General features: G+C 37.9%; 5 protein-coding genes across 5 annotated transcripts in view; 1 reads left to right on the forward strand and 4 right to left on the reverse strand.

Annotated features, from left to right (window-relative positions):
• Positions 1–3,690: 3,690 nt before the first annotated feature.
• LOC108666582 (serum response factor homolog A) lies at positions 3,691–8,527 on the reverse strand. The gene is made up of 4 exons (XM_018153490.2): positions 8,372–8,527; positions 7,910–8,052; positions 7,347–7,536; positions 3,691–7,087 (listed from the first exon to the last, which is right to left on the reverse strand). Exons 1-4 carry the CDS (start codon positions 8,489–8,491, stop codon positions 6,917–6,919), a joined length of 624 nt encoding a protein of 207 aa, XP_018008979.1. The 5' UTR covers positions 8,492–8,527; the 3' UTR covers positions 3,691–6,916.
• Positions 8,528–19,499: 10,972 nt separating this feature from the next.
• Positions 19,500–31,102, reverse strand: LOC108666581 (abhydrolase domain-containing protein 2). The gene is made up of 8 exons (XM_018153488.2): positions 30,861–31,102; positions 26,465–26,640; positions 25,894–26,061; positions 25,524–25,707; positions 25,007–25,103; positions 24,210–24,307; positions 23,383–23,537; positions 19,500–22,963 (listed from the first exon to the last, which is right to left on the reverse strand). The coding sequence occupies exons 1-8, from the start codon at positions 31,013–31,015 to the stop codon at positions 22,809–22,811; spliced, it is 1,188 nt and encodes a 395-aa protein (XP_018008977.1). The 5' UTR covers positions 31,016–31,102; the 3' UTR covers positions 19,500–22,808.
• Positions 31,103–33,495: 2,393 nt separating this feature from the next.
• LOC108666577 (major facilitator superfamily domain-containing protein 6) lies at positions 33,496–35,253 on the reverse strand. Its single transcript, XM_018153483.2, has 3 exons — positions 35,049–35,253; positions 34,426–34,593; positions 33,496–33,763 (listed from the first exon to the last, which is right to left on the reverse strand). Exons 1-3 carry the CDS (start codon positions 35,086–35,088, stop codon positions 33,567–33,569), a joined length of 405 nt encoding a protein of 134 aa, XP_018008972.1. The 5' UTR covers positions 35,089–35,253; the 3' UTR covers positions 33,496–33,566.
• LOC108666578 lies at positions 35,251–50,352 on the reverse strand. Its single transcript, XM_018153484.2, has 6 exons — positions 50,241–50,352; positions 44,408–44,537; positions 39,915–40,069; positions 38,548–39,242; positions 36,930–37,112; positions 35,251–36,129 (listed from the first exon to the last, which is right to left on the reverse strand). Exons 1-6 carry the CDS (start codon positions 50,253–50,255, stop codon positions 35,952–35,954), a joined length of 1,356 nt encoding a protein of 451 aa, XP_018008973.1. The 5' UTR covers positions 50,256–50,352; the 3' UTR covers positions 35,251–35,951.
• A 17,789-nt stretch (positions 50,353–68,141) lies between these two features.
• The window catches only part of LOC125177852, a 21,475-nt gene continuing 17,527 nt past the window's right edge, over positions 68,142–72,089 (forward strand). Inside the window, exon 1 of the mRNA XM_047880355.1 lies at positions 68,142–68,471. Within this exon, the coding sequence (XP_047736311.1) occupies positions 68,411–68,471 (61 nt within the window). The 5' untranslated portion in view covers positions 68,142–68,410. The remainder of the gene's footprint in view (positions 68,472–72,089) is intronic.

A 72,089-nucleotide genomic window follows, 5' to 3' on the forward strand; every position in this document is an offset into this window, starting at 1 on the left:
TGAAGTCTATAGGATTATATGCAATCTCAAAAACGGGCGTATGTTGAAAAAAATTTTCCTACAGTGTTCTAGGTAGAATCCAGTCGAATTCATCGACAAGGATATTATTATATTAGATTTATCTTGAGCTCAAAATTTGTATTTAACGATAACCTTTTCAATTACTATCGCTCCTGACAGTTTGGGATTTAAATTATTTAAATTATTGAATCAACGTTGATTATTTGGTACGAAATCCCCCAACAGCTCCCATCGCCGCCCGTACGTGCATCGCAATGAAGGAGCAAAGGACTCTCATTTCGAAATGCTTCCTGCTACCAACATTAAAGTAAACCCATCAACTTTACAAGGAGAAGTTTTCCGAGCTTATTTTTGGTCTGTGTGAAAAGTGCGAAGCATGCAAATAACTTCATTAAAACGTCAGTCACCCCACAGAAGTTGTGCATTCACATGCATGCCGGCGCTTCTCATCTACATAAGCGATCTGGAAGGCAATGAGATTTTTTGACGGTAATCTCAAGTTGATCTAAAACTTGCTGAAAACCTGACGGCAATTGTCTGCCGCAGTCTTAGCTGCGGGCTTCAGATTAGATCGAATTGCTGGTGGCAGTAGAAGTCGTTTCTTTCTTGTTCTCTTCGTTGCCGCTGGACGAGTTTCTGAATGACACAAATTTTGATGTAGCTGGTTGATCAGGATAGTTAAAAAATATCCAGCTGTTGTAGTTAAACAAATATCATCGACTTAATGAACCAGACAACATTGACTGTTTCATAGCGGCAGTACAGGAACGATTTTACACGAAACAACCGTCGAGCGAATTAAATGTTCAACACTACAAATCAATACAACAGAAATTGTTGGCATTTATGATACATTTTAGTTATTTCCAATTCACAAAATAATGTCTGATTAGAGCAAAATTTATTCATATATGTACTACGTTGCTACAGGGCGCTCATTGCAAAAGAAAATTCGAATGTTTATTATGATTTTCTTTTCCAAGTCTTCCTGTAAGAACTTTATAATTAAATTATAACAATCATTCTGTATGATTATTTCGTTAAATTACAAATTACAAGACAGAGCAGATCACTCTCACAGTCACCATTTTGTCACCCCCCTTCCTTAAAGTATTGTCCTCATTTTGCAAGAAGAGCGTTCCTTTGTTTAAAAGCGCAGCAAATAATCAACAAATTTAGTGATGTTTAAAGCAAATTTTTTTATCCTTTCCAAGACTGTGACCCAAATATGTATGCACGTCATTATTCATTGCTGAGCACCGTAAATTTTTTGCTAAGCAATAAGTAAGCCTACTCTTATGTCAGTAACTTTAATAACCATTTTTAGAATGTTTGTCCGCTATAACAATGTTTTAGATCAGGAAAAATCTGTATAAATTCATTACAAGCGACGAACGATCCGTGGTTACTCATTTCATTTCCGGAATTGAATCGGAAACAACAAAGCCATTTAATCAGAGCTGGCCAGACATTAAACATTTATTGGCAGTAACCGCCAGATTATATGACCTTCATCAGCTCAAGGTTTGGCATCTTCCATGCGAGCAGAAAAAAATACTAATTAGCAAACACTAAAAAATACCTTGACGCAAAGGTCAATAGCAGCAGTCCCGTAAATCAAGTGTTCAGAAACCAACGCACGTGCAGCGTCAAGTTTTCGAAATTTCTCAGTTTAGCTAATCTTATTCGAAGGAAACTTCGCAAACAATAACTGTGATGCCATTGTGCTGGTTTTTGGCTTAACAATGGAATGTCGGGACGTGGTCGCTATCTCAAATAGGATTTGTTGAAGACATTGCACCATTTTTAGTTTAGATTCCGATCTCTGCCATAAGTTTAAGAAACTCGTTGAATACTATTTCTTTCACATCCTCAAAATGGAAGCTTAAATACTATACCTAGAATATTCAGAAACTATTTCAAACGTGCAATAGACGTGTTAAAGAAATTATGACAGATTTTCTTAGAAAATATTATTCCTTATACATAGCATTAGCCTAATTTATGCACACCTCCCGATGATGCTAGAAATTGATCTCACCTAAGTCTGATAGTCTAGAACACTTAATACTCAATCAGCAGCACAACTGTTTATTAGTCCCATAACTGTTCACAAATCGCGGAACTTTTCATCCGTCGCAATTTATTAGGACATTAGCGTGCCAAACATTTTGTTCGTTTATTCAACATTTTAGTTTTCAACCAGAAAATGTAAGGCCGAATTTCATTAATTTGAAGAATAAATTATTCTGCACATGAAAAATACAACATAAATTAATCGACTGGAGAATTTCCGAGCAATCATTTTGCAATTTTAATGCAAGCACACGGTCGAAGGAGCATAAATATGGAAAGAGCGGTTAATGGCGGGCTTACCTTGATTTTTGGGGGCTTTGCCATCAATGAGCATCGACGACGCATCATCCAGGGACTTCATTTGCATGCACTCACTAAAATCCGAAAAATTCCACATTTTGAACGTTAGAGTCAGCCCACAAAGCGCACGCAATTTGAAATTCACTGGTTGTAGGGATGGACAAATTGAGACCATTTACCACCACATCGCAGAGGCTACAGTTGACGCGGTTTGACCAAAGAATATCGAGCTATCGAGTTCAACTGAAAGCCCATCAATCATTGGACTCAGCAGCAGTTCATCTCAACACGAACAAACAAACATAAATTAGATGCGTCACGCAACTCTTCTTGTAGAAATCAATATAGAGAGAAGTGGGAGCTTAAGCTCATTTGCATATTTATTTGTCAAGGGATCACCGAGTTTCTGAGATCAAGCTAAGGCCACGCATTAGAAAGTAAAGTGCTCCTTCCCTAGACCGGGTATTGCTGGGTTGCCAACGGAGATCAACTAAGCGCGTTCTCTTCGTGCTTTGCCAGCACATACGAGGATCAGCTCGAGAGGCCGGGGCTCGAGCGCTGATGTCACGGCATATGGTTTACAGCGGCAGGCCAGAGACAGTCGTGATGGTGAACAGTTCAATCATTCATACATTCTCAGCTGGTTGTTTCAGCTCAAACCGAGGCAAATTTGAATTCGGTAAATTATTTACCAGCGATTTTTGTTGGTCTTCTTTTGAATGCCGATGAAATCTTTCCCTAGAAAAGACCCAATATCCCAACCTTTTGTGATTGCGTGCCACTAGCATTAAGTTCCATAGTCGGATAGTTCCATTCCACCGCGCACCTACGGGTAGTTAAATTATTGCTCAATTCAGTAATATTAAGGGAGTCGAAAAAAAGTTTACAGTTTGCATTTACCGGCGAGCCGCTTCAATCAGTTGCAAACCATTATCAGATCATCTTGTGCTTGATACTCAACGTTTTCGTGTATAAAATGACCAACTAACAGTCGATCGTGACCCCGAAAGTGTTCGCTTGGCGCTTGCTCCCTGTAAGGTCGGCATGTACCACTAATGGTACGCGTACCACAGCTTGGGAGCCCGTGAACTCTAATCCTGGAAATATTTAAGCCTATTTCATACACTGTGACAATAGTATCATCGAGTGTTAAATGATCATTATTTATCTGCCCTCACTAATAACCTCATTTCAATAGAGACATTTTATGCTTGGCCTTCATCCGGTGTAGTCATTAATCCTCGATAGGTAGGTAAGCGGGCTAAGCAGTGCAGGTTAAAGATATGAGAAAAGTTCCAGGCCAGTTTTCAGTGTATTTCATGCACCATAGACAATAGATCTAATACAACAAATACAAAAATAATTTTAATTCTTTACACCACATCCAGACAAGCCAGGTTCTTAAGCCATGCAAGATTATTAGTTCATTTGTACTAGAATTACAAGAGATGTTAATAAGTTGATCAGTTTAAAAGATCTCAAATAAATGTCTGAAATATTCTTCTTATATGTAAACTCAGCCTTAACACTGAAATAGTATTGAATATTTTATAAGCTAACAGCTACTCAAGCTAAGAGAAAAACGATTGTAGACAATCAAACGATTTCCAAGAAAATTGCACCCAAAACACCTGTAACCTCCCAAGGAATATTAGTAGAGCTACATAACCACAAAAGGTTCAGTTCTGCAGAGTTTCCATGAGGACAGAGTTAGACGAATAACAACCCAAGCGAAGCAGACAACTGCACCGCTGTAACGACACGCGTTTCAATGCAAAACTTTTGCAGTAACGAGATTTACTTCAATTATTTGTAATACAAGCTTGACTTAGCTCACCAAAATATTTCAATTGCCTAATGATTCAGCGTAAGGCCAAGAATTTCAAATGATAATTTTATAATCGAAGTAGATTGAATTTAATTATGTAGCCTGAATTTAGTTAGCATTAATATCTCACATACACGCGAGAGATTCGATTAGATTTCACAATTTAATTAAATTCTTAACAGCCAAAGTACTAACTAACTTATCTTAGCACTTCAATTCAATTCGTTTTTATAGAGTTACTGAAATTCCAGAATACCATTGAATAAGTTTTAAGCTAACGACAATGGTTAATTTTAAATTTATATGATGTGTTAAATTGCTTCACTAACAATAAATTTCTCAAGACAGGAAACAATATTAGTGAAGGTGCGTGCCATTGATAAAGCAGTGGCCACCAGCACATGCAAAGTCTGCAATTTCGACATTAACTTAAACTTATTTGCAGGAGAAAAAGCGTACTATTAATTTTATTAACCCAAGTAGACAATGGATTCCTCCAAGGAATTTGAGTTTTTAGCGCATCAGTATGAAAAGGAGTAAGTATTGTGAAAAATCGTTCTATACATAAACTTACTAGACAAAAATTACTTGACACATAGTGCAAAAGAAATGAGAAAGTTTTGCATATATATATATATATATATATATATATATATTATACATCTCAAATGAACGTAAACACTACGAGGTTATGTTTTTTACGCGTTAACTATGAGAGAAGAAAAAAAAAGAATCCACGAAGAACCGTTTTACTTACGTCAATATTAGTACTTCTGACATCAAGATAGAATTTGGTCACATGAATTTCTATAATTGAGAGACAGATATTTCCCGCTGCTAATTTTTGTCAGCCTCTTTAACAAGTCTTTGGATATTAGAATCCATTAATTCATATATGGTACAGATGACGTTATCAGCACGGAACTTAGAACTCGAACGCTTTGCCTTTCTTGGACACAATTGCTGGCATCTTGCTAAAGCATTTGTAATTTATAATAAAGATTTTGAATAGAAATACACATTCTGGGTATACAATTCTACACATTCTACTCAAGGTAGAGCATACTACCTCCCTAAACATTTGGGCGTTGCTCAATTCCTTGCATCCACAAAGAAATGCAAAACCATTTCCATTCAAATAACAAAGTAAATTCAATGAACTCCGTAAAGCTAAAAAAAAAATATTTTCATAATAAATTTCAACAATTTTGTACCGCTTCTGAGATTTGTATCAAACAAACTGAATATAAAAGTATACAACTTCCTTTAGTGTTTCGGTTTAAATTATCATTTAAAGAAGAAATAGCTACGGTATATGTAGTCGAACTAAAAAAATGTATATAATTAACGATAAATCTTAAGATGCACCACAGAGAAAACCAAACAATCTTATAATAATTTCTGGTCAGATGATAAATTAAACGTGGGTTACTTTAAAAGCAGAAACCAAAACGACATTACAACCAAATTCCTTTTTTTGTTTATAGCGATAAGAGTCAACAAAAAAGCAAATATAAATCTACATATTTCCTTAAAAATAAAGATCCAAACAGAATAAACGAGCCGAGACTAAAATATTAAGGATAGAAGGGCCAAAGCTTCTTAGTTTACGACATTGAGCCCTTGGTATCGCTCCTGTCAACCCATTTACAAATAAATACAAATTAGAACACAAGAGAAATAACATCGAGATAAATTACAACCTAACGAGTGAGTAGGTGGGTCAGCAAAACTTCGGGGATGATTTCCTCTGTCACACAAAAGTCTTGGGTGGTGGATGAGAGTAACGTTTTGTTATGAAGTTAAAAGGATACTATAATTCAATCTTGTATGAAGGAAAATGTCAGGTTATCATGAATTGAGTCATGAAACCAAACAGGAATTTGAGAAATAATTCTGAAGATATCATCAATATTTGATATTACATGAAAAATACAGGAAACCAGAAGGACCATTATTCAATTAAACCTTAAGGTAGTCATTCAAATACGCCTTTCTAAGTCCATAGAAAAAAACATAAGAAATATAACATTCACGAGCAGATCAGGTACACTAACACTAAACTTACAGTAAGCAAGTAACAATAAGTATAACCATACATTTTTCCAATAGCATTGGCAGTGATTTCACTCCTTGTGACTGAGAACAAAATATGTCACAAGAAGATCAATACACTGAGTAATCTAAGTGGTACGTACAACACGACGAGATAAAGAACTGCAAGTACACACAGAAGAAGTCGAGGAGTAAAATATTATCATTGAAAGCCAGAAGACACAGCAGGAATCACATTAAGGAAAATACCGTTTTTATTAATAATCTTAAATATGTATATAAGTGAAAGATCGCTCAGCAAATAGTAGGTACCAATTATCTACTACAGTTCGAACTAATTTTTCGAGACAACTTGAGTCACCTGTGATATAAAAGAATTTATTGCATGTTTTATGACTCGAACCAGCCTTTATGTCATTAAAGCACATCAACCAAAGATGGACACTAAACCACTAGATAATTAGATGATCATACATGTAACGAAACCATGAACATTGTTTTGAAAAATGCTGTACCAGACAATACGATTTTACCGGAAAATTCGACAGAGAGTAGAGCAGATAGAAAGGAAGCATAACAACACATTTAAATACCAGGGCATTCAAGATTTTCAAAGCTCAATACGAAGATGTTGCTTTACTGCTGCGGCGAAGATGAAGCCGCGCCTCCATCAGAGTGACTGTCAGGAGCAGCAGACGAGCCGTTCGTTGCAACAGAGGCTCCACCGTTGGTCAGGGCTGCTTCAGGCGCGTCTTGGGAGCTCTCCTCACGGGGCACAAACACAGCAGCTTCAGGGTTCAGTTTGAACTAGAAAAAAAATGAAAAATCAATGACCACGTTCCAGAAAATATTTAACTATTAATTTTAGACTTGGAGATGAATGTTGCTCCAACAAGAAAATGGTAAAGATTGCAGAAGTGAAATCCTTTTTTTTTTTCGAAGTAGATGGTACTTGTACCTACTTCAGTTGTTACAGGATACAATTAGGTGATGAAGTCTATTTTGCACCAAGTGTTCTAAAATTAAGGTTCAAATAGAGTAATGCCTTATGAAAACATATACTAACGTTATGATTTGATGCTGACGTAGAGCTCAGACAATGGCCGTTTTGTTGCATCTGCAAAAGCTGCTGTTGCTGCAGGTGCTGCATTTGTTGCTGTTGCTGCAGCTGTTGCATTTGTTGTTGCTGCTGCCGATTAAGTTGCATGGTCTCAAACTGTCTCTGCATCTGATCTAGCTGGGCTTGGTTAACCATCCTGTTTAGAAATAATTACAACTGTTTATGGACATGAGATGACCTGGGTGCATGACAACCTTGGATCTTGGATGGTAGGAGATGACCAGAAAATAGAAGTGTAATATATGAACCCTTTATTTCAATATGTCAAAACATTATTACCAAACTTGATAGTTAGAACGATTGCCCAATCAAAGAGCCATTTTTTGGAATTAAAAAAAATGTCCTGGTTAAGAATTGCTGTAAAATTAAAGTGAAAAGAAGTTTGCATCAAGATAGTTATTTAGTGATATGTTTATTTTTTCTGACCATATTCAATGGATATACAATAGCAGCAAGGATAAAAGTACAAGTTTTACTCTTATTTCAAGAAGAAAAGTAAGTGAGCTCACATTTGATGTTGGGGATAGAAGACAGTTTCCCTGGCTTCCTCTTCATTCAACATTTGCTGCAAGAAAACTTCTTCCTCTTCTCCTGCATCGAGTGGACCCCTCAGGAGTTGCTGCTGGAGCTGCTGTTCAACTTCAACAAGTACCTGCAAAGTTTTCCTTGTGTTATTAACAATACATTCCAATAAGCTCTTAACCAACTCAACTTTCAGGTCTTATTAAATTTCATTTGTCTTGAATAGAAATACTAATATTAGCACTACTACTAGTATATAATAATAATAAAGGTATTCGCATTTTATTAAGCTCAATTAGCAGAAGATGTTTATTTTTGTCACTGTACACAAATATTTTTTATTATATTTTCATTATATGTATTTATATATACCTATTAAAGGTATATTATTATATTTTTTTAATAACCACTTACATTTTCAGCCAAACTACATAAATGGTTCAACTTACCTCATGATCAAAACTCTCTAGATCTTCTTCAGCCATCCACATGAACTCTGAAAATTCTGAGTCAGAACCAGCAGAATTGCTGTTCACTGCACAACTTTGATTTGAATTTGGTAAATGCATTTTGCAAAAGCTAGCACAAGTTATTTCTCCTGAAGTAAAACAAATAAGCAAACAAATTTAAAATTTTAGCAGGCAAATTTTTATAAAAGCTAAAATATATTACAATTTCTATTGTTTATATTATATCTCATATTTTAATTCACCCACATCCAGGCCATCCCCCCCCCCCAAAAAAAAATAATAATAAAATAAATTCTTAAAGAATTTTTGAGAGCTGACACCTGAATAAAAAATATGCAATGTACCTTTTGCTGATCACCATCTCCTGTTTGATTTACAAGTCTCAAAAATTCAAGTTTTTCAGCAATACTGTCAACCGGGGCTACTCGGGACAGATTTGAGTGTTTTTTTGTTAATAACTGTTAATAACTTCTTACAATGAAACATTTCATAAACAAACAAGTTTAGGCTCATTTTATAGCTCATTGCAAGCGAGGGCTATCGAATGGCATCGTCAAAAAAATTCCATATGCTATTCGTAAGGTGCCAGAAGCAAAAAAAAAGTTTCCCGAGTAGCCCCATCAAACTCGGGACACTTGGAATACAACTTCATTTTAAAACGTTTGAAGCATGCAGAGTGTACTCATCCATTACTAACAATACTCTGAAGTCCTCCTCTTTCATTGTAGATGATGTAGAGGTAGAATGAATGACTTTTTCTGTGATTTTTACTTGTTTCTCCTTCATTGATATGATATTACCATATACAATAATTACCGTATTATTGATGCGATATTACCGTATTATTGATGCGATATTACCGTATCCATGAACATGCCATCGAGCATTTACAACAACCTTGTCCACTGCAAGCTTCATATCAGCAGCCTTATAGCATTTTTTCTGTTTCTGTAAGCTTACAGGACGGCTTGTAATTTCACACCATTTTAATTGGGTTAAGTGAATTTACTATAAAATCAGATCGTGAAAAACATACCTGAAACAGAAAGGAATGTTTTAGTGACAACCATCGTGCGTTTTGGAGAAATAAATCGTAGTTTAGGTCAATTGCTTTTCATTCTATGATGCCTGGTGCACAATTCTATATATGACATTCTATGCACAATTTTGTGATGACCGATGATGCACTAATTTTTCGATAAGTGAATTTTTTTTCGCTGAGCACGGTAAATGTAATCAATATTCTTTGTTCTTAATCAATTTTTTTCTTAACTGGAGCCTTTGCTAACTGAGGTTCTACTGTAAATGCGTTTTTGGGGTTATCCCGAATAGCCCCAGAGGGTTGTCCCGAGTAGCCCCGCCGTGCGGAAATGACCGCCATTTTGTTTTGGAATAAGATAGGCAAAATCTGTCAATAAAGTTTTCAAGCCAACACCTGAGTGCAACTTTTATGTAAGTAAAATTTTTTATATGGCGAATATTTTTTTTTTGCTCCAGACCTTAGCAGAAGTAACTTTGCAAAAATAGCATTTTTCACCATTTTTTCAGGAATTTTTCAAAGCTAGTAAATGTAGTATTTTTTGACTTCCTTTATACTACATAGATAGGAAAAATTTTTGATGTTTACACCACTATTTTTAGTTTTGCAATATTTCAATTAGTTTCGCTACAACAACAGTTTTACGCCGTGTCAGAGGCCCGTCCCGAGTAGCCCCGGTTGACGGTATGTATATGGATGTAAATATACATATAAATTTAACATGGACTAATTACCAGCATAATAAAATATTATTTTCACTTGAATGACTTGAAAAAATAACTAGACCACTTCCACTATTTATTGAGTCACAAAATTATTGCTTTGTAAATTAAATCAAATCTATTTGGTAACAAAAGTGCATTATTGAATGGCATGATTACTGAGTTATCAAAAATCTATCACTTCAGAGCTGCTAGATTTCAGTATTAAGTTAGAAATTTCAAATATTGGTTATGATAATCATAAAATCCAGAAATATATTGTTGTATGTTGCCACTGCCAGTGCCAGTGTGATTGCTAAAATGTACCGTAAGTTACAAAACATCCTAAGTGATTGTAGGGGATATTTTGAACAGGAGATGGTCTAATATCCTGGCTCTAAAGCAAAATACAGAACTAAGTATTTGAATGACATCATTGACATGTAAATTGACTTCATAACTCATGACGCACACAATTGAAATTATTTCTGGTGACTGTGAGAATTCAATGTCCAGCAGTCCAGGTAGCACTAGTGCCAGCAGCCTGGCACTAGTAGGTATATACAGCACCTCAAACACAAAGTAGTAGTAAACAGCCTTAGACAGCAACTTGTGCTAAGTTTTATTTGTACAAAACTGTTCTTAAGACTGATATAAATACAACAGTAGACCTTTCACAGATAACTTGACCCATGCTTGCATGGTGCACCCATACCTTTCTGTATTTAGCTGATTTAGAAACCTTGTTAGACCAATATTGTAAGGTTATTTATCATTTATAACCTTGTAATGTTTTAATAATAAATCACTATTCTCACTTTCACAGACTAACACCTATGTAGCTGTACCAGCACTAGTAACTACTTGAGAGTTGAGACCAGTTCACTGGTCTTAAGCCCCGTCCACATGCTCAAACTTATCGTCAGTCTTGCATGCCATGCCAGGTTTGATGACAAGACAGAGCGTGTGGACGCTCAAAGTTTGACGTCTTGCATGACAGGTGGGCGAAGTTTGAGGTTTGTCAAGCCTGGAAAAGACAGATGGCAAGACCTTTGGGTTCATGCAAGACTGACGATAAGTTTGAGTGTGTGGACAGGCAACCAACTAATTGGTCAAACTTTTACTCAATCTCAGTCTATATTGATGATGAGAGCTGTGATGATTGTTCCTTGCTAGCTCTAGTTTTTCATATCCCAGGATATCCGACACTGGTTTCACGATTTCTTTTGGTAAGTTTATCAAGTTATATCGTAGTTTCCCTTGTTTATGGTAAATTCAATCAAAAGTTACAGTCACAAGAACAAGATAGCACTCTAAGCACTGGCCTATGCGGCATTGATTGCGAAGTGCAAAGAAGTTGATCATACAGGATACAGCAAACAAAGACTTTGTAACGAATAAAATAAACTCTTTAGCAAAAATAATGTGCCAAAATGAAGTCATCAATGCTGTCTGGTGCTGGTAGGGATGCTGTCTATCAACCCTCATTGTGGCATTTTTCAAAACCATTTTTGGGACCACCGCGTACGGTTGCATTGCTTTAACCTAATTATGGTGGCACAAACTGCAATCACTGCAGCAAGCAGCACTGCCTCCTCCATTGTCACAACTCGCGAACGCACTAAAAACTGAAGGAAAGTTTGAGCGTGTGGATGCTCTTCAGTCTTCTGTCAAAATAGGACAAACCTGGCAGGACATGCAAGACTGACAATAAGTTTGATTGTTTGAGCGTGTGGACGGGGCTTAGCCTATGTAAGTGGTCTACTAGCACTTAGTCTAGTAGATAAGTAGTAGTACTGGTACTGTACTGGAGTAACTAGAATACTAGTAATAGTATACTAGACTAGACTACTTATAGATTTAGTTATAGACTCAAAAATGAACTAGAGCTGGAAGATGAGTCCAAAAAGTCTCTGCTTAGAGCCTTAGACACTATGTCTATTGTCTGGATTTATCTGGTAAACAAATAGCTAGTTCATAAAATCCCTAGATACCACATACCATAAAATGGGGTTACTTTGACTACTTTTATTTTAATGATGCCATCTTTTTATTAGATAAATTAAACTTAAATTGAAACATGCAAAATACAGGTCTATAGTCTAGCTTCACTCACCATAAATTGCTGGCTCCTGTCTCTCATAGTTTTGATATAATTTCAAAAAAAGTGATGGTCTTTGTTACCCCAGCTCTTGGGGTTTCATTGAATGGGTGGTAAAATCAATTTTATTTTTTGGTAAAATAACTCCAGATTTTGGTGCATTGTAGTAGAACTCTTCTAGATACATATGCAAATGACAAATTTTAGGTTACATATGCAAAGTGTCATAGTTTGCAAATTGGGGGTGCTGCCCCCTAATGGGCAAAATGTGACCACCTAATGGCAGCCATGACGGGCTAACATTGACCGGCTTGGAAATTAAGTTAAAATTACCATATATAAGACTCTGTAGAGTCTGAAACAAAGAAAAAACATTAATAGGTGTATCAAACATAAAATATGTTATATAGGCACCTATGGTAATTTTAACGTAATTTCCAAGCCGGTCAATGTTACCCCATCACGGCTGCCATTAGGTGGTCAGAGTTCCCCCATTGGGGGGCGGCACACCAATTTGCAAACTATGACACTTTCCTAAAATTTGTCATTTGCATATGTAACTAGAAGAGTTCTACTACAATTCATCAAAATCCGGAGTTATTTAACCAAAAATTAAAAAAATGGGAGGGGGTACTCCGACAGGCTTTAAATAATAGGTAGGGTAAACGCGGTATATTCCGACATTGTGGGTAATTCTGACACTTTTTTTCCTTTATATTAAGCTTTTTCTTAGTTCCATGCATTTGTTGATGGTTGAAATAGCGACTTCATACTTTTGCGCACCATACTATTGCCAAAACACTAGGTCTGGGCCGTCTGGCGGGAAAATGTTGAGATCCAAAGAGAGACAGTGCGCGTCACCCAGTGACATCAAAAAATGTGTCGAAGTTGATAGTTGACCTTGCTCTACCAAATAGTGATACACTCATTTATTACACTGTTTGTGTAGAAAGAATATTATGGTTTGAGACTTTTAAATACGTCTGTGAATATATTATATTATTAGGAATCCTTTAACACGTTGACTACGATTGCTACATCTTGTACTATTATTTCATTTTTTGTACTTTTTTTAAGCTAGGTTGCCAGACGGTCATTTTTTCCAGAGAAATTCCGTGATTTACTTTTTCTCAATTGCATGGCCGGCTAAAATTTATGATAGGGGTGCTTCCTAATTAAATTTTAAATACTGCAAAAAGAAAATAAATGGAATTTTTATGGCGGAACCTACAACTAAACTAGTATACATTGAATTATTGGCCTTTTTTGTTCTCGGATTTGGCCGATTTTAGGCAACCTGAATTATGTACCACTACCTCCTGGAGAAATACATTTCGTGGTACGCATTTGTACCAATACATAGTCAACGTGTTTCGTGTTAAGTATATATACTTGTATTTGCTGATTTCAAGTGTTAAAAAAGTTAATAGATGATTAAGTTAAGAGACAGTTTTAGACACATAAAAACTAATTCTGACACAGCTTGGAATTAGACACCCACAGCTCATTCCAAGCTGTGTGCAAAAATTAAAATTTTCCTAATTAAAAGCTTAATAGCTCTTAATTAAAAGCCTAATTAAGTAGTGTTCAATATTGAATCAATAGTGTTCTAATTCCAACTTCCAACTTCCAAGCTGTGTCTTATTGCAATACAGCTCGCACAGCGATCGGAATTTGAACACAAGAGTGTCGGCATTACGAATAAGTAGAGTTTGAAGCGCGGTCGGAATTAGTCTCACAAAATGCCAAATTTAGTTACACACAGTGTTGGAATATATGGATTTGGTAGGTTTGCATTCTAAAGGCTTTTAAGTAAATATGGCAACATTTTGTGACGTTTCATTGTTGCTGGCGCCGTGGCGCGTAGTGCAGTGTTTTGAGTCGAGAGTGACGTAAAGCAAACAAAAATCGAGTTGTGCGTATGGTGTATTTTTACAGCCATTCATTTTTTGCTACGTCCTCAAAGTGTTGGAATATAGGTACCCGTTTACCCTAGCTCTTTTTCGTGAGTCATGTTTTTAATTTTTTAACCTATTAGATATGCAAACTTTTTAAATCTTTCTATTGTTTTACAATTTACATAGCCTCGGTATTAGGCCTCTGGCCTTTATTGGTCAATGGCCATTGACAAAATTTTTCTATGTCACATAGTTTTTGAGTTTTGGGGGTTGTTGTTATAAAACAAAAAATGGTCAAAGTTACCCCAGGAGTCAAAGTACCTAACCCATAGTGGCAAAGCAGAGAGTTTTTTAGACTCTCCCTCAAGTTCATTTTTGAGTCCTATAAGTAGACCAGTAAAGTATCATGGATACCAGCATTATCATACATAAGAAATTGGTTAAAATCTTGAGTAAATAGGGAAATAAAAAATGAACTGATTCTAAAAAATCTCCGGTTTGTCACTATGACCTAACCCCATTTTACGATAAGCAATCACTTGATTCACAGTTCACTTAAAGTCGTCATTTTGCTCAGGCAAGTCGCTCAGCTGCATATGCCTTTCAGGCTTCAGTAGGCTAATCAGTATTCAGTACAGTACCTACTGAATGGGAGTGATAGATTGATGGAATAGATTTAACATTGGTAAACCATAAAAAGACCTGAAGGATTAAGGTACATAGATAACATAATTATATATTTTAATTTTTTAACCAGTCACACACTAATCTTTTTAGGAAATTTCTAACATGTAAATGAAATGAGTAGTTTCATAAATTCGAATCTTTAAATTATTCATATTAATAGTAACGCAATTTTAGTCGCCTATCTATCAGGCAGTAAATCATAGTTTGACAATTCGATTTGTTGCTTTTTCTGCTTCCATGTTGTTGAATTCTTTTTCTGTCCACTTACCGAGGACTTCAACACTTACACTCGCCTCACGTCCGGACGGGCAGCATAGGTTGAGCAGGACAAACCTGAGGGCAAAGGCCTTGGTAAATTCGTAAGTCTGAGATGTTGTTCTGTTAGTTCAATCAACTAGTAGACACTGATATTAATTATACCACGTGGTTAAATTTATTCATCTGTGCTTCGCGGAAGAGGGGAAGTTAGCACGACAGAGTTCAAGCTCCATCATACATTGTTCTGGAGATGAGGTAGTGACGGGTGTTTCTGATCGAACGAGGGGCTAATTGGTGAAAGGGCTTCGCAAACCTGAAACAGGGCTTTATTCCATTGTGCCGTGCCGAAAAGAAGACAAGCAAGGCAAGTCTTAATTAGAGTGAAGATAGTGCAGCGTGCGTCAAGTGTGTCAGTTCAGTTTATTTCAGAATTTAGTTTTTCAATATTTGCATGATGCTTGTGTTTCCATTACCTGACGCATATATGTCATGTTATAATATTTTGTTTTTAGGCATGTTTCAATTCTCAAATCCTATTTAATTTTTCCCTATCTAAACGTGTGTCATTCATACCATATATGATATATCCTCCAATGATTCTACTCCCATTCTGTATAATCCGCAGTATGAATTTTACATCGGTACTTCTTGCATCTCCGGCCAATCGGCAGGTCCAGTATTATCCTTGACTAATTGCGTCGCCTCATAGGCAACATTCAAAAATATAATCCCTAGGATGTGTGGTTCATTGAACAATTTCCAACGATTGTGCGCGCCACCATGTCGCAAGCACTGAATACACAAATTTTTCGAGCCGTAACTAGACTATTAGCAGCGAGCGCCATATTCTCACGCAATTCGTGTCGATAGAGTGACAGTAACGCGGCAAAAATTTCGCGAACTCGAAGTTCTATTTATAATTTTTTGGGTAGGCAGAGTGGCAATTAGCCACTTTACTTTAATATTTTACTATAAGCTTTAATAAACTGGCGCTGAAACGTAGAGGCTGAACTTAATAATCGCTCACAAATGCCGACCATGCCTGTGCTTTATCATCGTGCAGCGAACCTCCAGTCTCGCTATATTCCTCGTGCACGTATACCTATAGGTTTATTCATAGCAACTCCCTGGCTCTCCCGCAGATTAGGTCCTAACCCCTACTATCATTAGTCCCGTATACATAGTTCATTAGAAAATAGTGGTATTTATAAATTGTAAGCTATTATTTCTTGCAGTTTCCCGCCTTCACTTATTTGGAGTTTCCACTTTTTTCGTCCGCTCAGAATTTTCCTAATCTCTATTTCTTCGTTATTATTTGATACCATCTGACTCATTGTAAGACCATGACGAGCACAATTATTAAGAACTCGAAATTAAGACTTAATTTAGCAGTATATGAATATATTGCAAAGCTGTTCTTTACTGTATCACGTGATTCACGTTAAATCTGTGCAGTTTTAGTTTTAAACAACATTCATTGCAATCACGTGTAGCGTAGACCAAACTTTTCTTGTTTGAATACGCGCTCGTTAACCTACATGCACTTGTGTTAGAATGGTCAAATTTCGACTTAACTAAGCTCTGCATCTTATCAGCAGCTCAATACAGTGGGTTGTTTCTAAAACTCCCACCCCACGTAAAGGTATCCCTGTTAAAGATAAGGCCAATTTTGACCGACTGCCAATTCCTGTAATGTTCATGACTCCGGAGATTGAATATCGAGTCTTTTGACAATATCTCACACTCGTATCTTGCCATAATAATTGGGGTGTCAACGTCTATAAGACCAATTGTGACCTGTTGCCTATTCTAGACATTTCACAGTCGATGATCCAATCTTGGGGCTCTTAACTTGTAGCGACGCTGCCACCATATCGTTGGCCAAGTATTGGGGGGTTACCCAGTGGTTACAGTTCAGAGTACCAAGATTGGAGCAGAGAGGTGCGTGCTCTGTGCGCCAGTTTCTGGTCACAATTGGCGAGGAGGCCGGGCGGTTAAGAACAGCAGAATTGTAGCAGTGAGTTGCGAGTTCGAGATCGCAAAATGCTGTGAATGTTCTGCGATGTTGAGAATCGGTGACAGCCCTACGGCCTACTAAACGCTGAAACCGCTATTGTTATATATTATATTAACATACAAAGTATATGAAACATCGCTTTCTGCTAACATTTGTTTTTTACTCTCCCTCCAAAGAGGGTGGTGGCACATCCAATTCAAAGATTTTCCACGGCATGGCTATATCTACCGTTTCTGATATTCAATTTTCAACGCTTACATACGTACTCAAGGCGTCTAGGACGCCAGAGGGAAGTCGGTTTCTTTTGGCAGTGACCCGAAACCAGAAATTTCGCCAGCCTCATGTTTTTTTCTGTAGGCAGTTGTGACATTAATGTCAACCAACAGAAATTACTTGAATAAATTATAAAATGCTACGTCATGGAATCAGAAACCATAGAGCAGTGGTTCCCAAAGTGGGCGATATCGCCCCCCTAGGGGCGATGGAAAGATTTTGGGGGGCGGTAAGGAAGAAGAGGGCGTTTGGGGGGCGATAGGGGGGCGGTAGTCCGAAGTCAGAAGTTCGAACGCTTGTTTGACGATTTGTACACAACACGTGCAGCACATGACTCCCAGCGATGGATTTTTTCACCCAGATCTGTTTTTTTAACCTCTCCTGGGTTTACGTCTCGGACAAATTAACGGCCGGGCTCGCGGCCGATCTCACGGTCAATTTTCAATTCAATGTTTAAGTAATATCTCTCAAACTAATGAACTTAACTCGATGAAACTTGGTACACGTATTCATTAGGACCTAACGGTAATGTTAAGCTCGTGAATTTTTTTTAATATTGCCTTCATTTGTTTTTACCATAGTTATATGGCAATACCGGCCGAAATTCACAGTACCGGGTAATCAAGAAATTTTTTCCCAACTATTGAGCAGATTCGAAATTTTGAATTTACAGTCCTAACTACCGAAAGTTAATGTTTAGCTCAAAAAAATTTATTCGATTGTGCCTTTGTTCGCGAGTTTTTTCCATTTCACCTTCATTCGTGATTTAAACAGCAATATGTGCTTAAATTCGCAGTAATCAAGAAATTCCTTCCCAAACTACTGAATGGATTTGAACGAAACTTAGTATTTAAGTACCTAAACTCAGCACCGATGATGTTTAGCTCGCTACAATTTTTTCGTTTCGCATTCGTTTGCGAGTTATACGGCTATATGTATACGGATATACGTAAGCGGCTCTTGGTTAAACCGGCCAGTAGAAAAGCCGGTCGTCCCTCCTATATCTATATAACTCGCGAACGAAAGCAAAATAGAAAAATTATCGAAAGCTAAACATCACCGTTGAGAGGTTAGGTATACAAAGTTTCGTTGAAATCTGTTCAGTAGTTTAGAAGAAATTTCTTGATCGCCGCGAATTTAAGCGACAAATTATCCGGCGATACGGGCCGAATATAAGGAAGTGTGAAATCAAGAATGACTGTGAAATGAAAAAAAAACTCGCAGAAGGAAGGTAAAATCGAAAATTTTTAAAAGACAAAAAAGTCAATGCTTGGTAGTTAGGAATGCATATTCAAAATTTCGTTCAAATCAGTTCCAGTAATTTGGAAGAAATTATTTGATCAATGCGAACTTGGGCCTTTATCGCAATATAACTCACAAATGAAAGTGAAATTTAAATATTTTTACGAGCTAAAAATCAACGTTAGGTTCTGATGAATATATGTTCCGATTTTCCTTGAGCTGCGTTCATTAGTTTGGGAGATATTACTCGATAATTGAATTTGGAGATTGGTCGTGCGACTGGCCACGAGTCCGGCCGTGAATTTGCCCGAGACGTCCTAGGTTTCTAGTGCTGAAACGGTTAAAACAGCTTAAAAACATATTGGTTCACTAAATGGGGTTCTATTTGTGAAATACACATTTGCGTTTAACATTTATATATTAAAATTGCAGCGTACTAAATTTTAAGAAAGAGGCGTATGTTTTATATGTGTCTGTGGGGGGCGCTAGAAGTTCACTAGGGAGCCAAAGGGGGCGCCAGCCTGAAAAAGTTTGGGAACCACTGCCATAGAGGTTAAGATCTTGGCAGACTACGTTGAAGATCAGCAGATCGTCACGTTAAAACAGAACCGTGTACGACAGCTATAATAGAACCGTGTTGACGCTGATTTTTCTCAGAAATAATGGCCAAAACGGTTTAAGGCCAATCAAGGAAAATCAAATGAGCATCATATAGCTTGATGAGCTTATTTCTAAGTGCATTCTTTATATTGCAGTGGTTTTAAATAACATTAATTTGGGTTCACTAAGGGGAAATGACAGATACATGACTCAGTTGGGCCATCTGGCGAGCAGAGGCACGGCCTTGAAAACCCCTTTTGAGTGATTAGAACAATAAGGATAGAAATTATGCAATTTCGAAGGATATATACTTGAATAACTGGAAGCCAAAGTTTTATAGCCAAACCCCAAAATAGTGATCACACGGTTCAGGCAAAATAACACGTTGTCACGACGACACGAAGAGCAAGTTAATAAATGAGGGCAGGAGATATTTAATTTTCACGTCTCTACATTTTTGTTCTTAGTAAGCCATAACTAAAAAAAAGTAGTTTAGAAAAGACTGGAACATATGGCAAAATATCGAATGAGATATGAGCGTTATCAGAGTTGATGGCAATTCACTTGAACGCCACCGTCTACCACGTATGAGCTCCCGTCCCATGCGGGGCACACATTAAATGCTATTTAACTCCGTACATTTCTCTCAACTCGTTCAGAGCAACATTTTGCATTAGAATAAACCGAAAAATGGCTTACAGATATACATTTACAATGTTCTCATAGGTACGTTTATTGTACAAAAAATTGAGAACAATAATGTTTAGAAGAACCTGTCCTTGATTATCACAGTCAAACAACCTATCAGTCATACTTAACGCTATACAAACAAGGCGCAAATTTAACGCTGAGCTTGCTTCGAATAACCTAATGTCACGCGAACAAGAAGATGCATCAAATTAGCGTTCAAAATTTCAAACAAATGCTATATTTGAAATATATGAGCTGAAAGGCACTTCAATTACTTGAAGGATCGAACTAAACAACGATGACCGGCGAATCCAGAGCACACAAAAGAGAGCAATTATGAAGTCCATCTGACAAATCTATTATTATAAGGTTTAATAGATTGAGACATTCTTGGCGACTAGCTATGCAGAACTTTGCTGGCTCTGTTGGTGTAGACTGTAGAGGGACATCCCTGCGCTAAGCGGTCAACAGCGTCTATAGCGATGAACATACTATCTCCAGTGAAATCGAACACTTCACTAAGCATGCTAGTGAAAGCTTCACTACAATATTGGTGCATTCCGTAACGCTAGTTCATAATCTTTCTTAACGCTAAACGGTGTGGAACTCTGAAGTCTTGCTCACACAGGTTATGTCATAATAATGGGCAAAATTCACACGTTCGCAACTCGGGCGTTCTAATTATAAAATTTATAATAGAACTAATTCACCTCACGAATGCAATGCAATGGCATAAGATGACTTAACAACAAATATTTTCACTAATTACAATTTTCGAATAACAAAAAAATTACAAATTAGTCAAATAAAAAGTACTTGACTGAATAAAAACACTAGTAAATTAAATTACTCCTATAGAACAGCCATTAGGGAAAAACAGAATGATTTGATCAATGAAATTAGTTGATAGGCTCCTAAACATAACTGACCGATTAGAGAGCGTTACAGCGCACTGTATCCAAATGCAATCCTTTCACTCAGTAAGCGTGATAGTGAAAGCTTCAGACAACAATCAATACATTATCATAGTGTCATTACCTTTAAAACAAATGGAACCTAAAAATCAAACATAGATAATCAAATCATAACAAGCTGTAAACCACATTAAAATGAAATAAGCATACAAAGACGATACGGGGCTTGACTTATATTGTTAATGCAGTATAATACGATAGTCAGTTCGTTGTTATGTTATCTCAACATTAATAAATCAAATATAAAAGATAAAAACAAGAAGAATACAACAACTTAACAGAGTTAGTAACGCCCAGAATCAGCCTGAGCGCAGGTGCGAATGCCAGGCGAAAGCTCGATGCTCATACGTAAAGCTTATTTACAGCGAATATTATAGCGCCATTACCATCTCGTTTCACAAGACTATATCACAGTCAAGACTTGCAGTTTAAGCTACATGCTCGTCTACTCAAGATGCCTACTGTAATGATTGTGCGTCACAGGAACGAGCTTCATTCTTACTGTAGGTTTAACGTGATTTTTCACGGAACGATTTTGCAAGTTTGACAGCAGTATATATTCTCGTATAGCTTCAGCGTGTGGCAGATTCGTTGAGAAAGTACGAAATGAATTTATACTATACACTCTGGCATGCAAAACCGTCATACGCGTAGTATAAAAGCGTAGTTTCGAGACTAATACGTCTATAGAAGTTTTCACATCCCTGCACAGACAGTTAGGCGTTTACTAACGTAGCGGTCAACTCATCCTAACACGGCCAACCTAACATTATTAGAAAAGCTTCTATATCAGAAAGAAAAATAAACACATGGCGAAGCAACTAAGAATAAAAATGGAAAACTTAGAATGCATAGATGGACCCATTAAGTAGAACTGTTAGATATCTCTCAACATTGAGAAGCGCGACACGAAAAACAATCGAGAAACAACAATATATTATATACGTTATATTTATTCTTAACTAAGATCAACATGAATTGTAACAATATTTATTCACTTCTCCAGATGAATAGTTATCGCTCATGTACACTTTCCAAGTCATAGCAAAAAAAAACTTGCTCAAGACAAAAACTATTCTTACAACTACTTTCTGCTAAATCGAGCCGTTTCTCTGAGCATAAACCGCAGCGGAATAAGACATAATTAAAACTTATTGGTGTAATCATGGCAGGTAATGGGAAAATTAGCAAAATTTAAAGCGCCGAGCAGTCGAGCACAGCATAGATACAAACAATAGAAAAAGGTACAACAATGCGTTCAATTTGATCATAAGGTAGCAATACTCATGGCAGTGCCGTTATAGATTTATTCATTTTTGACATAGTGACGGTTTTGCGCGCTAAGACGAAGTGTGCGCCACGTGCTTGCGATGGTAAAAGCCTTGACTGTAAGAAACTAAATCAAAACCTGAAGCTATTGACAGAAGTCGCTGAGAGAGCTCGATAGATATTTTATTTTCTAACATAAAGTGACCGCAGCAAGGGTTACGGAATAAGCATAGGAATAGAAGAGATGCGTTGGCAATGCTAGCCAGTGAACATAACACGAAGACTCGCGGTAAGCCGCTTTCAAGAGAGCGACAGAAGGTCTGAACGAGAAGCAGATGGCACCTGATGAGACACTCGACTTTCATACCTAAACACGACTTTCATACCAGGGGTTTCTCATAATATTATGATGGATGGGGAAATATCATGAACTTTTTAATTTGATCCATGCATCAAATGAAATTCCCAATCGCTTACTCTTCTTACTCCAAAGTGTCCCCAGAATTTAAACAGTTTGCAGAAACGTGAAATCTTCAATAACATACAAAGCTAGTGCTTGAACCTTATGTCGTGAGTAGTGCCAAAAAGTCATTAATAACGAACGCCTCGTCTGTTGCCTCGTAACTCAACGTAAATCGACCTAAAACCCACGAGCCTTCGGTTCGTTTCAGAAGGTGTCAAGGTTGGCCAGCGCGGTCACCACGGACACGACGGTCTTGTCCAGCCACGTGACCGCCTGAGGGATGACGTATCCCCCGTCGTAGAAGCCGAGATGTCCGCCGTGCTCTGTCTCTATGTACATCGTGTTGGGGTGCCCACCTCCTGGATAAGGTGAAGAGCAGTAGTACGTTTTATAGTGATTCAGAAATTCGTGATAAACTTCGCGCCGAGGGTCTAAATTTCAGCAATAAGATTATTGATAAGGTAATGTTTTTTACAAATGAACAGGTAAGGTAGAGGAACCAATCTGGCAGTAAAATAAATTAAACCACTTCATTGGTTGCGATTTGTATGGATACAGTCAAAAAAATATCAGTGCGATTTGTATGGATCACTGATATTTTTTCACACTAAAAGCCCATTACAAACATTTAAACATAAAATTGTAAGCTCCCTAAATTTTAAGATGCTGTTATCCAATTGCAGCAGAAATTAGTATAACCATACATACTTCAGCATTACTACACTTCAATTAAAGAAATATCCGGTGTTAGAGTTTGAACTGAATGACAAGAACTCACCAACAAAGTTTTCCGGAATGCTCAGCAGCGAGGGATGAACTAAAGGATCGTCCTTCGAGTTGATGAAAATCATAGGCACGTTGATGTTGTGCAAGTAATTGCATGAGCTGTCGCACTTGTACAGCTCATCCACAGACCGGAATCCAAACACACGCCTAGCCAATGAAAATTTTTTAAATAATCTTTCAACACAAGTTGGAGTCAACAAATCACCTGCATGAAATCTAAACATACCTATGGATATTTAACTAAGGCTTACAACACACTATTGCCAAACAGAACAATAAATTTTCTCTAGCAGTTTCTAACGGACCAACTTTTTAATTCTTCCATCACTTTTAGTATGAACAACAGGTGAATGACCGTGGAAAAACTCTTGTCACAAACCAAAGACTAGTGCCACGAACAAACGACTAGTGTTGCAAAGCAAAGTATAGTTAGTTCCACGATCCCAAGATTAGTGCCACGAAACTAAGATTTGTGGCACAATGCCACGAGTATCAAAACGCACCAATGCTTTTCAGAAATTAGTGATTCCTGTTACAAACCTAAGCTTATTGTCACAAAAGAGGAACTAGTTTAATAAAACGAAAACCTGGGTGTCAGATCGAAGACTTGTGTCAAAACCCATCTTTTTCACAAATTAGAGACTCGCTTCACGAGTCTAGAACTGGTTTTTTAAATTCTTGAGAACAAATTTAACACACATTTTCACCCGAAGTGTTGACCATGTGCTCTAATTCCTCTTCAAACAGGCGATAGAGCTCCTGCTTACTGCAAGGTATTGGCTACAGTTCTGTTCTAATGTTATAGGGACTCCTCCTTACCTGGTGTACTGCTCGTCAAGCTCAGGCAGCGTAGCAGCAGTCAACGCCTTCCTTTCATCGATGCCGTAACGCCGCTTCACGTCTTCAGTTAGCAGCACCTGAGATTAATAAACACGCATGTTTGTTAGAACATCAGTTATTGAACTTTCTTTAGGAGACTAAACGAGGACATTTCTAACAAAGAACTGAGGCTACGATCATTAAGAATTTACAAAATGAAAAAATAATTAATAAGAGACTAATACCTACTAACAAATAAATATCAACGGAAGTCCCAGCATTAATATCTCAGAAAAAAAAGATGGGGTAGGTGGGAGGCCAATCGAACCTAAAAACTTGTTTAAGAGGATGCTTATACAAGACCTTGACCACCCATAGACGGAGTAGTGAAGTTTGAGTAATTATACCTACCAAATTACTGACCTACTCATATGTAATAGGCCATCAGATATACCTACAATAAAAAAGGTTCAACAATGAATTCTTTAATTTGGGCTAGAAACAATTTCCCAAGCAATACAAACGAGCACCAGACTTCTGAATTTTGAGGAGTCCTGCTCCCTAGTGAGGGGGAAACACCTGCTTACCAGGACTTCATATACCAACACAACATGTAAACGTAAAAAAAACGGACACTTCAGAATCTAGTGATAGCATAGCAAGAAATGGGGGAAACACCTGCTTACCAGGACTTCATATACCAACACAACATGTAAACGTAAAAAAAACGGACGCTTCAGAATCTAGTGATAGCATAGCAAGAAATAGACTAAGGTGCCTGGTCTTGGATAACAAACCTCTCGGTTCCTGATGATGACACCTCGCATATTCTCAGTCATGGAGAACAAGTAGAGACGAGACATGTTCTGCCAGCCCAGTAGAGCACTCAAAGTCCTGCAACACAACAACCATATAATGCTAACGTAGCAACTCGTCAACAACAACTCTATAAAGTATTAAGGATAAACAATCTAATTGTTCCTAGATCAGTTGACGTGATTTGACGGAACTACGCAACCAATTTTCGAACGAAACTCACTTCATTTACAGGAAGTTGAGAATGGGAATGCTACATGATCTGTTCATTGCCAAGCATGATGTACCTAACGAACACTCGTTACAATTACCATAACAATGCGCATTGTTGTTTTTAAATCACACTGCACTTGAGTGATTTAAACCAATACAATGAACATAGATGATGGTGTTCATTGGTGAACATCGATTGATAGATTTACATAGAAAATGATTGAAATACAAACAGATATGCACTCAAATAAAATGAAGTAAAATAAAATTTCTAAGATTACTCACTTCTGTGCATGATATCCCTGACATATGGATACCCCGCCCAAGATGTTGTCAGGCTTAGGCTTGGATTCACCAAGATACTTTGATACAATATTACCACCCATACTGAAGCCTACAAGCAGCAGCTTGGACTGAGGGAATGATTCCAGGAAACGAGTGATCATCAGGCGGAAGTCTCCAGTTTCACCTATGAAAAATAATGCAGTCATTGAAGGGAAATCTTTGAAGAGGAAATACAAATTTGAGAATAATTCCCTGGAAAAAAATGAACCATGCAAGACAACTAACAAGAAATTAAAATACATGAATTTTTAATGGAATAAATATTAGCCATCAGATGGCACTCAAGCCAAGGTGTATTATCACAACCCACCATATCGAAAGACTCTGGGGCTGGTGACTTTGACATGCGGTAGCACACCAATGTGGTTCAAGACAATGCATCGGAAGCCTTGTGATGATGCCAGAGACACCAGAGAACGGACGTATAGAGACTCGCTGCTGTTGGCTATGCCAGGGCAGATGGCAATGGTGTAAACCTCTGAAAAAAAGTTTCAATGCATTGAGCTAATGAATAAGTGAAAAACAACAATTTTAAAATTTTTTTTCTCAGAAATACCAACATTAGAAATTAGGTTTACAAATCATTGATTGAGGAATTGAAAAATCAGTAGGTACCTAATTAAAATATATACATAATCTGAGTAAATTTGTTTCAAGCAAGTAAAATAAATATAGAAGAAGCAATTTACTATATGACAAAAACACAGTATTTAGAATGAACAAAAAATACATAAATAAAATTAGGATGAATTAAAAGAAAAAAGGATGAAGCAACTCAATTAATGATATGATATTAAATTCAAAATTTCAAAGGCTTGATTCTAAGTTATTAATCATACACATGATTCAGTTGACATTTTTTAAATCATGAGTAAACAAACCTGGAAACTGACTAGCTGCTGTTGGCTCATACACATCCCAGGTGACAGTTGCTCCATCTTCCGCCCGTGCAGCAAAGCGACGAGCTTGTATGCTTGGGCAGTAGGTGCGTCCTACAGTTGCATGGATGATGGTCTGCACATGGCCACTGCGACCCCACAAGCGGATGGGACTGAAGCTATAAATGGTAATTTGTTACATAATGCTGAACTATTTCAATGAGAACTGAAGCATTGGACAGTAAAAATATGACAACAGCAAACAGAAAGTAACACAGCTTTTGAAGCAGAATAATTTATCTCATAACACGATGGACAGGTAAGTGAAAGAAAACATCAATGATGGTTTTGCACCAGAGATCCATGCTTTGTCTACACTGCACATTTGGCCAATGAAATCCAATGCAGCTTCAAGAGGTTTGACAGCTAGGCCAAAATACAAAGCTAGTGAACACCAATAAGGTATAAAGTGAGGTCTCAGCAGTCAGCACAATGCATTTAGTTTTTTTTCATCTAAGTTGAGAAAAAAGGATTGTGAAAGCTTCTGTCAAGATTAGTGATGAAAATTACACCAATTTTCAACTTGCAGTGGCAAATTGAGTATGAAGTAATATGGCAAAGTAAGGTGAACTAGTTGCTGCTCTGGTAAATGAACTCATTAGCCTTGGAAGTAAATACTTTGGAGAAACACTCTGAAAGGGGTGAATACTTTGGGGGGAAAGGTCAACAAAAAACTCCCTTGTTTGCCACCATGCTTGAACTGGAATTACTGGAACCCTCCTATCATTTTGAAAGCTAAAACATTTCATTCATGAAAGTGGTATCAATCTATGTACAACCAATGATTGATCAACAAAACTTCAAATTGAACCAAAATATTTAACAATAGAGAAAATTAAAAAAAAGTTTGATTTCCTAATTATTGCAGCTGCCTGCTGCTATGCTGCAAAAATACATTTACCATCAAATTGTCAAAGCCACATTGGTTGCCACTTAGCAGTTAGTCCAAGGTGGCATTACAAATGAGCTCCATTGTGGAATTCTAGATACCGTAGGTAATATATTCTCACATTTACATAAGAAAATAGATCAAAAAGTCTACCATGTTACACCTTCCATTGCAGTGACAATTGATACACTGAGCTCATCAGAAACTGCCTTGCTTCCGATATCGTACAGGAATCTAAATCAGATACCATGTTGATGACACCTCCCTCAATTACATTCAATAGTCATTTATTGGTATCTGACAAATTTTTGCAATGAATACCTATGCTCTTAAAATATAAACAAAATTGTGACAACTTTTGCATAAAATTCTTACAATTTCACCAATACAAACAAAGTCATTGAAACCACTAAAAATGATGGGATAAACTGCAAATCTTTCACAGCATATGGATTACATTGTGCTGCCATGTAAACATTTTACAAGATGGTGTCACACAACTTGTTTTGGTCATGTCAAGTTTTATTTAACAATAAATACATTTGAGCCACATTCCACACTGAGATTTAATGATGTTAAGTTGTTTCAAATTCAAACATCTATTGACATGCATCCAGATATGATTTTTTTGTGTTATTGCCCTATTATGTCCATATTGTCTTAATAACATCACTTCAAATTCTGAATGATTTTGTCTCCCATTCCAAGTTTCTGAATGTCTCCTGTCTTTTAGAAAATGATAAATAAATCATTGAGCACTTAGGCATGAACCATGAGGTGTATTAAATAATTAAATTTGATTTAATACAATTTAATTTCTAATTTAAAAATGTTAATACAAATTTTTAATTAATTTAACAATTAATTAATCCCTCTTATTATTATCCTCTCTACCCTAACTAAAATTTTTGGCTCAAAAAATTGGTGGAGGCAGATTGAAAAAAATATATGAACTTCATTTTTAGCATTACAGTACCGTAGTCAAATTTAATTTAGTGTGCTCCTTCCAAAAGAGGCGGGATGCCCTCATTGCCCTGGACCAATGCACTACAGTGCTCCAGGGCAGGCTAAGTCCTATTTTTTTCTGAAATATTTTGGCTCTAATATCATACAATTTCAGTAGGTATGAAATCTTGTGGCTCTAATGTCATGTATTTTTGTTTGATCAAAAACATGTGGTTAGTACTTGGCAAACATGTCATTTCAACATCCAAAATGTTTTCTTGAACATTGCGTAGTTGCAGTCTTGTCAGAGCAGTCAGATTGCAATATCACGTGTTCAGTTGCAACTTAAGTGAAGACAAATGTTGGTGTTACTGTTTGATGACTGTTTCAAGGATAAAATTGGAGATTTGGGGTAACACGTGCACGGGATTTTGAAAATAAGTTTGCGGCTGATAAATACCAAAATATGAAATTCACAGCTCAAAGAAATGGAATCACACCTGGGCCTGGCCCTGGCATTCTGGCAAACCCATAAAACCACGGCTCAAAAAATCCAGTCACGCTTGACAAGTAAGGTAAGGTAAATACGGTATATTGCAACATCGTGGGTAATTCCAACACTTCAACTTTTTTCCTTTATAGGTATTAAGCTTTTTCTTAGCTCCACGCATTCGTTGATAGTTGAAATAGTGACGTCATATTATTGCGTGCCATACTATTGTCAAAACACTAGGTCTGGGCTGTCTGGCACTCTGGCTGGAAAATGTTGAGATCCAAACTCCAAAGAGAGACAGTGCATGTTACCCAGTGAGAATGTCAAAAAGCATTACAAAGTTGATAGTTGACCTTGCTCTACTAAATAGTGATAAACTGTTTGCGTAGAAAGAATATTATGGTTCAGGGTGGAATTCTAGAAATGGAGGTTCACTTATAAAAAAGCTTTCCACCCAGGGTGGAATGCTTTCCTTAGATACAGTGCTCTGCCAGGTGACTGACTATAAATGAAAATGAAGATCAAAAGTGGACAAACTAATTCAGTTGTATAGTACCTCAGATTTGTTATAAAATTGTTTGAATGTCTCTTGTTTGATAGATATTCTCTATTTTTCTTTTATTTAATTGATGTTTTGAAAATTTTCCAGGCTTTTTGTTTGTAATGATCAAGTTTAAGTTAAGTATTTAGTTAACCAGTACTGTAGTACATATACCATATTTGGGGGCGGGGCTTATGGGCACAACCAATCACAGCTGGAAAGCATCCCCATCAACCAATCACAGCTTGAAAGCATCCCCAGCAACCAATCACAGCTAGAAAGCAGATAACATTACAACTCCATTAACCAATCACAGCTGGAAAGCTGGAAGGGGCTAAAATCACAATCCCATAAACCAATCACAGTTGAAAAGTGATAGGATAGGTATAATGTATATAATAAAATGGACTGGAAGTAGAAAGTTCCTGTACTTTCCAACCTTTCAGGTCCTGCTTTCCAATATGCTATGTGTACTGGTTAATTTAATATCCCTCTAGAATTCCACACTGTAATATGGTTTGAGACTTTTAAATAAGTCAGTGAATATATTAGGAATCCTTTAAGTATACCTGCTTGTAAAGTTGTATTTGCTGATTTCAAGTGGATGAAGTGGTAAATAAATTAATAGATGAATAACTTAATAAGTTAAGAGATGGTTTTAGGCAAATAAAAACTAATTACAACACAGCTTGGAATTAGACACACTTTATCATAATGCCTCTGTTCTGTTCTGTCAGTACTCAGTATAACTTTGATGGTAGATTGATAGCATGCCAACTCATGCCAAGCCTGGTAGGTAGGTAGGCGGCATAGTGACAAAGCAGAGAGTTTTTTAGACTCTCCCTCAAGTTCATTTTTGAGTCCTATAAGTAGACAAGTAAAGCATAGTGGCAAAGCAGAGAGTTTTTTAGACTCTCCCTCAAGTTCATTTTTGAGTCTTATAAGTAGACCAATAAAGTATCATGGATACCAGCATTATCATACTTAAGAAATTGGTTTAAATCTTGAGTTAATGAGGAAATTAAAAATGAACTGATTCCAAAAAAGCTCTGGTTTGCCACTATGGTAGGCGGCATACTGGCATAGGCCTAGTACTCAGCAGTCAGCCTTGGTAGTTGGTACTGTAGTACCTGATTTCACTAACTTGAAATATGAATCATTATATAATACAGTACTTAGTACTAACAGTTAAACAGTAGTACTAGTAACAGACTTTCCAGTTAAAAATTAATAGATAATTCAAATTCTTTAGTCATACTCATAATACTACTCATAGCCCTAGTCATACTCATAGGCTAAGACCAATTTAAACTTTTTTGGGAATCACACCAATGCGAATTTGATTTTACAAATTAACTAAAGATTAAAAATCAACAAAGGATCTATTTCCAGACTCCAGTTGGCATTAGATTATTATAATTAGGGAAGTGTCAACTGTCAAGTGACCCGATAAATCGATCAGCATACTCACGTTTCAAGCAGAAGTGGGCAATATTTTAATATTATTTCTTGGAACTTCGGATCGCTACATACAATTTTGGGCGGTCTGGGTGGGCTTGTCAAATTTAGAAACTTGATTAATGAGAATATCAAAAGAAAAATAGCGAAAATGACAATCGCGGACATCCTGCTTTCCCTTGAGTCTGGCGTACAGTGATCACGACACTAGGACAGCACGCGAACACGTACAGACGTACACAGCTGCTGAAAATGCTCTAAACGCGCATACACTGCACTCCCTCTCTTCTGATACAAACTCACTTATGAATCATACTCATTACTCACGGCTGACTGCTGTCAGCCGATGAAATGTAAATTATGAAATGAGAACGCCCAGAGATTATCTCTGATTCAGAAGTATCTGTTAAAAAGTAATGAACCAGGTTTAAAGAATATTTTTTATAATATGATATATATTGTATAATATAATAGCGGTTTCAGCGTTTATTAGGCCGTACACTGTTAAAAAAATTACCGTTAAATGGTATTACCGGCGTTTCAGTGGCCGGTCGGCACGTGAAAAGAAACCCCGTGTCGCCGTTTTTATTCTAATTTAACACTATAAATCCGTACAACATCTGATAAAAACGGCGAAACAGTTGATTTTCACAAGGCGACCGGCCACTAGAACGCCAGTGGTACCGTTTTTTCTAACAGTGTAGGCCTGTAGCCGATTCTTTAACATCGCAGAACATCGAACATCCACAGCTTGTTGCGAGTCTCGAACACGCAACTCGATGCTGCATTTTTTGCTCCTTGCCGATTCTGACCAGAAACTGGCGCACAGAGCTGGGATCGAACCCGCGCCTCCCTGCTCCAATCTTGGTACGGTACTCAGCTGAACTTTAACCACTGGGCCACCCTGCCTGCGTTATTGCAATAATTTTGAAATAGCAAGCCATTTATTATGCTACTGCAAATATGAGTTATATAATAATATTAAAAAGTCTTGAATTTTGTACGTTCCTAACTGCAGCACAAAAATTCTTGCATTTCTTAGATCCGGCCGTAAATTTGTCCGAGACGTTTTCTTAAGAGATGTGAATAAAAATTAATATACGCTTTTAAACCTTAATACCAAGGTTAGTCAATCAAAGTATTTTCCCGTGCTGGGGTTCTATATTTCCCAAATTATTTTTTCCGTTATGTGCGTGCTACCTGCTCAAATCAGTCTCTTATAGATTTGGACCTTGGTTGAACTAAATTCTAGTTCAACCATGAGTTTGGCCATTGTTGAACTAATGCAGATTTGGTCCGGCTTATCAAACTACATCGGAATGTTGGACCATTAAAAATAACTCGAGCATCATGGCTTGAATGTTAAAAAACTCATAACTCAAATAAGGTAACAGCGTATTTCATGTGGATTTTTTGTCGAGATAATCCTCACCTGATGTCCTAGTTCAAATATTTGACAATAATAAATTGGGGTTTCCTACGCGATGGGAATTATTGTTCACGCGGAAAGCATCTCATTTTTTTTTCAACGGTTGAGTAAACCAAACACTCGTAGCCTATTCAATATTCGCGTTGGTTTCACCCGTGAGAATTATGGTAAATATCATGAGGTTTAGGTTCGAGGAAGGACCACTTAAGTTTTACTATATCATGATCGGAGAAACGCCCCGTTGACTTTATTTTATAAGGTTGGGAAAAGATCATTCACTTTCACTTTATAATGTTGAAGATAGGATCAGACGTTTGGCAATCTACTAGGTTCAAGAAGGGACCAGTTACTTTCTTTTAAATGTATGAGTACAAACTAATTACAGATCTCCGCGATCTTGCACACAAGTGCCTCCATGATTCAGAAACATAAAATAAAATTTATATTGATTTTATTACATAATCATAAAGAATTTTCATGTAAATATCTAAATTATTCAACAAATAGGACTGTGAAAATATGAATGATAACAAAATAAAACTAGAACATATTCATACATTTTTTCAGCGAAATATTCTTATACATTTATTAAAGTAGAAGTACGTATTTCAACCCTGGGAAGAGCAATGAACGAAATCGATTCAGAATCAACGTTACCAAGATTACAATTGGCAACTATCATTGTTAATGAGTAACGAAATGGTACCTATCACAGTATTGCAGCCATGTACTACGTACCTCATTGCAGCAAAACTACAAATGCAACTGCACGTTTGTCATAGTAATATCGGCGTTGCTGAATAGGCAGGGTTGCCCTAAAGCCGATTCTTATACTGTTCTTAACTTCTCTCACGCAGATCTGGAGAATGGCATTTTAACCAGTTCTATTACTTAATACAAGTTGATCAACAGTGTTATAGTCAATCTAAACCCCAAATGTACATATATTATTCTCCAAAATTTATTTTCACAAGTAATAAATATTTTACATAAACCTTTTTTATTTACAATTTTATTTTGTAATTATTTTCATACATAAACCCTCTTCCTGAAAGAGTCCCAAACATCTTCCGAAACTTTCATTTATTCATAACTCTCATTTAACATATCGTGTACAAATTATTCATTCAGTAGTATAGTATAGTATCTTCGGCATTGAAGAATAGGCCTGGATAGGCCTGTCGCCGATTCTTGTACTTTTCATGACTAGACTGGCCTCTTGATCAAATCTTTTCAACGGACGGTAGATTTAAAATCGCTTCTAGATAGTGAAATTTCCGCTGTGATAATTCATTGAACACACACACCACGAAGGCTGTTGTCCGATGCGTGCACCGCATCGTCTCTGTGAGGTCTCCTGACGACGCAGGAGACGACGGCCACTAACGTGCCCGCCGTGAGCGCCGCGGCCGCCATGATGGCCCACGACGCTCGGGTGCCGTACGTCTGCACCACGGCGGTGCCCACGCCCGCGCCGCTCAGCTTGCCTGTTTATGAGGAAATGAGTTTAGTTCATCGATTATTAAAGATGAAGATACTTGTGATTAAAGATATCCATAACTGATTAGGAATATAAAGAGAGAATGTAGAGTATACTATAAAAGTAATAAAATATTTAAATACAAGTTCGAAGTGCAAGATTATATACAATTATTTCAAGATGCTGACTGCTTCAAGATTTAAATTGCATAAAAACAATAAACTAGGAAAACTTTATTTTTCTGAAGCTTTTTTCTATTGAAGGTTGTCAAGCTCTCACAAAATTTTTCTCTGTTGTGATGACATCATTTCAAACATCTAAATAATCTGCTCACGAAGGTCCAAATCGATCATAAATTTCGGCGATGATAAGGTTTGCACGAGATTGCTCTATGCCACCAAATTGCACTGTGTCAATAAATGTCGCCAGATGACAACAATAAACTAAATTTTTAGCATCTGCAATGACGATATACGACAACCGCATCATATAGTTCCGAATCACAGAATGAAATGGTTACGATGTGGTTCACAGAAAATGAACCACATCGTTCATTTTCACAGAACAGCATTTTGTGATGTTCGACCATAGTTCGTTCCTGTCGGTGAGTCTGAATTTTTATTATTAGTGAAACATGAGTTCAAATAGTCACATGGAAAAGTCTAGTACCGAGGCCCATGTAAACGGTGCCAAGCAGGCCCCTCATGGAGGCGAGGGCCTCACAAGGGACGAGTGCAGTGAGGCGCATCGAGGCCACGGCCATGAAGAGGCCTGTGGCCACAGAGTCGAGGGTCTCAAGGACCAGCGCGTAGACCGGAGACTGGAGGAGGTACAGACCTGCGGTGAGGTACAGACTGTATAACATTAATGCCGTTAATTAGGATGTTGTAGTCAATATATTTGTGACTTGGTTACATGCATGCACTTAGTGACGGGGATAAATGTTACATCTGGGTTCTGTCTTGCAATTTTGTCCAACAAAATTTATGTACCGACCGATAGTCACCAAGTGATCGCATTAAGTATCGCATGATAATGAGTACTTACCCATCTTCCGTATATAATATTCATATCAATTACCTATGCTAGTAATATAATGTGCGCGAATTCCAAAGTTTATGTGTTATTGCTTTTTTAGAATATTTCTCGAGCATATTAGTAACTTATCTACGTGTTGTAACTTGTTTTTTTTATACTTGTTAACATCATTATCTTCTACATTAAAAACATCAATATGCTCGTTTTACTTTTAAAATTAATATGATCTACATTAATAAAATTGTTATCCTTACCCAAAAACTTGGCGCTGAAGCAGAAGAAGCCAGCAACCATGAGGACAGATTCTCCGAGGCACGAAATGAGGCCAGAGAGGCAGAACAAGAGGAGGGCCTCAATGCTGCCTCCCACGGTCACCGTCGCCCCCAGCAGGGCCCCCGACGCCCCCAAGTCATGCAGGTAGCGGTACACGAACGCCTCGCAGTAGCCCAACTACAGACCTGGCACCAGCAGGGACTACAGACCTGGCACCAGCAGGGACTACAGACCTGGCACCAGCAGGGACTACAGACCTGGTACCAGCAGGAACTACAGACCTGGTAGCAGCTGGGACTCAATACTAATCGTGTTAATGTTATTCTGCCAGCTGATCACTCATGACTACTTAAAGTGGAAAAATCAATCGCAAAAAACAAGATTATGAGCCCCTGAGACCGGCCGAGCAAATTGAAAAATAAATCTTTTACGCTCTCTTTAGCTGTTAAGTGTTATAATTGCGTAGTTCAATTAGGAGGTTTTGAGGTATACTGAAAAGTGAATATATGTTACTTCAGCTGAAGTGTGAAGTGCATTGCCTTCCGTTATTATTATAGAATTCATTGGGACAATGATAAATGGTGGTAATGCGATCTAACGTATGAGTTGAAAACGGCCCAAATGCATTCAATACTTCCGCCATATTTAGTGAGTCAGAGGCTCCTTATAACTGAGGCCACGATGAAAGCCCAAAAAGCTAAATATGAAAACATACATACAATTACGCGAGAAGAAAAAGTCATTCAAATAAATGCATCCTAAAACGCCTCACGAAGGGACTAGTTCAAACATGTGTAGAATCACTTCCAAGCTAAATTAATATCGAGAAATGCCTCCTAAAAAGACAACTCAAAGACACAATCAGTTTCTCGCTACGAGTAATTTCAAGAAATACCTCCTAGAAAGACCTCACAGAGGAGGGCGGCGAGGGGCAGGTTGGAGACGATGACTGATGTAAGACCGGCGAGGTGCGGACCGGCGGACCGTTTGAAGCTGATGTCGAGGCGGGAGAGTAGGGCGCTCGACAGCAACATCAGACAGCTCGACGTGTACAGCGTGGCTCTGCGTGATTAATTATCACATAAGTAGATATTAAATGCAGAAGAAATAAAGAAAACTGCTAAGTCTGTACAAGTTGAGCGAGCCAGAATGCAATATTTAAACGAGAAAATTTAGGAGGTAGCGCCCTTCTTAACCTTCTTCAACAACCCGACATCAGGCCGGTTGACGCGTACAGCGTAGATCTGTCTGGGTCTGTACAGCGTGGATCGGCGAAACGAACACTGCCGTCAATATCGAGGGTAGATGAATAAAACTGTGAAGCCCACTACAGAAGTCAGAAATCAAATTATATACGGGGAAAGTTAATGAATTAACGTAGCCCGTAATTACGCGTATGGCGGTCTTTCTACAATAAAGACCGAAGGACATTACATATCAAAACTACAATGCCCAAACAAATGAAACACTCAAAGGTGAATAGTAAAAACTTTTTTCTGAAAACTTGCCAGTTTGTCTGTCATAATGAATATTATGATGATGTTTATTAATTGATTGCGAGCAATGTGCAATAGGTTGCTGATGTCATATTCATTTTACTTTTAAAGCTAGGCTGAAAATTAAACATTCGTTCTGCAAAAATTTAATGGTAAAGTTTATCAAAAGGTTATTCCAGTACTTAAGCGAGAAAAAGTCTGTTTTTGACACGAATCTTCTGTTCGGGACATTCACTTTCACTGGCTGGCGCGGTTAACACAATTTGGTCGCGAAAGACGAAACGAATCACGAGCACATAATGACAATAAAAGCACCGAGATCACCATAGTGGAGATACAAGCACCTGTAAATGCAGATAAAAGTACCTGTAGCTGGAGGTTCCTTTGTCAGGAGAGCTGGTCCAGTCGACGAGAGCGCCACCCAGCGGGGCCGAGACTGTAGCGGCGATGGAGCCGAAACATCGCTGCTGTCCGTAGTCCACCTCGCGTTCTGAGACTTGAGCGAGCACTGCGCTCTCGAACATTGAGATGCTGGCGCTGTTCAACAACCTACGGGGAAACGTCGTAAAGACGGAATAAATGTTTCAATCCACAGGCATTATATTGATCCCAACGATTATATTTCATAAATTAATAAATCTAAGGGCATTTCCTTGATATTAAATATTACTAATTATTAAGAATTAATGTTGGGACTCGAAAAGACTGGCGAGAAATTAAACTAAATGTTCAAGTAAAAGCATTTGAGTTACGTTTGGCCCATATCGATTTCGAGTAGCTGATAAATGAAGAACGGTACTGATAAATCAACCGTAAAGCTGATAAATGAAGAACGGTACTTTAATCAACCCTTGACGATAGTCTACTACTAACCATACGCATCCAAGTGGAAAAATAGTAAAGTGATAGTCCACGAAAAATGCGGGAGCCAATAGTTTACATTTTACAACAAATTTCAACGTCATAATTTCAGAACATGTATCCTAACGCCGCTATAATACGAAAGCGTTTATCTTGAGAGAATTGAGTTAGGGTGAATACGTGGATTTCAACGCCGAAAATGACGTGTTTTAACCAAGAGTGCAAATTTATCTTGAAAATTTTGCAAATTTATGTTGAAAAGTGCAAGAAATTAGAGTTAAAACCTGACAGTTTTCTATACATTTGCTTAGGAATGTCAAGTAAATCAAATAACTAATTATTCGATTAAATAACTGAGGATTATTTTTATTTACAATATCACAATAACTTACATCTCTTGTACAACAAGAGATGTTCAATCCTTAAAGCGAATGGCTTGGCTAAATTTTTAGTTTCAGTGAATTTGACGAGAAAAAATGTACAATGAACAAACACTGTAGGTGGCTTTTACTGCATGTGGGTTGATAAGGAGAAGAAATGAAATCTTTGGAAGCTCAAGTGAGCGAAATACTTATTAAATCTCTTTATTAAAGCTCAGCAAAATAATTTGTTATTCAAATTTAAAAAATGAAGCTCATGCTATAGCCTAACTATAATGCCTGACGTCAAGAGTTCAATGATTATGGGAAAAAAGTTGTAGATCGTTCCAATAGCACTTTTAAAGGTTTTATTATTAAGGCAATAAATATTGGATATCAGAAGAAAAACTTGGTCCTATTGCTATCGAAAATTAAGATTGAGATGCTTGATGGTATTTCAAGTTATGACGGCCATATTTGCCGTGGAATGGAGGACACGAGACAACTGCAGTCTTCCTGTCCAATACTCGGGCAAGCAGCGCTCTATTGCTCACAAATCGACGTCGGCAAAGTAAATTGGACAACTCATGATGAATAACATCGCTGCTAAAACAGTACGCCATGATCTTAATGCCAATCGCTAATGCCATTGTGGTGCCAACAATACGAGTGATAATTATTTTGCATGCAGTGTATCATAGTTAAGTTGTTTAATCACAGAGTTTTATATGCTATTGTATTTAATGATTCACGTGTAAACTCACATAAAGCTCGCATGAAGAACAAGGTAGCTCCAGAACGTTATTGCCTTGCTGCTGCCTTCATCACCGTTCGTCTCGTTGGTCTTATCTGCCACGATAATTTGCTCTTCAGAAACACATTCAGGAGCATTGAACGACCTGCCCGAAGTATCGCGCACGTCAGCTCCTTCTTCTTTTCTGTCTCCTCCTTGCTCTTCTCGGCCTGATTTTGGTTCTTCTCTTCCACGTACTTCTGTTTCTAAGCTTCCTGCTCGCGTGTTTTGTTCATATGAGCTGTCACGATTTATGTTTTCGTCGTGGGCTCGCATTTCACGCTCAGTAATTTCATAAAAAGAAATATTGACGTTGGCGTAGACTTTTGTTTTGTCTTGCAGCAACAATATGAGAGTTTGGTTCTGCCTGCTCTCATGGCAGTTGCTCGGTGTGTCAGAAGCTTCGGTTGTGCCTAGCAAATCGATTCCTGATATTTCGAGTCCTGCAGTTTCGTGCGCTACGGCGCTAACCGCTTGGAAATTCATCGCGTTTCTGCCAAAAATTTGAGTTGTGTTATCGTTAGCGTTCAGTTCAAAACAGCGGCATAATTTTACTGAAGTGTTACTGACGTTAAGTGAGGAGACATTCGGTGTTTGGATGGGAGGAACCAGGGTGAAGGAGAAGGCCACAACGCCGTTAAGCAAGGCAGTGGCAGCCAGCAGCCGCTGTGGGGCGGGGGTTACATCCAATCAAAATCCAAAACATGTGTTATTATTAATGCATTAGTGTTAGTAACAACTCTCATAAGCGTTGTTTATATTAGTTATGTTATAGATATTGTGCATCCGGTGAAATTATCCGTCCAAGTTAGTGACCTGAAGGCAGCCAAAAAGGCAGAAGGAGGATACATTCTGTGTTGAAATTATCGCTTAACTAACTATATGTTACTACTGATGACAAGTAACAATAATGTGCGATTATTCCTTCTCTGATACTGACATAATAGCTCCCACTTATGACTCAAATTTATAGTTTAAGTAAAATAAATAACGGAAAAACATATTTAACAAATTTCGAACAGCAGTTACATAATAAGCTTGAATAACGAATTGGTCATTATGAAAATTTTACGGTATATCAGTGATACATTTAATGCCCATCACAAGTAATATTCAGATAACAAAATAAAATAAAATTTTAAGTCAGTACTCACTGCAGTGAGTGACAGAGAGCGCATTTTCTCGTCGACGAAAACGTGAAGTCACGGACGGACAGACAGACAGACGGACAGACGGACGGACGGACATGGCGAGCACAACAGCGCCTTTTTTCCATAAATGAGAAATGCGCTAAAAATTGTTAGTTAAGAATATAAAATATAATGATCCGAGACGTACCCTGAAGTCGCCCATAGCATCGGCCCAGACGCCGGCGGTGAGAGGCCCCAGGATGATCATACACGACCCCACGACGCTCATCACCCCCGTGTCCCCGTCACTGAGCCCCAGCGTCTTCTGGTACGGCCCCAGCTGCACCCACACCACCACCACGCCTGTGGGTCATCACCACCACACTTGTGCCACGTCACACGACACTGAGGTCACTATAACGTTAGTGTCACATCATGACCATACATGTAATGCACCACAATCACCACTGCATTACATCATCATCACACATGCCATCCTTTCTTCGATTACGCCAGGATCCAAATTTGAATCGTATAGTATAATATTCACACGTGATTTCACCGTTTCAAATTCAATATCTCCTTATTTAACTTACGCTGCTATACCTACGTGGTGCTACCTTTCTATTTCATTTCTGTACTAACATTGCGATAAAAATTCTACAACGAACGATCTTCGATTGGTAAACAAAACTGTTCCCTTCAGCAAAACAGCTGCTGTTCATTAAAGAAATTACAGTTGCGACAATAATATCAAAATACTTTCCATCGAACATTCCTGTAATTGATTTCACATTTTTCGACGACAATGCAATGAGAGGCGAGAAGCTTGAGCTGAACATCGTAAGAGCGACAACCAGACTTTTACTGCAAGAAATTACAAACATTCATGTTTTTCGATGCGATTTATTGAATATTGTAGAGATTAGACTCAATATACCATGCCGATAGAGATATTAAATCAGAGTTTAATAGCAATGAATGAATACTTGTCGGAAGATGTTATTTAAATCATTTTGATAATTATAAATAATGCCATTTTATTATCAATTTTGACTGACTGCTAAGACGTGATGAAGCAGCAAATGAGGAAGTGAGCGATCATGAATGAGGAATGGAATGAGGAACAAAAGAAGGGAAGAGTGAAGTTTAGGATGAATAAATAGAGAAATAAAATGAAAGATAAATTGAGGAATGATTTATGGAATGAAGGAGGTTGTGTAGTGGAAGATAAATCGAGGGACGATGGGACTGATGACAAAAATGACCAAGTAATGGACATGCAAGTCCACCCAGAAAAAAAATTGTGAGCGAGACAACTTCTATCCGGGAGCGGCAGACATGCAAGTCGTCAGATCTGAGTGCAGGATTTGTCAAGATTTGTTGGATTTGAGACCCAAAAAACGAGGCTGGGCATCTTACAGAGATAAGAAGCGTCATAACTTGGGAAGCGTTGCAAAAACCTTGTCGCTGCGAGTTCCCAACACAATCACATGATGACTCATGATAGAGCGCGGGAGAGGGCGGTGTTTGGGGTCGTGATGTAAAGTCTACGTTGTCGGAGTTGCAGGGGTATGTGTTGTGCGGAAAATGGGTGGGTACAAATATTGAAGGTGGGTACATCCGCATCAATGGTGGGTACAAATATTGATGTAGATGTTGTGGATTTAAGGTTGAGAATCTGAATTAGAATGTACTGAATCGTGTATAGGGTTATTACGGTTGAGCCCAATAATTAACCTGTCCCCAAGCGAGGGCGGGGTACATGAGATTTGAGTTCATATATTGATGCAGGTATTGAATAACTTGATGCCCACTGAGATTTTGATAGAAATATTGAGGCGGATGTTAAATAACTTAATTCTCAGTGAAATTTGGGCAGAAATAACGATGTGGGTGTTAAGGAACTCAGTATAGCGAGATTATTGCGGTAAAATATTGATGTGGGAACAAGCGTATATATAGAATAATAGGGCTTAAAAACTGCTATTTGTAATGTGAAGTCATATTAAATAGTGACACGTTACAGTGCCGTACATAATTTGTTTGGAAGATTATATGGCCATTTAATTGAGCACATCCTCTGAATTGGTAAAACCTCGCTTGGAGAATTGAGGCTGTCAAGAGTTGGGTCTCTCGTGAGGCCTCATGTGCATGGCTGTTATTGTTTTATTGTTTGGACATGGTTTCACCTTAATTGAGTTTTAAAACAAATCCGAATAATTGTTGTGGATCAATAAAAATCCGAGAGGTTTCTTAACGTAAATAGTGTAGTGGTATAAATAATAATAATAATAGTAATAACATGTCTGGTGTCGATCAGGCGTCTCATTCTATTCATTATAATTATATTCCAAGATTAGATTATCTGTAATAGAGACGCAATATTCACTAGACGCGGGAGAAATTGCTAGAATAGTACTAGACTCTGAGTCGGCATGGACAACATCACATGACAACATCACTTAAGCAGGACCGCACTTGTGGGCGAAAGTAGTAAGTCTGTAAGAGAGCCGGGCACCTTAATTAATAAGTCCCCATAGTAATTAGCACGACCACTGTGATGTAGCACTCTTTAAGAGTTACGTCGACCTGACGGTCGAAGCCACAGCCATACCTTCGTAATGAATTTGTTACTTAGAACCACCCCGTATCAAGATAAGTTTAATAAAGAGAAGTGTCTTTACTTATCCCTCACTCACAACTATACCCTGTTCTCAGGTCCGGGTAGAACATATATTATTAAGTAGGTTCCGCTCTATATTGCCTCCCGACCATTGTGCCTTCTGACAAATAAGTGATCGGGAATTTACCAAACCAGAAGCGAATAACAATTATTTTCTCTGAGTGAATTTTCAATGACTTCAATTTAAAGCCTGATTTTCACTTGATTTAATAACATAAGATTACATTAGTTTTAGTAGAACTTTTCAACTAGTTCACCTTTAAATAGTTTAGAACGAACAAAACATTGCTATATCTGAAAAAATTACCTATTTTACTCGTAAAAAGTTGAATAGCTTGCAAGCAATGATAAATTAATCGGTTATTGTGTGTTGAAAGAATTTCTATTATTAGCGAATAAAAACTGAGTAATTTTAAAGAACAGTGATAGAAAAATTATGATATTCAATTTAGATTTTGTATTTTCAACATAGCGCATAATAACTTCAAATTTACTTTAAAGTAAGGGCGAAGAAGATTGTAATTTTATCAATTTAATCTTAGCGTAATAATGTGCTAATGTAATGAACTAAATCAATTCCCTTAGCTAAGTGTTGCAGGTAATATTTCAGTGGAAAATTTTTTAGTCAGCCTTATGTATGGGAATTTTTAAAAAAAATTAATCAACCTAAAGTATAGGAATTATAAACAACTATACGAAAGAACCAAGCTGTATTCAACTAAAAAATCAATTGGAAATCGAAACAGCAGCTTGCGCTAATATGATATTACTACCAAATATGAATGTTTCGAAATAGATGTAGAGTTATTTTATTAGATTGCACGATCACGTCAACAAAGAAACTGGACGGTTTTCCTTAATAAATATGCTTATAATCCACTAATTAACTGGTCAGCACCTCTCATCAACTTTGATTCTAATTTTTCGAATTTTTATTGTATTATTCGTTCTAGGCATTTTCAAAGTAATGAATAAATAATAATAAATATTATTAGTAAATAATATAAAATTTAGGCAGTTCCAACTGGTGATACATCACAGTCTATAGGACCTTCCGAGCCAGTACCTTCCTAAATGAAAAAGAAAGTGACCGTTCGCCGCCAAATATTCGTTGAAAGAGACACCGGCTCCTCCTAACCTCCATCAGAAGAAAAACTTCATGGTTTACATAATTCATCTGATGCAATAGACGCAAAAGTACAGAGAGAAAAAGGTTCATAACTCTTTTAAACCATTGCAGAGAGAACCAAAGCTCCCTGATTACGGTCTTGTAGAATTTGACTCAACTGATCAAGAAGCATATCATGCAGGCTTAATAACAGCGCTAAAAGACGAAGTTGACGATTGTGAAATATCTTACCTGCGTCGAAGAGAAAAATCGAAACTTTTTTATTTCCTGCAGCAACTGATTTTGTCAGTTTGGGAAACTTTAATAGCACTTCTTAGCTACCCTATGAAATGCGGAAGAACATAAAGACATAACTCTATCCTGAAATTTGACAATAATTTTGATGATATCATGATTAGGTTAATTGTCCCAATGCGCCCCATGCGCATCGACTGTCCCATGCACAGTACCCGGAGTCGGAGTAAAGTGGGTCATTTTATTTGATTTTATATTTTTGTTATTTCTAGTCCATAGAACAATACTAATCCTTGCTTAGGTAGTTAGCAATGAAAACAAGGATATGATGCTTAGTTTTATTCAGCAATTTGTGTCTCAAAAAAGAGAAATAATCGTGATTCTTTTTATTTAATTTTTTTGTTTCATCGAACCCCCATCCCCTTCACCATGAATAGAAAATGAATACTCAATTCACTTTCCCTACACAAGAAAAATTTTGTCCAATCACAGTGAAAACACCAACTTTCTCACTCTTGGTCTATTTCCATTTTAATTACCCCTTTTTCAGCTAGGCCAAATTTTAAATATTTATTTCAGATTTTATCACATTAAAAATGACTTTCTTAAGTGTTAACCTAATTAAAGCTCGACTTAACGACTTAATGAGTACCAGCGAAGAGTGTGAAGTAGATGAGCTTGAGGCGAGCAGTGCGTAGGTCGCACCAGCGCCCCCCCAGCCCCAGGAACCTGGGGCGCTCGTGCCCCCCGGGGGGCGGTGACGACTCGGGCTCGCGAGTCTCCTGCAATGGAGAGGTCCCGGTAATTTTGGGGACTTCTTTATAATCCTATTCAAGTCCTAATCGTTTACATAACCTAATTTATGCGAAAATCATAAATAATACGAAGGTTGCTAGATGTTAAGGAATGTTGTGAGTTGAACAATATTTAAAAAGAGAGATCATGAGACTTGCAATAAATATAATTTATACCATGAACAAACATTCTGAACAGGACTCGAAGACCATTCGTTCATTGTGCTAATTCAGCGCCAACAAACACGTAACGTCATCAAATGGTCTGCATTCATTGTACCTTGAATTTAGATTTTAATGATGCACAATTAGTCTCTGTATCGTAATTATAGTTATTCAGAGCGCGATCGCCGCCGTGTCTGCGGCCATATGCGGGGCACGTATGCAGAGCGGCTGCGATACCTGCCAGCAAAATACGTAAATAATTGAATGATTCAGATGTGAATTATGAAGATATTACCTTCCCGATTTAATGAATCAGTAAGTAAAATGAAGATATCGTGCGTCATGAATCCCGCGTAATGGTAAATCAAGAGACAATAATCAATACAATTGTTATGAAAAGTACTGTATGTCTGATGCATCTAATAAAAAAAGAGGTAAAAAACAACATTATCAATTCAATACTTTTATTTAGACAAGGGTATGGCCAATCATAAGAGAATAATGAGTGCGATATAAATAATAATTTATAATAGTTGATTGAAAAAACATTTTTTAAAACTCACAATGTATAATAAATTCCCAGCTGAATGAGAAACCTCACGTACCCTCCTCGAAATTTCCGACTATTTTATAATGCGCGTAAGAATGACATAAGAGTACTTTCGCGTATATAGCCTCTCGTAACCGGTAGATATTTAATAAACATCTTAGATAAGAATAGCATTAAAATCAATTCTCTGTAAGCCCTTATTTAGGTGATATAGCATATAAAAGGTTTACATGTATCAATGACGGAGTAGAATTTGAGGTAGGTTCTACTTAGACAGAGCCACTGTAAATGTAAAGCGATGCCATCGCATCGCTTTACACCTGTTCCTAGGTGCAAAGCGAACAATACATGTTCGCTTCCTGCAACACCTGTTCCTAGTCCTACACAGCGCATGTATTTCAGAAACCACACACACGTATTTCTGCCGCCTGCATAACCTATACGGAGTGTTCCTGCAACACCTGTTCCTAGAACTACACAGCGCATGTATTTCAGAAGACGCGCAAACGTATTTCTGCCGCCTGCATCACCTACGGAGTCGGAGTGTGATCGTCTAAGCTCAGCACAGTTTCTATCTAATGATTAGGAGATTAGATGCAAGGTCAAGCGTGACCATGCGCTTTTCTCGGCCTTATCACTGCACGAAACTTTGAAAAACCTCAGATTAATCTCGAATCTAAAAATTTACTAATTTACTAATGCCATCACTTTACAGCGTTAAGCTCTAATTAACACTGCATGCACTTTAAAATTCCTTCAGCGGTAGCTATTGACAACCAACAGCCCTCGCGCTTATTTTTAATGAGAACTTAGCCAAGTTTGCTCCGTTAAGATGACTCTTTATGAGAATTCAGTCGCGTTTACTCTCTTGCAGTCATTTGAAAGAAAACTTATATATAACTACGTTTACTTCGTTGCGGTTGTACTCAATGAGAATTTAACAACGGTTCCTTCCCTGTAATTTTTCTTTAAGAGAACCCAGCCAAGTTCAGCTAAGTTAACGAGTAATGTGAAAGCTTACGCTACATGACAACGTTCTCTACTAGAACTTGATCAAAGGCTCACGGGAGCATTTCTCTAGAAAATTTGTGCAGAATGCGAGGAACGTCAGGTTAATTGATGCGCCAGCACGAAGTTGCTTTGGAACAAAGAACAGTCCGTGAGGATGACGCGGTTGACTGACGTGCGATGTGATCATCACATCCCTCGAACTAGAATACAAACGTGGTTGAAAATAATCAGAGATAATCTATACAATTGGACTGGTATATATATTATGAAGAAACATGAGCGGCTGGATTTTTACGAAAATTAATACTTTGTTGGAGTATTTCGCTTAAGTATCAATAATTTGGCCAATGTTAAGTTCATAACATGTGTAGACCGCAAACGTTCTTCGTGAAATTGGAGTTTGTGTCGCTTCTGTCTTTTTTTTGAGAATAATATTATTTGCGTGAGGAGAGAACATCACAATGAGTAATGGGCGGCGGCACTCACAACCAACAAAATGTTTAAGAGATAACTATAGAACCGGCTTTCCTTACCCAAAACGATGACATGTTAAGTATTATTTTTTGTACACGATATTTAAATTTAGCTTATTCCTTTATTTAAAGCAACCGCTTATGCCAAATAATTAATACGTTAATTACTATTGTAACAGAACAATACTAATGGTATTCTTATGCAACTTATTATCATCAGTGAATAAATTTTCGATTATCATCAATGAGTAAATTTTCGATGGGTCAATATAATCTTAAAATTATTTTGAATCAATACAAATAAAATCAAAATTCTTTAATAAAAATTAGAGATTTAATTTCTCTCTATTCATCTATAAACTTATAGCTTATTTACGCTAACATGCCAAAAGTTAATAAGTTTGATATATTTTATTTTGTTTTGCCTGAGTTGCCCGGACATAACCCGCTCAACATAGAACCTTTCCTGTCAAAAAGCAAAGTCATTATGGCGCTCATTCCAAATAAATTACTTCCTGATTTCTGTGCTCGAATTTTGACCGTCAACAATTTTCCGATTAAAATCCAGACAGGTTTCAATTGTGACCATTGTCAACAAGCACCTATGACATTTGAACTGAAAAGCAACGTAAATTCGGGAGATTCACCAAGAATATTTCTTCGTTAAACCTTTTCACATCGGAATTCCGCCTTTTTTACTTAACTTCCTAACTCGGAATGATTCGTTCACACCTTACATTCATTATAGGTCAATACTGATATTGGTTTTATTATTAACAGAGCTGGTAACAGTAAGTATTATGGCTATGATTTAATTATTTATTAACAGAATAACAGTATTAATTAATTATAGTATACGTAATTAATCAATACAGTATATTTAACAGTATACAGTAACTATACAGTAATAATACAGTAACTTTATTACAGTATACAGTATATTTAACAGTAAGTAGCTCTATGAGTTATTGCTACTACATATGTTAATTCATGAGCCATTATAGCGAAGGAAACAGAGTGAGCATTTCACAGCCGCCGCTTGAATGGTTAATTCGTTCATCAGCTGTCAATACGAGAGCCGCTTCCCTAGGCAGTTTAATTATGCCAAATCACGGTCATGGCAGCGTCAATAATCCAATCGGGAGCTCCATCAGTGCCGGATTTGATCGTTAATTGCCGTATCAAAACTTCATTTTATTTAATAATGTGACATTCAATTTTATAAATTTTGAATATATTGAAATTGAGTTGGTGACATCATCAGTTTATATAAATGGCCACAAATATTCGCTTGAATTTGTTGAAATTATTTGAATTTATAGAAGTTCAATGTATCATTCGTATTGAGTAATATTAAATAATCTTTCACGTGAAATTAAATTAGGAATCTTTTAAGTGCAGCCCAAATTACCATTCCCATGACTAAAATCGTAAATAAATACCACAAAGTGGCTTAGGATAAAACTAATTGATAAACGGCTAGATCCGATACCATTTTGCTTGCTTTAACCATCATCGGTTTGCTCAATTTACTATTACTCTTTCCAGCCATCATTTGGTTACTAGAAGTCTCTTCTGCATGTATGTATTTAAATGCTCATTGTGATGTGGAAATAGTTATATAGAATACTGGAATTGATTACATAGATAGATTATTCCATATTTTCGTCGATTTATTTAACTTGACTTTTCACAACTCTGCGTTGTCTGTACAACAACTCTGAGTCTGCATTCATCAGCATGGCAGATCCATATTCATATCCACACCCCGTATGCTCCGCTACCCTCAAGCCCCAGGACTACTCAGGAATTCTTTAGCTCCGCTTTGCGTCCCCGAACGCAGCTCTGTATGCCACAGCTCTTCTAAAGTTTTATATCTGAGTCGTTAGATATTGCTACAATTTTATAAACAGCTCGATACCCTAGAGAGGAGCTATGTTACACAGCAGTTGATTGTACTTGCAAGGCTCTGGAGCATTTCGGGTATTGCTCCTAATGATGGACATAAGAGAAGCAACCAAGTACATGTCATTAATGGAATTTACTTAAATTGCCGAGCCAAAGATTATCGTTTCCTAAGATTATCGCGAGGCCGTTGAATTTCCTAATCGATAATCTTCAAAATCTTTCAATCTGAAAATTATAATCTCCGAAGTTTTCCAGTATCATCATCGAGAAACAAATTTCATTGAAGCGCTTGCGAAACAAACAAGATTCGCGCGACCTTAGCCACAACGATGTTCTCAAGTAGCGATGAAAAGCCATTCACTTAGCAGCGATTGCTTCCGTGCGATGCATGCTCAACGGGAGCCGGTCTGCTGATCGTAAGTTATAAGACGATCGTGGGTTGCATGGCGATCGTAGACTACGATTTTATGTCCGTTATTTTTACCTCACGCACAAAAACTAAATTTATCAATGATTACTAATATACGAAACTTGTTAATATCATTTAGGCTCCTACTCAAAAATATTGATTCGATATCAATTCTTCGGCCAACGACAGTCGTACGCTGAAATATTTCATGCCAATGCCAGATTTGGAATAGGAATTTGCGTTAATCCTGAGCTATGTGGTTGCGGTGATTGTTATCCAGTCTCTGACTCGTGATCTTTAGGAAGATCAGACGCAATGCTGCCTTTAGAAAAATACCAACTGTTTCTGTCCTTTGTATATCATTGCCTGACGAAGAATGTGAAAAAAGTAACTTCGAATTGCCGACATAGTTAAAAAGTTTATTTTAGGGGAACTTATTCATTTTATTGTAGGCAAACTAAATCTTTCCCTCAACTCCATTCAATAATGTTGTCTAGTAATACTCGAAACTAATAATCTATTCAAAATACTTATAGTAGTAAAATTTGCAAAAACAACCAAAGTTTGCATTGATTAACTCGTACATATTTCCAGTATAGATTTGGATGGGTACCGGGGATTCGATGGGCGTGGACCGTTTTTTTTTCGTCATTTTTGTCAGCCATTATGTTCTTAAGCAAATATTCTCAAAAAGTTTCCCGCATTTCGAATGGCTCTGAAATTTGTGAAATCCTACAATTCAATTAGACTTCGATCGTTCAGTCTTCTTCCGTAACAACCGAAGCTCTCAACTTCCTGGCAGTCTCTGCGTCTCGGCAGCAGCAGGAACACTTCATTTTTGGCATTCGCAAGAACGCATGACACTAACGTAAACATGTGGTTGTCCCATGAGTGAACGGAGGTAGAGAGAAAAAGAGACATGAAACGAAAAAATTACACAAGATCGAGGAAACAAAGGGCACTCAAAGAAATAAAGTGGGGTCATTAGAAAAAAAAGTCATAAGGATCGGAGAGAGCGGCCACCGCAGGTGAAACTATAACAGTGCCAGAAACAAGTGTCACTACGGGAAGTTGTGGGAGGAGTCTGAGCTCAGAAAGTGGACAACTCGCATTAAATTCGACGACAGGTCAACCACTTATGCTGGGGATAATTTTTTACAGTAGTAGAAGCTTACCTCGCTGTTGCGCATAGCTGTCTCTTCAAATCCTTCGTTAGCTCCCAATTTAATACTTAGAACAGCCACGAGCTATTTTCTGGAAGTTTGACAATACTAACCACCCTACATGGCGGCTGTAGCGACACTGCCGAACCCGCGAGAAGTCCAGCAGGTGTGCGAGGTGTCTCTCTGTGGTTACTTTTGGCATAAGCGAAGTTTATTCCAAAAGGGGGATCACACTGTCAAATTCTTCAGACACCCTATAAGGCTTTAAAAACTTTTGGCACTCACAATACAATATCTGTTTAGCCAGGTTCTACGTAGTTTGAAAATTCAATAGATATCTTTAATTCAAACGATTCAGTTCTGAGGATCCATCACAATACTGATCAATTAAATATCCAAAATAATCTTCTTGGTATCTAGTCCGACAAACGAATCCTGCTTTAACTTGACTTCCTTGATGCTCTAAGCTCGGTGTCCAATTACATTCTACGTCCATTTGCTCACAAATGATGGCGAAAATTATGCGATCGATCGCGATTATGGCGAGGTGTTTGTGGGCAATCAAAGTTTTTGCAGAAGCCACTTTCACTCAAGTATCCTCCACCAGATCTCGGCTGCCAACTCATCTCGTTGCAATGATTTCATTGGTCTGGCCTGTCCCAAACATGTGGAAACAATTGGATTTCCTGCAGAAACAAATAACAAATCAGCGCAAGACTTCCAGGAAATACTATTACCGAGTATTTTTTCAACTTTTATTTCTTAGTTCTGGGTATACAGTTTTAATTGAGCTTAGAGGTTAGTACTTAGTATCAGTATACTAAAAATAACAATTTAGATTCATACGAGCCTTGATGAAGAAAAAAGTTGAAGTTGAACCATTACAAATTAAACAGCAACATCAGCCTCAGTACTCAAGGTCATCCTGAATCATTAAAAATTACGAATAAAAAAAATTAGTCACTTATACAATACGATTGCACGTTTTTCCTTTAAGCCTCACTGGTTAAACCAATAATATAATAATTAAAACAATTAGAGAAGTAACGCAAAAATTTGCCAGGGTTGGAATTCAAGTTGCTGCACGAATCCTTCGACTGATGCAGTTGAAAGTTTTTTTTCCCTGGCAAGTGCAGAATTCAGGTTCAAAACTTTTTAGAACAATAATTATTGTGTCAAGGAATGACGCATGAAATGGCAATATAATTTGAAATTCCCTAAAATCATCAAACGAATTGCATACTTATTTGTCTTATTTGAGAAGCCTCCTAGCAGGAGCTCACTGATGAGAACTTTAAATAAAATAATGGAAAAAAGTTGAAGGAGAATCCGCCCTCATACGAACGTCGGAGTATCCGCTTTAACGTAGCGTAGCAAGAACGTTATGTTAAAGAAATGCTACAGCCGTAAGTTGGGATACATTCAGGTTTCAAACGTTGATTAAAATATACAGCACACAACTTAACGCGAGTGATTTATTAGTTAGATAAACAAAGGTCTTATTTTTCTTAGTAATGTGGAAATATCGACACAAGAATTATAAAAGATAACGAGGTCTCATACGTGGCTTAACGTAACTAATAATTAAAGAATATATAAAAAAACTCAAATCAGGAATCTATAATAAACATTCGAATGAGCTCACGTAGAAAATACTCGCAAACTTGAATTAAGGTAAAAAAATCAAGATAAATAGTATATACCAAAACGAGAGGTCGATGAAATGACAAAGTTAATAAGCTGATCCCACATAGCTCACGTCAAACGCTAGCGGCTGTTGATAAACAGTAGGAAGACGAATACAGGTTACAGGACCATCAATGCATGATAAATTCCAACTCAAATGCATCATAACAGGATGAGATGGCTAGTGGTATGAGACGAAAAACCTCAATGCTTTTGAATTTGACAGAATTGACCTCATTATATGTTTCTTCTTCTTCTTTCGATGTTTATTGGAGCTCTGGAAGCTCATCCATGTTGCCCCATGGCAGAGGGGTAGTAGGGTAAGGCAGAATGGCTGATGAGGATCCCAGTGTTTGCCAAGGTCCAGCCCCCCCAGCGAAATACACAAGTACATGGATTTTAAATGAGTTTAATTATATGCGAAGAGTGAAGGAATGAGGCCAAAGCTTCAACAATTCTCAGCTGCACTGGTCATTATATGTTTGAACACTTTGTCTACCTGAAAAAGTTACGGAGGGAATTGTTCAACGATTTCTACTTGTCGGATGGTGAGCCGATAATATACCGATCCGAAACTTTAGCAAATTTTCTTTACATTTTTTCTTGTCTGGAAAACTTTTGTTTGCACTTCAAGCCAAAGTTAGAGCAAGGAGGATTTTTAAGAAAATACCTACATGATTTTTTTGTAATTAGAGCTGGTGAAATTCAGATGCAGTTGAAATTTTTGAGTTAAATCCTTCAATTTAATTCAATTTATTTTTGCGACTCATCACTGGCTTAATCTATCACTTTAGAATTTAATTCAAAGAGTATACCAATTTGACTTGTTAAACTTAATTCCAATCATCAAGTTTTGGATTGCACGAGCTACGCGTCAGGTCCATAACCTAACATTCTGTTCTCCTTGTGGGATTACTCTTAAGGAAAATTCTCTTCGTGCCTGTCGTTGGTCTCAAACATCTCATGATATCTCCAGAAGCGCTGGCCGCGTGAGGTCCGCTGCCATCTGAGTGCTGAGTGCTGACCGGTGTTGCTCGGCAGTACGCAAGCAATAAGGATTAGGTTTTTCTCCCACGTACAGCAGAGTCAGTCATTCAGCGTCACCCTGCACCACAAAAGTTGTTATCCCGTTTCTCTCCATTATAATTTTGGTTTATCGATGCAGAAATAGTGAAACTACACTACCTGCAATGAGGGATCTGAGGATCGATCTTGTTGCGGCTATCGTGCGGTCACGAAAGAAGCCAAACCGGGACCAATGGTATTCTTGCCGAAGTGCAAGACAAATTCTCTCTTCGGGACCTTGAAGCAGACTCGCTAAAAATCTCGCCATTGAGAGATGCTTGTAAAACGGGGATCATTAACGGAGCATTGGCCACATGGAACTTGCCAGTTCTGCGTTAACCGAGGTGAGTTACGCTAACTGTTGTGCAGGGCTTAATTCGCCTGTCAATATGCCTGTTCAATCCTCTGGAGTGTAGCAGTTAACACTTGCGACAAGAAAAATTCCAAGGGAAATCTATCCTGCAACTCCATTATAAATTTGAACCGCAAATTTTTCATAAATGGCATTTTGACCTTCATGGCGCATCAAAAATTTTCCCATATAATTCCTAAGCAACTCTGACTATTATGGGCCGATTGGAAACCGTTTTTTCTGTTGATGTCATGCAAGTGATCTGGAGCTCTGGAGGCTCTTACGAGGGTCGCTATACCAGCTACCGCCGGCTCCCGGGAGGCAAAGTTTAGGTGACATTCTCTAGTGAAGAACTTAAAGGAATTTCACCTAATTTATCTAATGACACTCTCCATTTTTGTGCTTGATTTGCCAATCACCATTCTTTGTTTGAACTAGATCATCCAATCACCAAATTGAGCCACTAATTAACGGTCATCATTATACCTAATGGGTAATGGCGTCCTATGCCTAATTGGCTGTGCTCTCTGATCGAGCCCTCGCATCTGTGATAAATTAAATTGATTTTATAATATCTAAAAAGAATAAAGTAAAAAATCCCTCGTGTTATTTCCAGAAGATGTTTCAGGGCTCGATGTTACTCAAATGAAATAATAATAAGCAATTTGCAACAATTTAAAAGGAGAATTCAACAATAGTTTGAACCTATTTTTTTTGTAATATGTTCAAAGCATTATATGTTCACCACTCGTATATTTTTCTTAACAGGAAAACACAACTTATTTCGCGTGGATAGTTTTACGGCTTTAGACCCGGAAAGTTTATTCGAGTAACTTTATGGACTCGAATTACAATAAAGTTAACTGCTCTGAAGAAGCATCAGCTTCATTAGGCGAGTCTCATCTCGTTAAAGCTTTTGACCTGCCCTTGCTCTTGTTTGTCCTCAGGGAGGTTTTACTGTTTGAAGTGCCTGTCTGGTAAACTAATTACCATACATTAGCAGCAGCTTCTCCTTTTATAGGAACGCATTTGAATTCCAACAGGTTGATTAAACATTTTTATTTCACAAAGATGAGCGTGTTGAATTGGAAAGAATTGAAACGACAATTCATTCCAAAATATATTTCCAACTTGTAAATATTTATTACGCAAAATTTGTCCCTAAAAAATTCTCGCTGATTTTAGCTTTCGTTGAACTTTAATGACTCATTGAAACATTGTTGTGAAATTTAGAATGCATCTACTTGCTAATCAACACTCTGGTTACGATGTCAAGTGACCAAAGAGATATGAGATATGATCAAATATGCTGCCTTTAATTAACTTAAGCTCGTCCTATGAGGAATGCCTGCAAACATTACAACAATGCCTGCAAACTTCATACAACAGCATTTATTTACCAAGCCCTACAGCTGTTAAGGCCACGATCATACTGGGCTTCATAGGGCGGCTTATTTAAGGCTTGCAGTATGTTCAAGCCCTACAGCTGTTGAGGCCACGATCATACTGGGCTTCATAGGGCGGCTTATTTAAGGCCTACGGTGATTGATCCGGTCCGGCAATATTGCTGGTATTGGCGCAGCCGCCGCCTTCTATTGCATGGACCTTGAGCGCTCAGGCAGTACTGGAGGCTGGCGTCCAGCTCTACTCTTAAGAAACTTGTTGGCAGGCGTTTTATGTAAACAATGTTTACAGGCGTTCTATGTAAACAATGTTTGCAGGCGTTCTGTGTATACAATGTTTGCAGGCGTTCTATGTAAACAATGTTTACAGGCGTTCTTTGTAAACAATGTTTACAGGCATGCTATGTAAACAATGTTTGCGGGCGTTCTATGTAAATAATATTTACAGGCCCTTTATGTAAAAAGTGTTTGCCGGCGTTCTATGTAAACAATGTTTACAGGCATTCTATGTAAACAATGTTTACAAGGGTTCTATGTAAACAATGTTTACAGGTGCTCTATGTAAACAATTTTTACTAGCGTTCTATGTAGACAATACTCACCAGCGCAGCTCATAAACAATTAGCAGACGCTTCACATAAGCTATGTTAGCAGACGCAGTACATAAACTATGTTAGCAGACGCAGTACATAAACTATGTTAGCAGACGCAGTACATAAACTATGTTAGCAGACGCAGTACATAAACAATGTTACCAGACGCTGTACATAAACTATGTTAGCAGACGCAGTACATAAACTATGTTAGCAGCCGCTGTACATAAACTATGTTAGCAGACGCAGTACATAATTTTAAACTATGTTATCAGACGCTGTACATAAACGATGTTAGCAGACGCTGTACATAAACTATGTTAGCAGACGCAGTACATTATTATAAAGTATGTTAGCAGACGCTGTACATAAACGATGTTAGCAGACGCAGTGCATTATTATAAAGTATGTTAGCAGACGCTGTACATGCACTATGTCATCACGCGCTCTATAAAAACAATGTTAATAGTCAACCTAGCACAAGCATAAATCCCGTAGTAATCCAGTGGTAAACTGCGAAGTAAATTACCCTTGGCAGTAATTAGACAAATATTAGTGTCGTGAAATTTCTGTTGTAACGCTCACGTGTAGATCGTATTCTGTACTAAATGTAGTAAATTCTAGTAAGTAACTTCGCTCTAGAAATAGTGATTATTATAGGAATTGGCTCGACTCTTGAACGTTCAAGACCGAGAAGCACTTCTCTCCTTGTAAGTATTTACGCGACGCATGCATGTCTTACATATACATAAACTAATTATGTATATGTAAGACATTCACAAATGAATATATTCCCTTAACGTTGTCGTGCTACTGTTTTTTTAGTAGTGGGATTTGGTTTCCGGATGTTGCGTTCTTGTCCAATGAGCCACCTCGGCTTTCGCTTACGACAGTTAGCTGCGAATGGAAGAGTTGTTCTTTGGTTGTTGATAACACTTGTTGAACGGATAAATTGGAACAAAAGGAGAAAGTACATTGCAATAGTTTCCATATACTGCAAGGAACAAATTATTTCAATCCAACTGTTGTGCAAATAAAAAATCCTGTAAACACAAGATGAAAAATAGTCACTATATGAAAATTGTTCGTGCAAAAATGTAAAGAAAACGTTGGTGTACAGAACAAAAAACTATTTCTGTTCACGAACAGTACATATTTCATGTTTACAATGTATACAATGTACATAATTCGATGTCAAGAACTCGCTATGGCAAATTATATCGATATTTTGGTTACTATATCTATGCAACATAATTTTGTGCACAAATTCTCTATGCAATTCATATACGAAAACGTGCACTATTTTCTCCACTGGATTTACAGACATTCATTTGTCTGTGGGAAATGTTTTTCTCTTGTGGAATATAAATTAAAGTTTTTGTCGAAATTAAATAAAGCACGATTGTTCCAACGGCCATCATTAATTCATGATGTGATTTGAATATTTGATGAAGTTGTACGAGCCTGCGGAAAGGCATGGAGATTGTGGTGGCGAGATTAATGATGAACTCGTCTGAACACTTGGGCAGGAGACTGCAATGCGAGGATGAAGAATGGCAGGAGAATGTCTTGCTAAAAATAGTGATGTTCAAATTCTGCAAGTCTGGAATTAGACATTTCCAGCCTCGGCAAGCAGTATGAGCAGCGAACTTTGCTAGCAGCGGGCACGATTGATAGGTGTACTGGGACAGAAGAAGACAGGGCTGTGAGCGTTGGTAAATATGGCAGTGCCGGCCAGCGAAGGCCTGCCAGCAGTAGCGTGTTTTGTCGGATAGATATCCAACACGGGGTAGTGTCCTGAGGGTAGCAGAGAGTAAAAAGAGCGTGCACGGTAGGTGTAGGCAGAGGAAACTTGGCTCGTATGGCAGCTGCAGCCGACACAGGAAGAGCGTGGCAGGAAGAGGCAAGCATGAGGCCTGCCACCGCTACTGCCCGACCAGCCTGCCGACGGCTGTCACTTCAGTCACCGTTGAGACGCGAGTTTAGGTGTACGCGCGCACGTGCCGGTGTCGCATCAGCAGCACTGACCGCCAGGCGTGCCATCTATCACAGCCCCGCAATTGTGCGATGAATTCTCGCTCAAATGGTCGTTTGGGCAATTGTACGCTGATGCGTTCCTATCGTTTGCTCGTAACTGTTACGTATTCTGCTCATGGTTAAGATAAAATCATGGTCGCAGTCGTCATACGACGTCTACATTTGATGACACTGACGACCTAATCTTCGGTGTCGTCTAAAAATTCGTCGGACGTGAGGTTGTCAGATGGTCACAAACTGTTGTCAGGAGGTTAATCCGTCAGCCGCGACGCATGCAAATATTGAACAAACTCCTGACAATTACTGCCTTGGAATGCGAGAATAAGATTACCGTGAAAATTATAATTGATGAAGAGCACCCATCTGTATATTAGCTCCATCTTTATGTCAGCCTGTGCATTTCAACCAATACTATGTTTACGCGTGAATAAATCATGACTTGTAACTGCATGTCTTTGTCGATTATGCGGTTATTCCTTTATCCTGGAACTGTTAGGTAGTAAGAACAAATTTTAACCAGGAAAATATACATAACGCTATTCCGCTATTCATTCCACTTATTGATTGATCAATTCACTCATTTCTTATATTCACACGTGTTAATTCTCGAAAATGTGATGTTTATTTATGTCCTTTCCATTGCATTTTTCTTGTTTTGCGAGCACTATATTTTACATCGTATCCTTATTCAGTATTATTTATACCTGTGCCCGCTTCATCCACGTGCAGCAGCCCATTTGTTCCATCAAAATTCAAATTATATGTTAATTTCAGCGTGCGTTTATTGGTATGGTATTCACTAGCAGCCCAAGGAGCTCCGTTCGTTATAGGCGCGTCCTGAGCTGAGATTCTGACGAAGAAAGCCTCCACACGAGCTCAGTGCAGGCGCTACATGGGCACCATCAAGGCGCTGTATGGACGCTATAAAGGCGTTATATTGGCTCTGTATATGCGCTATATAGGCGTAGGCGGTAGATTAAATTCATTCAGATTTTTTATCAAATTTATTCTTATCTATGCGATTGGCGCTGATGTTACGTCGATGCACACATGTAGTAATTGTATTCTAATTTCCTACAAAAGTCCGCCCTAGCGCTCGGCATCAAGGGAAAGCTCAAGTGAATTTTGATAATATTGAACCTCTAACATTATCTCTAGTGATAAATGCCGTTTCAATGATTAAAATTTGGAAAAAAAGGTTGATAAAGATCTCCCTATCGAACTTAGTATGTTAAACCTAGTAACATGAAGTTTCTTCGTAAATTCCAAGCTGAAATTTTTCCTGTTTCCTTGGAAACTCGTGAATTAGCCAGCCAATATGTCGCAATTTCGTCATGCTGCTATAACTTTTTTCTCACATCAGATCTGTTTTGACATGGAAGTGGACTAAATTGTCTCGTGTTTCGAGACTTTGAGATTCATCCGTTGTTGCAGAAGCGAATTTGCGGAGTCGTATATGCTGAGACAAGATGGATGAGACGTCGCCCGGCAGATGCTTCAGAGAAATTTACCTTGGTATGAGAAAGCCAAGAGATTCGCGTATAAATCGTAAATAATCGCAAATTAAGTGATGTCCCGTTACTATAGCTGCTTGTGTCTTCTCGAGTTGTTTATGTAAATGTTATTCAGAGTTATCATGTAAGGGAGTGCAAAGGTTTTAAAGGTTTTTTGTCCTTGAGTCCGGCCATCTTACTGTAGTAATTATTTTCAGATGACGTCATATTACTCTTTACTAGTTCATGTGTACATAGACTCAATTAAAATGAACAAATTTCTCTCACTTTAAGTTTATTAATTTTTTCATCCGGTATCAAGACAATTCGTGTCATTCCGACGTTCAGATAGTCTTTTTTTATAAGGCATAAGGCTGTAGACGTCGTGCATATGCACGTGGAATTCTGAACATTGTTGCATTTAGCTGGGAGTATTAGCAAATCTTTGTAGCTGATACTGCACATGCAACTCGATGTCTGGTATATTTGCCCAGCTGCCTCTGCATACATGAAATCAGATAAACAAGTTAAGTGTTTCCTTTTTTCATTATAAAAATAATTTTATATTCATTAGTTACATACTCAGGGAAACCTGTATAGACGACCGTAGAGTCGTCTTCCCATACTACATAGCTCGAAACTAGAATAAATGTTTCTCTGACCTCACTCTTTAAGTTATTTTAAAGCCGTTAAAATATCTTGAATCTCAAAAGCATTGAATGCATAAGTAACGCCTTGGCTATATTACTGGAACTCAATTAAGGGGCTGGCCTAATGAGTTCTTCGGGACTCGTGTGCTAATCGTAGGGCCTCTGCAAGATTAATGCAAGTTACGATTATTTATACATGGTGCTTTTATCATGTGTTCATTTTTCGACCGAAGCAGGTAGCTAGCTTAGCGCATCCTAATTTGACCATAATTTGAAAGTAACGCCGTCTTTATGACCTTTTGGGAGAGACCGCTTCCCGGAGGTGAGAAGGGTTCAACTGGCTCAACTGGCCACTTTGAATGGGATTTTGTCCTCGGCTCTAACTTCTATAACTCTTAAATTAGTGTTATTAGCATACTTTCAGCGGTTTTCACAGCAGTTCCTCTACACGCTTACTTCGGCCAAATGCTTAAGTTAGTGCTTCAACTCCGACAGAAGTGCTTGTACACCGTAATATTTGTCTCTCTCCACCTAATTAATGTGAATACTTTCACGTCCTCGGAAGTGGACAGTTTATGCTGTCTCATTGTTTTTTTTTACTTCCGAGCCGTAGAAATGAGAGGAAGCGATATGCCACCTTTGCGGAAGAAAAGTTTTTAATGAGTTCTCTAAATTTGTAATCGTCAGTTAATTAATAAAAACGTATCTAGGTTATATATACTTAATCTATCAAGAATTGAGGTTTTGCCGGCCGCTGCGCTGTTCAAGAGCCGCGCGAAGGCAGCAGAAGAAACTAGCAATTCTGAACATGCACCAGCCTGCTGGCAAGCCTGCACTTGAAAGGGTAAATTTGGGGCAAAAACCATTAATTTTGTTTATTCTGGCATATCAACCGAGGCGTTTGAAGGAGTCGGTTAGAAAAAAAGTCATAGATTGGGCGGGTTTGCTGCAAGTTCAAACGGAACGGCAAATGATATGCAATTTAGGGGTTTTGGGCAATATTAAGGAGACGAAGCCGCCGCGTTAGGATAAAATATTCAAATTGAACGGAAACGATTATCTTGGAAACTAAATTGGACACATTTGATAATTCATGTATGATTTGATATAATAGATTTAATAGTTCATGTTCGACAGTACCATGGAGTTCATTCTTTCAAACGAAAAACAAAGTCAGTTTGATAAAAGATAAAAAGTCATATTGTTGTCAAAGAAATAATTATTGAAAGATGTACTTTTCATAAATACATCCGAAAAAAGTTATAAGCCATTATTGAAGGAAAATGACAGAATTAAATTAGCTTAGTTTTTAAAATACGTAAAAAGTGTAAAACAATATATTAAAGTAAATGAATGAATTACATGCGTGAATTAAATGCAATTCTATTATTATAAGGCTGCCAAATGACCTCCTTTTCGAAAAAAATGCTTAAAATCTGCAGCGAATAAATCAAAATATTCCAGATATTGCATAGAATAAACGTCGCTAGAAAGACTCTTCTACATCGGGTAATTGAGGAACGAAGTCAGGATTCAAATATGCAATGGAATCTTTTAGATGAGGCCAACATGAGGTTAAGAACGCATTTTAAAAATAAATTTAGGGATAGGATGAATATGAAATAAGTCTAAAGATTCTCACTCCTGCGGAACACAGATCTCGCTTCCATCGGTCGTATTAGTTGAGTTGGGTTTAAATTAAATTTAATATAAAATTCCCAATAATGTTATAATAACCCATTAAAAAACATTTCATTTGTTTAATAATATTTTACTTCCTCAATGCATTTCGCTCCTGCTTTTGAAGATTTCCTCTTGGATCAAGAAAAATGTGAACGTTTTTAAGTGCGGATGCCTGGAGCAATTCATTCTATCGTAAATTCGCTGGAAGTATTTATCATGTCTTAGACGTTGGACTTGAATTGGTGACCGTAATAAAGGGGAAATTAGGAAATAAAGGTCACCGTAATTATTATGGAGTATCTGGTCAGAGGCCAAGAATCGGTACTGACTGATCCGAGGGATATGTTTCCTTCAAAAGGCTGAAGCCATGCCAATCGATGAGCATCTTTATGTTTATGATGTTCTATCTTGAATTAATTTAAATACCTAAATTAAATGTGATGGTCAGATAACTTAAATCTTAATTTTTGGCTAAATATAATTAAAAAAAATTGCAAGACATGCCGAGTTTTCGGCCATAGAGGGCAGAAGGTAAATCCTAGACCGACGGTTATTACGGCCCTTGAACTCGCCTTTGGAACAGGAATTAAGATTGTGTCCCAGCTAAAACTGTTACGTTCGCGGGAAAAAATTTATCACAATTTCTACGGCGATAATGATTTTTGACAAGAATTTATGCTTTTTATATGATCATTTTAAAGACCGAATTATCGGTGAACTTCTGGAACTGGATGTGTGAGGCCCGCGACGGCCGTGTAGGCCTGATGGACGAAACGTTTCCGCGATATCGGCTCCAGAAAATGTCTCTTCACTCTTATAATGAAAATTAGTTTCTAAAATTAAAAGCGTTGCTAGGGAAAATTTCTACGACTTGTAGGTTTTTTATCTTTATTTTTAAATAATATGTGTCATGCTACATGACAAATATTATACATTGTACGTCACAAAAAATAATCGCTTGAATAGAAAATTGTGTTTGATCTAAGAAGTGAAATTTTAAAATGTTCTTGTATAAAAAAAACTACAAAATAAATGAAAACTATTGTGAAAATTTTTATATTAGATTCGTGGAACTCTGGATTTATTTTATAATCTATAATCTGTGAATGTCAATTCCATTTATAGGTTTCATCTCAAAGTAGGACGAGCGTTCCGACGAACGCTACGAGTATAAACTGATGGAGGTTTCATTTGAAGGTAAAGACTTCACGTTCCTTTCCTAGCAAACAGCAGGAAAACAAACTTATGAAAAAGCTGAGCTTTTTAATGGCATGTCCAGGTACTTAGTCAAGAAATTCCGCCAAATTTCCTTCGAAAACATTACCAGGTCTTTGACGTCAATGGTGTGACGTAATATACGAGTATGTTGCTCTTGCTGATGCTCTCTTTTCTTCCATTGCGTTGAGACGTTAAAGTGAGATACATTCTGTTGAAGGTATGCTATGCAGATTAATCAATAAGCAATGCGAAGCCATTTGAATTGAATGGATTGAAATGACTTATAATCTCAAGTTAAGTTATCAAAATAAGAGCTAGCTATTATTATTTTGTTATAAAATAGTTTCAAATATTATACTGACATAATATTTGCAACTATTACTGATAGACAACTATATTTATTATAGTTGCAAATTTTTCTGACATGACAATTCCTTGAAAATATTTTAAGTTTTTTATTTTCATGCATTCCTCGATCTGATTTGATCAGCATGTTAACATTGCACAGAGGAATAAAAATTTTCCGGTAACCTTTTTTAAATTTGCTTAATACCCGTTATTTATGAGGCTGATGATACGGTACATCATACTGATCTTTCACACGCCAATATTACAGGGAGTTGTGCGTCAAAGGCTGCACGTTACCTGTAGACTAATCATTTACCTTCAGACTAATCATTTAGATTAACACAGTCTCCATGGTTGCCTCGTCACGCCACGTCTGTGATTTCCAGCCATTTACTCGTCTTCATTCTTCTTTTTCTTCTGACTCGTTTCCTAATTCTGACTGGGTTTCTTGGTCGCCTTAGCATAATTGTTATCTCAGTTATGCCACATCAGTTCTCGAATTCAATGAGAAGATTTCATGGTTATTTGTCCACGTTTCTTCAGATCTCGACCAAAGTAATTTATTTGACAACTGTTACTGGTATTAAGTTGATGTGTAGCGATATTTAAATAGCTTAATCTTTTGACGAACTTATACTTGAGAAATCTATTTCTGTTTTTAGGATCTTAAAATTTTTCTATTGTAAGATTTTCAAATTGAAAGCATTTCTCTGGTCAACAACAGTTAACAGAAACTTCATCCGAGCCCATGTTTAGTTGTTGCCCTAAGTTAGTTAACACAAAAAAGAAGCTACTTCATATTCTTTAGTACTTCAATTCAGAATCAATGTTTTTTTGGCTGAATCCTTATTCCCTGATGTTCATATAAATCATATAAATTTGTCTGCTAATTTAGTTATTTACTCACAAGTAAATGAACAGAGAGTAGGTATATGTATCGTCACAATAGGTAATCTTATAGCAAATAATCCTATGGTTCTTTTAATTGAATTTCTGAACTAAGTTTATTATCTTTCGGGAACTAATTAATACTTGCTAAATAAATTTGCGCAACTTTACATTGGCGACGTTCACGTTTATTCTGAACACATTCTTACATATTCTTACATCTGAGATTACTACAAAGTATCCTTCCGACGTCGGAATGCACGAAGCACCAGGCGACAAGCAGGTCTTTCTACTGAGGCGTATCCTTGCTATCAAAGACCATAACTTACTCGTTTTTCAGAGATTTGCAGGATCTGTCCACATTTTTCACGCGTCCTGCTGTTATTGTTAAAATTGAATCATAGAGACTTGTGCGCTTCAAAGAGATATCCTCGCTCTACTGCCACCCAAATTCCAGATCACACGCCCTGTCACGCGTACGACCTAAATTTTACATACAATCTATGGATTTCAACAGAAAAATTCAACTATTGAGGAAACGAAAAATGGTGCAAGTTTCCTGTTTTCTAACTGAGGTTTGCATTTTGGTTTCCCTTTAGCAAGCTCAAGTAATTTACGAAAAATTTGTTTGCAGCGCTTCACACGGCCGTCCAAAACATGTTGAATAGGACGCATTCTACGAGATGTTTTCTGAGAAGCATTTGAAGCTCATGACGAAAACAACTTCAAAGGATGCAATTGATCCTAATGCTGGGTGTTTGAAACAGGTTACTGAGAAATATATCGCACTGGGTTTAGTCGTTGAAGCAATGAAAGAATTTCTGTTGTTTATCAAAAGATTTGCTCTTTGATCGCGGCCATTTGACACACTTGACTTGTCGTGGCATCTGAAGAAGACGCGGAAAGAAATTTGAAAATAAAAGAAGCCATAAATTGATATACCCGCGAGGTGAAGTTCTTATTAAATAATTCAAATTAATAAATGGAAGTGTCATGCAGCTTCGATCACTTATGACTGATGCAGTCAATGGAAATCAGCTGTAAAGCTTTAATCAATGAAATTAACATGCAGCGGCAAAGTGTCTTTGTTGAGCGCGCAAAACTAGTACCTAGGTAATATCCGCGTACGACTCTATCAATGGAAGCGGAAATTTTCTGCATTTCCTGTCGATTGGAAGCAGAATGATTAAATTTACATGATTTTAAAGCAAGCATCATTTATCAAACGAACGGCGATTGATTAAACTTGCGCGTTGTCGTAATTAAATAATGTGTCGTACGGTCTACAGCCGTTTTAATTGGATAATGTGTCATACGGTCTACATCTTAGTTTTTTAATAATTGTTACAGTAGTCTCCAGTTTATCGTCATTACAGTGAATCAGTGTAACTGATTCACTGTGAATCAGTTCACTGTGTGTGAACTGATTCACACTGTGAGTGTCAGTACACTGTGTGAATCAGTGTAACTGATTCACTGTCACGTCAGCGACAGTCATTACAGTGACAGTGTCACGTCAGTGACAGTGATTACACACGTCAGTGACTGTAATAAGGCCTCAGATGAAATATGCACAGTTCGATTGAAACTTCATTTTGTCTGAGCTTTTATTCTTAATTATTTAAAAAGTAGTCCTTTATTAGTAGTTTCAAAGGTGCCAAAAATTATTTAAGTTCGTGAAACCCACAGTACAGTTTCCTCGAGACGCCGAGCTGCGCCGGTAAGCGGCTGCACATTACAAACATAAGCCTGCGCTGCCGGCGCTAAGCGACTCGCCTAATCCCGGCCTCCCTGAGAGCTGTGAGCGCGTCAGGGTAATTAGCGAGGCAGGGCTAAACGCCGTATTATTACTCGTGACTGTGTCGCTTTTTATGAGATAACTTGTGAAGCTCGCCGTATATTTTGTCTCTGCATTATGTTGAATTATTTTCTCCCGAGCCCTATACCTAGCTCTCCCCTCGCCTTTCCTCAGTGGAGCTTACACTGTCTTCAAACTGTAATATTTTCCTCTACTGGATGCAATTTGCAATGTCATGCCTCTCCGTTAGAAAATTGTTCCACTAAGGGTGTTACATGAACTTGAGATCTTCTAGGTGGCGCGCAACCGGCGGGCGTGTTGGGGCACCACCTATGCACGTAAGCCATGCTGATGCATCACCTTCGGCGCCTATCATGCGCCGCCCACAAAAATCAAACTGAGAAATTGATCGTGCTTCACAAAGCTCGATAGCTCCTCTAATCTCAGTGTTACTACCATTGCGCTACAGCGGCACTGCTTTCTCATGCTGCATATGAAGCACACATTCGCCTACTGCACGCAGTGTCCAAAATCTCGAACTTCTGCGGGGAGTTTTTAATGTCTAATCCCACACACGAATTCGTAACGTCTGACTCGCAATCTTCTTGTGCTATTCCGGTGTTCATTCTAGCGCTTCAGTTTCTACGATCTATGGATTAAGTTGAGTTACATCGTGTCAACCCATAATATTGGTGCCCGTAACATGTGAATTACTAAGTGCATTTTAAATATTTTTCATATAGTTAATTTCCGACATTGTTGATTAGACATTCAGCATTGCAATGGATATCAAATAAATTAAAGACTAAGTAAACATTTGTGAAATTCACTAGGTATACTTTTTCATGACCAGATGAATATGAATGACGCATTTTACTTTTTTTTAAACTCGCTGAACTTTTTATAGAACCCTTCCGGTCATTTTATAGCCCACTGAACATTTTATGGCATTTGTAGACTTTTATGGGCTGCTGGGCTTTATATGACCACTGGATTTAATATGACCCAGTTGATTGTTAATAACACTTTAGATGTTTTTAATCGTTGAGACGTCGATGACCAGAGTGAATACGTTCTTTTTTTCACTCAATGGGTTTTTAATTGCCAAATTATTTTTGCAAGAGTTAGTTGTCTGATTAAGACTTTCCATGATTTTTAAATCTCGATAAAAATATTATTCTTTTTTTGGCTTGAAAATCACATTTTATTGGAATAATGATAACTTTAACTGTCGTATGATGAGCGCATTACGCCGAAGAACTGTTTAAAAGACTTCAAAATAAGGGACAATAATAAAAGTTTCTGTTACTGTGAAATTTTTTCAACTAGGTTATAGGTCCTAACCATTATTTCTCTAATCCACCTGTCTTGAATATTACTATTGCGTCTTCAGCAATAGAACAAATATCTTTGTGAGAAGTTCTGCCACCACACTCACGTGGCTGAGCCACCGCAGTGCCGTCAAAGTTTTGTGTGCATCAACAGTCCAGCGATAGTTATTTATTGATCAGAAGTGATCGATCGAACTGCAATGCCGGACAAAGCTTCTATTAACGTGATGCATGCAGATCCCACTTAATGTTCGTCTCTGCACGCTCTTTGATGCCACACTGCACGCTCTTTGATGCTACACTGCACGCTCTTTGATGCTCCGCTGCACGCTCTTTGATGTTACACTGCACGCTCTTTGATGCTACACTGCACGCTCTTTGATGCTACGCGTCACGATCCTTCAAGAAGCTGCCCCACTCTACCCGTTTGTGTTTCATGCACCGCTCACGGTGCCACATGCATTTACCTGATTGCGCAACACTCACTAGACATTGTTACACGCATCAAGACGTTCGTGCTACACTCATTATGGACAGTGCTACACGCATTAAGCTGTTCGTGTTATACTCACTCCACGCATTAAGTTGTTCCTACGACACTCACTACTCATAACTACTTGTATTTATATGTTCGTGCTAGTCTCACTCCACACAATGCCACACACATTAAGCTGTTCCACGCACCCCTACACGCATCAAGCCCTGCTCGCCGCGGGGTGCACCGCCCCCCTGCCACGGCAGCCCGCGCAGTTTATTGCATCGCACTTAATGAGAGACGCTCTCCCCGTCACTCATTCTCGAGGAGGCCTGCAAACACGAGAAGCTCAAGTTCGCTTAGAATTTTAATTCAGGTGTAATAATGTTGATTGTTTAATTAAATTTTCTGATGTGTATATGCAGATATTTTAAACTTACAGGAGCAGTTGGCAGCTTGCACGCTTTATTAAGTCGCTACAATTCAATGACGTTTGTCGCAGATAATTTCTCACCAATTCAGCAGCAAATCTGAATATTTACTTATAGTCCACACACTCGTATTGAGTACCGTACCTCGAATGTTGTTGAATACTCCAAATTTTTGCTGGTGGCTGGACTAACTTATTTCCTTCATTTTTGGGTTATAATTTAGTTTTCACAGTTATAAGTTTTCAATTCTTGCAGCAGCCTTAATTTAATTGCACGTGTTTCTCACTTCACTCAATGCTTGATTTACCTTTTCGCAATGCGTTCTGAAATAGCCAATTAAAACCCAATTACCTAATAATTGTTTGCAAGCGCCGCTGCAATTACCTTCAGCTCATGTCCATGACTGTAATTGATGACATTTTCCTCAGTTATAGCCTACTTTTCTATCCTCAGATGAGCTTGATTACCAAATAGAACGTTGCTATCTTGACCAGTGTGATCATCCAGCTCGGAAAAGAAGTAACAAATTAATTAGTCGCTCAAGTGGATCATAGCCAAGTCTAGAGACGCTATTAGGAGGTTTGTTATTGGCAGGAAGGGCGAGAATGCCCAGGCCAATCACGAGTCTTGTTTACAAACTTCACCTATTTGGGCTCAGCCACTTCTGATCAAAATACTCTTAATGGCACAGGAGCTTTAGAGTCTTTGAAGGACCTCTCGTCTCTGCAGCGATGCTCACCCGACGCTCTCTGCTCATCGTGCTGCTCATCTGCGCTGCGTGCTGCTCTTCAGGTCAGTGTAATTGAATGGTACCATGTTTAATCTCAGCAGGGGTTATATAATGAAAAGATTTCAACTGATTTAAGATGAAGTATACGAATTCATAAAATTTTAGTACAGAGTTGGATATTTCAAAGTAGGAAGTTGTATGGAAGTTGTAGTTGGATATTTTGAAATATCCAAATGGAAGTTGTAGTTGGATATTTCAAAAAAAATTCCATTTCTTTCGGTAAATTCTTTTTTAGCTAAAACTAAATAAATTTCGGTATTTAAGGTGCATAACCGTTCATTTCAGGAGGAATGGTGAACAAACAACAGTTGTTCATCAAATTTATGAACTGTCTCTGCCCGAACTCTGCGGTCTGCGTAAAATAGCGATCAGCATTTGAAAATTCTGGAAGCCACAAAGACTTCTAGATGACTTTTTGATGCAATATTTATTAAGTTTTAAGATGACGTTTGCTGTTCACTCTATTCAAAGAAATTTAACCTTACTTAAACTGCTATCATCTATGCATTAATAAACGGCCCCTGGACAGAGGCAGCGTATGGGTCCGAGAACGGCCCCGCCGGGCGCGACTTACGATGATTGTCTTCCGTATTCCTGACAATTAAGAGAAACTAATATCCGCCTGAAATTCGGCAAAATTTGGCATATACAACCTTGGCATAATTCCTGGATGGTTTGCAGCTCTGGAATGAATTCCTCGGCAATTTGAAACTGAATAAGAACATTTATCACGTAAATGGTTCCCTGAATAATACAAACTCTGCAGTAGCAGTGCTTCAGTTAGTCGTTTGCGTACAAGTTGATACTTTCCTCCTGAAATAGCTTAATAATATTTGTTCACTGGCTTCAAAACGCCACTGCTAGGAGCTTCAAAAAAACGCCTTGTTCACAATGCGTGACTGCGTTCTCATCCGCAGGGCAGCAGCGTTAGAGGAGTTAAAAGACCTCCTCTTTTTATGGCCTGTATTAGCTACGATATGAAGAGCCTCGTTGAAAAATAACCTTGTATGACTCTTGCTTAATGCCTTACGAATAAGGTTCATTTAAACTATTTTTTATGTCATAAAATGCTGATGAGTTTTCACAAGTTAGTGAGTGTCTAACTTGCCAAGTTTGCTGTTTATGCTCCCATTTTAATGCGCGTTTAAAAGTTATTACCCCATCGACTTCGTCATTCTGGTCGATGTTTTCCAGGAGTAAATTTTTCTCCCGCGATGGCTCAGAAAAAAAATTTAAAGAACGATAAAAGAAATCTTCTTGTTGATGCCAGTAGCTGTGGGTCGCAGAATAATTCAGAAGCGCCTCTCTGCGGCGATCGTGAACTGCAACACTCGCATGCAAATTCTTGCAATAAAAATCTCGGTTATTTGCCTAAAAGGCGAGCAGAATTCAAGTGAGATCCTTTCATCAGATTATTTTCTCTCTGATAATCGGGAGGCGTTCTTAAAGAGTGCAGTTCACGGTTTATGTGAACTATGCGTTCGTCAGGAGCTGTAATTTGCAAGTAGATGAAAAAGAAACTCTGATTGACTTTTATTTCTGATACTCTGCCTGGAATTAGGATCAAAATGTACCTTTAAATCAAGCTATACCCTTATATTCGTTTCTCGTCAGGTGTCAATAAATCGAGCTTGAGTGGAGTTTCGAACTCTTAATCACTACAATTTGTTTACAATTGTTCGCTATATGAATTAATAATTCCCTCCCACACCCAAACAAGACTAACGTCTAAACTCCATCTTGCCTTAGCGAAAGCACTGATCAGTATGGAAAGCCAAAACCAGAGGAAGGTTAAACTTTGAGCGATCACAGTTGAGATAGTTGAATGCTGGTTGCAAATTCCGTAGACCAATGGCCTTTGCTGGTCCGGGTCAGATATTTTAATCGAATTTACTTCGACAATCTTCAGGAATGCAGGACTCTCGAAACTTGTTATTTTAATCTTTCATCACTCGTATCGCATTACGTTAAAGTTAACGCTCCAGCACGTATTAAATTCACATGCAGGATGACATAGCGAGAGGTGAAAGGGGCAAGTCTGATTCGCCTGGAGCCGGAAGCCAGAACGAAGAGCTCTCCTAAGAATGTCGCGTTCATGGTGTCATTAACGTCCGGCATGGAGCCGCTTCTCTCATTTCGTGGCTTTTCTTCCAGGCGGAATGTGACGGAATTAGCCAAGTCCGAATTCCACGTCCGAACATCCAGACACATGTTCGTCTCCAACGCCGCATGTTATTCGCTCAGCGAAACTGTGCAATTCTACATTTGAATCCAAATATCAATTGTTCTTATGACTAATCAGTACTGTCTGAGATCAATCGGGCTACAAACCTTGCATTGTAGGCATATGTTAGTGTAACTGTATTGAAGTAAATAATTTAGTCGAATTAAATAGAACATCAGGCCATCTGAACTCAGGTTTCTACAAAATTTTGCGAATCGCAAACGCAACATTTTAAAGACGCGCTCATTGCGACAATTATTCAACACTGCCAAATTTTACTTAAAGAACGCTGACCTCATCAAGACCCATTGAGTATAGCCTGTGTAGGCTCATTCTAGTGCAGCCTCCAGAGACTCATCGGAGCGCAGCTCTGAAGGCTTACTAAAATAATTTATTTTCCCTAGAGAATGCCTCAAAATTACCCTAGCCTTCCCCGTCTGCGCATGGACTGTGAGCACGAACAAACTACGGACGCTTGAGCATAATTGCAAACCCGTAACTCCGGCCGACAATCTCAATTTACTTTTTTTACAGCTCCCAGCTGCAAATCTCAGTCGGGGAAGATGGAAACCCAGATCATCATTGAACTCGCGATCGACATTAAAACTTTAGAGAATTTTGCCCTAAGAAGTCACGTCTTCAACGTCAGAGAGGATTCTTGGAAGAGAAGACGTTTGGATTGTCCAGAAGTGGGATATATGCGGGGCAGGTCATCAGCTTTTACAGCGAACGAATTAATTCCGTTTAAGCACGTAGACTCGAACGCTCGCGTTTCTATACATAAGCATTTTTCGTGGATAAAAGGACAAAATTTTACCCTCTATTAAATTGTATCACCAAGTTATTCACATTAATTTGATGGCGCGAATATTATTAAAAATAATGGCCTGTAATATTAACTTGCGAAGGCAAAAAATGCTTAAATCTTATTCGCCGAATGGAATATTCATTGAAATTTTGTACCTTGATATCTGCTGCGAGCGATAATAAACGATAGATAATATACGATGCAATATTATTCAACGAGGCATCTCATTTTAATTTTTTCATAATTTTTTATCGTATCGTTCATATCGTATTCTTCACAATAGATACATAGGTTTTCGATAAAGCGCAAAGAAAATTTCCATATGGTTGGATGATTCTTTTTTACGGATCTGGCTCAGACTCTAGTCTTAATACAAATTTCCCCCAAAAACACGCATGCACAACATCGCTAACATTATTCTATAGCCTTTGATGCTATTCGTAGTGCAATAATTTCCCAAGCACCAGAAATGTAACGTAAATAGTTCAGAGCACGGCGACCAGATTTATGGCTCTGAGTTCGCATGTAAACAAATGTTTTGGACACTTCATGCGCTTGCACATCGACAGCTTGGGCTCCTGGGGCGAC

This window comes from Hyalella azteca, unplaced genomic scaffold (genome assembly GCF_000764305.2).
Source record: "Hyalella azteca isolate HAZT.00-mixed unplaced genomic scaffold, Hazt_2.0.2 contig5294, whole genome shotgun sequence".
NCBI classification, from domain to species: domain Eukaryota; kingdom Metazoa; phylum Arthropoda; class Malacostraca; order Amphipoda; family Hyalellidae; genus Hyalella; species Hyalella azteca.

Coding starts and splice junctions, on each gene's coding strand:
- LOC108666578 (XM_018153484.2), bottom strand. Junction 40,070..44,407: donor CTACTTCACACTCTTCGCTG/GTACTCATTAAG, acceptor GATGACCCACAG/GCGTGGTGGTGGTGTGGGTG. Junction 39,243..39,914: donor ATGCTATGGGCGACTTCAGG/GTACGTCTCGGA, acceptor CCCGCCCCACAG/CGGCTGCTGGCTGCCACTGC.
- LOC108666581 (XM_018153488.2), bottom strand. CDS start 31,015: ATGTCCGCGATTGTCATTTTCGCTATTTTTCTTTTGATATTCTCATTA. Junction 24,308..25,006: donor TCATCATCAGGAACCGAGAG/GTTTGTTATCCA, acceptor TATTAATCTCAG/GTGCTGCTAACTGAAGACGT. Junction 23,538..24,209: donor CTTGACGAGCAGTACACCAG/GTAAGGAGGAGT, acceptor TTCATTGGCTAG/GCGTGTGTTTGGATTCCGGT.
- LOC108666577 (XM_018153483.2), bottom strand. CDS start 35,088: ATGGTTGCTGGCTTCTTCTGCTTCAGCGCCAAGTTTTTGG. Junction 34,594..35,048: donor CTTCAGCGCCAAGTTTTTGG/GTAAGGATAACA, acceptor ACCTCACCGCAG/GTCTGTACCTCCTCCAGTCT. Junction 33,764..34,425: donor CACCGTTTACATGGGCCTCG/GTACTAGACTTT, acceptor CCTCATAAACAG/GCAAGCTGAGCGGCGCGGGC.
- LOC108666582 (XM_018153490.2), bottom strand. CDS start 8,491: ATGCATTTACCAAATTCAAATCAAAGTTGTGCAGTGAACAGCAATTCT. Junction 8,053..8,371: donor TAGAGAGTTTTGATCATGAG/GTAAGTTGAACC, acceptor AAAACTTTGCAG/GTACTTGTTGAAGTTGAACA. Junction 7,537..7,909: donor TTCTATCCCCAACATCAAAT/GTGAGCTCACTT, acceptor ATTTCTAAACAG/GATGGTTAACCAAGCCCAGC.